The sequence below is a fragment of the Rutidosis leptorrhynchoides genome, chromosome 5, assembly GCF_046630445.1.
Source record: "Rutidosis leptorrhynchoides isolate AG116_Rl617_1_P2 chromosome 5, CSIRO_AGI_Rlap_v1, whole genome shotgun sequence".
Lineage (NCBI taxonomy): Eukaryota > Viridiplantae > Streptophyta > Magnoliopsida > Asterales > Asteraceae > Rutidosis > Rutidosis leptorrhynchoides.
The window spans coordinates 29475640-29547728 of record NC_092337.1 but is presented as its reverse complement, the minus strand read 5'-3'; the positions used below and the strand labels follow the sequence as shown (position 1 = coordinate 29547728).

The 72089-nt window shown below is 33.9% G+C and overlaps 2 protein-coding genes across 2 annotated transcripts; one reads left to right on the top strand and one right to left on the bottom strand.

The window, feature by feature from the left end:
* Positions 1-42077: 42077 nt before the first annotated feature.
* Positions 42078-44269, top strand: LOC139848362 (GDP-mannose transporter GONST3-like). The gene is made up of 3 exons (XM_071838091.1): positions 42078-42148; positions 42918-43011; positions 43136-44269. The coding sequence occupies exon 3, from the start codon at positions 43142-43144 to the stop codon at positions 44267-44269; it is 1128 nt and encodes a 375-aa protein (XP_071694192.1). The 5' UTR covers positions 42078-42148; positions 42918-43011; positions 43136-43141.
* A 433-nt stretch (positions 44270-44702) lies between these two features.
* On the bottom strand, positions 44703-47978 carry LOC139848363 (nudix hydrolase 10-like). Its single transcript, XM_071838092.1, has 9 exons — positions 47704-47978; positions 47377-47551; positions 46775-46840; positions 46508-46645; positions 46230-46307; positions 46089-46139; positions 45579-45613; positions 45186-45294; positions 44703-44908 (listed from the first exon to the last, which is right to left on the bottom strand). Exons 2-9 carry the CDS (start codon positions 47536-47538, stop codon positions 44723-44725), a joined length of 825 nt encoding a protein of 274 aa, XP_071694193.1. The 5' UTR covers positions 47539-47551; positions 47704-47978; the 3' UTR covers positions 44703-44722.
* Between the last annotated feature and the right edge of the window lie 24111 nt (positions 47979-72089).

Here is a 72089-nt window from a genome sequence, read left to right as displayed (position 1 = left end):
GATGTTATAGAAATTACCCCAACTGAATTTAAAAAGACAAAAGAAAATAATAAGGGAAAGGACATAAAAATAGAGAAATCTAATTTCAACCCCGATGAACTTTATATGTATCGTCAACCCCCGAAGTCCTTAAGTTGTAACAATGACCTGGGAACCTCTAAACCACCAGGTTTTTCTAAACCAATGTGGAAAACGATGGCTCGTATTAGGGGAACATCATATATCCCTAGAAACTTGGCAAAACGAACCAAAACCGAAGAATAAGAAACAAGCGAGTCGGAATAAGATAGTTGTATTAGTGTGGTGTAATATATGTAATATAGTGTGCTTATGCTTTATGATGTATGTAAAAATTGCTTGTATTAATAAGTATTTTTTTTTATGAATCTAACTCTTGCCTATTTTACAGTATAAAAACACAAAATGGATAGACAACCCAATATTTTAAGAGACCTACCCGGAGACATGATTGATGAAATCTTGTCTAGAGTCGGTCAGAATTCTTCGGCACAACTATTTAAGGCGAGATCAGTTTGTAAGACATTTGAAGAACGTTCCAAGAATGCCTTGGTTTATAAAAGGCTTTCGTTCGAAAGATGGGGGATATCACATTGGGAAATCCATAAGTTACGATGTGTTTACTTTGACGCATATATTGCGGGGAACCCAAATGCTATTTTACGCAATGGGTTAAGAAATTATTTTGACTCAATATATCCGAATATTGGACTTCGTGATTTAGAAAAAGCGGCTAACATGCAACATAAAGAAGCATGTTATACTTACGGATTAGTAATGTTCGCTTCTCACCAAAGTGAGAACAAGAACATCGGGCTACAACTATTAAACAAAACGTTCCCACAAGTGACGGAGTCGGTAATTGGGGTAAGAAATGAGGTTTTTAGATTGTTACGGGACTGTTGGACATTACGTAACCCTCGTCCCTTTGACGACGTTACAACACGATGTCTTATCAATGGCCATAACGGTTATGTTCCACAAGACCAAGGATGGGAAGTAATCCTAGTAAAACCAGAATGCATGACTTGTTTCTGGACGTATGAATTACGTGTCTTTATTGCCTTTGCTGAACGACTTGTGTACTAGCTAGAATTATCTTCACAACCATCTTGTATCAAATTTATTGTGTGCTATATTTCATGCTATATGTAAAATAAGCGGTATTGTAAGTTTGTAAAATATTGTGTAAAAGTTTGAACGCGAAATATTATTATAATCAGTTTTTCATATAGAATTGTAGTAGTTGAATTGTATATTAGCTACTAAGTATGAACTTAACGGGTAGGTACTACCCGAATTTAAACTTATAAAACGCTAATATGAAGAAAAATCTTTTATAAATGAGTTCATATTATGCTACGAAATACTATTAACTACTCTTAATATTCTGTATGATTAACTTGTTCCATTTGACTATTTTGAAGGAAATGGCACCGACTACTCGACACACCGTGAATATGAATGAAGAGGAATTCCGTACTTTTCTAGCTTCAAACATAGCCGCAGTACAGGCTGCGCTACATACCAACAATAACCTTGGATCTAGCAGTACAGGAAATCGTGTAGGATGCACCTACAAAGAATTCACTGCCTGCAAACCTTTGGAATTTGATGGAACCGAAGGACCGATCGGATTGAAACGGTGGACCGAGAAGGTCGAATCGGTGTTTGCCATAAGTAAGTGTACTGAAGAGGACAAAGTGAAGTACGCTACGCATACCTTCACAGGTTCTGCATTAACATGGTGGAATACCTATCTAGAGCAAGTGGGACAAGACGATGCGTACTCACTACCGTGGTCAGCATTCAAGCACTTGATGAACGAGAAGTACCGTCCCAGAACCGAGGTCAATAAGCTCAAGACAGAACTTAGAGGGTTACGAACCCAAGGATTTGATATTATCACGTACGAAAGACGATTCACAGAATTGTGCCTATTGTGTCCGGGAGCATTCGAAGATGAGGAAGAGAAGATCGACGCGTTTGTGAAAGGATTACTGGAAAGAATCCAAGAAGATATAAGTTCACACGAGCCCGCCTCCATACAACAGGCATGTAGAATGGCTCACAAACTAGTGAACCAGATTGAAGAAAGAATTAAAGAACAGACTGCTGAAGAGGCCAATGTGAAGCAAGTCAAAAGAAAGTGTGAGGAAAACGGTGATAAGAATCACCAATACAACAACAGCAGCAATTACAACAATAATCGCAACAATTATCCCAACAATCGCAACATCAATCGCAACTACAACAAACGGCCCAACAACAACAACAACAACAACAACAGCTACAACAATCATCCCAACAACAATAATAACCGCAACAACAACAACAACAATCAGAAGCAGCTATGCCAAAGGTGTGAAAAGTATCACTCGGGGTTCTGCACCAAATTTTGCAACAAGCGTAAAAGAAATGGTCATAGCGCGGCGAAGTATGAGGTCTACGGACCAGGGGTTAATAGAACGAAAGGAACAAATGGTGTCGGAACGAGTAATGGTGGAGCAAGTAGTGTCAGAGCAAGTTATGCCAATGTAGTTTGTTATAAATGTGGAAAACCGGGCCACATTATTAAAAATTGCCCGAACCAGGAGAACACGAATGGACAAGGCCGCGGAAGAGTTTTCAATATTAATGCGGCAGAGGCACAGGAAGACCCGGAGCTTGTTACGGGTACGTTTCTTATTGACAATAAATCTGCTTACGTTTTATTTGATTCGGGTGCGGATAGAAGCTATATGAGTAGAGATTTTTGTGCTAAATTAAGTTGTCCATTGACGCCTTTGGATAGTAAATTTTTATTCGAATTAGCAAATGGTAAATTAATGTCAGCAGATAATATATGTCGGAATCGAGAAATTAAACTGGTTAGCGAAACATTTAAGATTGATTTGATACCAGTAGAGTTAGGGAGTTTTGATGTGATAATCGGTATGGACTGGTTGAAAGAAGTGAAAGCAGAGATCGTTTGTTACAAAAATGCAATTCACATTATACGAGAAAAAGGAAAACCCTTAATGGTGTACGAAGAAAAGGGCAACACGAAGCTACATCTTATTAGTAATTTGAAGGCACAAAAACTAATAAGAAAAGGTTGCTATGCTATTCTAGCACACGTCGAGAAAGTACAAACTGAAGAAAAGAGCATCAATGATGTTCCCATTGCAAAAGAATTTCCCGATGTATTTCTGAAAGAATTACCGGGATTACCCCCACATCGATCCGTTGAATTTCAAATAGATCTTGTACCAGGAGCTGCACCAATAGCTCGTGCTCCTTACAGACTCACACCCAGCGAGATGAAAGAACTGCAAAGCCAATTACAAGAACTTTTAGAGCGTGGTTTCATTCGACCAAGCACATCACCGTGGGGAGCTCCTGTTTTGTTTGTCAGGAAGAAAGATGGTACATTCAGGTTATGTATTGACTACCGAGAGTTGAACAAACTTACCATCAAGAACCGCTACCCACTACCGAGAATCGACGACTTATTTGATCAACTACAAGGCTCGTCTGTTTATTCAAAGATTGACTTACGTTCCAGGTATCATCAAATGCGGGTGAAAGAAGATGATATTCCAAAGACTGCTTTCAGAACACGTTACGGTCATTACGAGTTTATGGTCATGCCGTTTGATTTAACTAATGCACCAGCTGTGTTCATGGACCTTATGAACCGAGTGTGTGGACCATACCTTGACAAGTTTGTCATTGTTTTCATTGATGACATACTTATTTACTCAAAGAATGACCAAGAACACGGTGAACATTTGAGAAAGGTGTTAGAAGTATTAAGGAAGGAAGAATTGTACACTAAGTTTTCAAAGTGTGCATTTTGGTTGAAAGAAGTTCAATTCCTCAGTCACATAGTGAACAAAGAAGGTATTAAGGTAGATCCGGCAAAGATAGAAACTGTTGAAAAGTGGGAAACCCCAAAAACTCCGAAACACATACGCCAGTTTTTAGGACTAGCTGGTTACTACAGAAGGTTCATCCAAGACTTTTCCAGAATAGCAAAACCCTTGACTGCATTAACGCATAAAGGGAAGAAATTTGAATGGAATGATGAACAAGAGAAAGCGTTTCAGTTATTGAAGAAAAAGCTAACTACGGCACCTATATTGTCATTGCCTGAAGGGAATGATGATTTTGTGATTTATTGTGATGCATCAAAGCAAGGTCTCGGTTGTGTATTAATGCAACGAACGAAGGTGATTGCTTATGCGTCTAGACAATTGAAGATTCACGAACAAAATTATACGACGCATGATTTGGAATTAGGCGCGGTTGTTTTTGCATTAAAGACTTGGAGGCACTACTTATATGAAGTCAAAAGTATTATATATACCGACCACAAAAGTCTTCAACACATATTTAATCAGAAACAACTGAATATGAGGCAGCGTAGGTGGATTGAATTGTTGAATGATTACGATTTTGAGATTCGTTACCACCCGAGGAAGGCAAATGTGGTAGCCGATGCCTTGAGCAGGAAGGACAGAGAACCCATTCGAGTAAAATCTATGAATATAATGATTCATAATAACCTTACTACTCAAATAAAGGAGGCGCAACAAGGAGTTTTAAAAGAGGGAAATTTAAAGGATGAAATACCCAAAGAATCAGAGAAGCATCTTAATATTCGGGAAGACGGAACCAGGTATAGGGCTGAAAGGATTTGGGTACCAAAATTTGGAGATATGAGAGAAATGGTACTTAGAGAAGCTCATAAAACCAGATACTCAATACATCCTGGAACGGGGAAGATGTACAAGGATCTCAAGAAACATTTTTGGTGGCCGGGTATGAAAGCCGATATTGCTAAATACGTAGGAGAATGTTTGACGTGTTCTAAGGTCAAAGCTGAGCATCAGAAACCATCAGGTCTACTTCAACAACCCGAAATCCCGGAATGGAAATGGGAAAACATTACCATGGATTTCATCACTAAATTGCCAAGGACTGCAAGTGGTTTTGATACTATTTGGGTAATAGTTGATCGTCTCACCAAATCAGCACACTTCCTGCCAATAAGAGAAGATGACAAGATGGAGAAGTTAGCACGACTGTATTTGAAGGAAGTCGTCTCCAGACATGGAATACCAATCTCTATTATCTCTGATAGGGATGGCAGATTTATTTCAAGATTCTGGCAGACATTACAGCAAGCATTAGGAACTTGTCTAGACATGAGTACTGCCTATCATCCACAAACTGATGGGCAGAGCGAAAGGACGATACAAACGCTTGAAGACATGCTACGAGCATGTGTTATTGATTTCGGAAACAGTTGGGATCGACATCTACCGTTAGCAGAATTTTCCTACAACAACAGCTACCATTCAAGCATTGAGATGGCGCCGTTTGAAGCACTTTATGGTAGAAAGTGCAGGTCTCCAATTTGTTGGAGTGAAGTGGGGGATAGACAGATTACGGGTCTGGAAATTATACAAGAAACTACCGAGAAGATCATCCAAATTCAACAACTGTTGAAAACTGCCCAAAGTCGACAAAAGAGCTACGCTGACATTAAAAGAAAAGATATAGAATTTGAAACTGGAGAGATGGTCATGCTTAAAGTTGCACCTTGGAAAGGCGTTGTTCGATTTGGTAAACGAGAGAAATTAAATCCAAGGTATATTGGACAATTCAAGATTATTGATCGTGTCGGACCAGTAGCTTACCGACTTGAGTTACCTCAACAACTCGCGGCTGTACATAACACTTTCCACGTCTCAAATTTGAAGAAATGTTTTACTAAAGAAGATCTCACTATTCCGTTAGATGAAATCCAAATCAACGAAAAACTTCAATTCATCGAAGAACCCGTCGAAATAATGGATCGTGAGGTTAAAAGACTTAAGCAAAACAAGATACCAATTGTTAAGGTTCGATGGAATGCTCGTAGAGGACCCGAGTTCACCTGGGAGCGTGAAGATCAGATGAAGAAGAAATACCCGCATCTATTTCCAGAAGATTCGTCAACACCTTCAACAGCTTAAAATTTCGGGACGAAATTTATTTAACGGGTAGGTACTGTAGTGACCCGAACTTTTCCATGTTTATATATATTAATTGAGATTGATATTTACATGATTAAATGTTTCCAACATTTTAAGCAATCAAACTTGTTAAGACTTGATTAATTGAAATATGTTTCATATAGACAATTGACCACCCAAGTTGACCGGTGATTCACGAACGTTAAAACTTGTAAAAACTATATGATGACATATATATGGATATATATATATAGTTAACATGATACTATGATAAGTAAACATATCATTAAGTATATTAACAATGAACTACATATGTAAAAACAAGACTACTAACTTAATGATTTTTAATTTAGACATATATGTAACGATTATCATTGTAAAGACATTTAATGTATATATATATCATATTAAGATATATTCATACATGATAATATCATGATAATATAATAATTTAAAATCTCATTTGATATTATAAACATTGGGTTAACAACATTTAACAATATCGTTAACCTAAAGGTTTCAAAACAACACTTACATGTAACGACTAACGATGACTTAACGACTCAGTTAAAATGTATATACATGTAGTGTTTTAATATGTATTTATACACTTTTGAAAGACTTCAAGACACTTATCAAAATACTTCTACTTAACAAAAATGCTTACAATTACATCCTCGTTCAGTTTCATCAACAATTCTACTCGTATGCACCTGTATTCGTACTCGTACAATACACAGCTTTTAGATGCATGTACTATTGGTATATACATTCCAATGATCAGCTCTTAGCAGCCCATGTGAGTCACCTAACACATATGGGAACCATCATTTGGCAACTAGCATGAAATATCTCATAAAATTACAAAAATATGAGTAATCATTCATGACTTATTTACATGAAACCAAAATTACATATCCTTTATATCTAATCCATACACCAACGACCAAAAACACCTACAAACACTTTCATTCTTCAATTTTCTTCATCTAATTGATCTCTCTCAAGTTCTATCTTCAAGTTCTAAGTGTTCTTCATAAATTCCAAAAGTTTTAGTTTCATAAAATCAAGAATACTTCCAAGATTGCAAGTTTACTTCCAAGTTTTCTAAATCCATTCCAAGTAATCATCCAAGATCAAGAAACCTTTGTTACTTACAGTAGGTTATATTTCTAATACAAGGTAATAATCATATTCAAACTTTAATTCAATTTCTATAACTATAACAATCTTATTTCGAGTGGAAATCTTACTTGAAATTGTTTTCGTGTCATGATTCTGCTTCAAGAACTTTCAAGCCATCCAAGGATCCTTTGAAGCTAGATCCATTTTTCTCTTTTCCAGTAGGTTTATCCAAGGAACTTAAGGTAGTAATGATATTCATAACATCATTCGATTCATACATATAAAGCTATCTTATTCGAAGGTTTAAACTTGTAATCACTAGAACATAGTTTAGTTAATTCTTAACTTGTTCGCAAACAAAAGTTAATCCTTATAACTTGACTTTTAAAATTAACTAAACACATGTTATATATCTATATGATATGCTAACTTAATGATTTAAAACCTGGAAACACGAAAAACACCGTAAAACCGGATTTACGCCGTCGTAGTAACACCGCGGGCTGTTTTGGGTTAGTTAATTAAAAACTATGATAAACTTTGATTTAAAAGTTGTTATTCTGAGAAAATGATTTTTATTATGAACATGAAACTATATCCAAAAATTATGGTTAAACTCAAAGTGGAAGTATGTTTTCTAAAATGGTCATCTAGACGTCGTTCTTTCGACTGAAATGACTACCTTTACAAAAACGACTTGTAACTTATTTTTTCGACTATAAACCTATACTTTTTCTGTTTATATTCATAAAATATAGTTCAATATGAAACCATATCAATTTGATTCACTCAAAACGGATTTAAAATGAAGAAGTTATGGGTAAAACAAGATTGGATAATTTTTCTCATTTTAGCTACGTGAAAATTGGTAACAAATCTATTCCAACCATAACTTAATCAACTTGTATTGTATATTATGTAATCTTGAGATACCATAGACACGTATACAATGTTTCGACCTATCATGTCGACACATCTATATATATTTCGGAACAACCATAGACACTCTATATGTGAATGTTGGAGTTAGCTATACAGGGTTGAGGTTGATTCCAAAATATATATAGTTTGAGTTGTGATCAATACTGAGATACGTATACACTGGATCGTGGATTGATTCAAGATAATATTTATCGATTTATTTTTGTACATCTAACTGTGGACAACTAGTTGTAGGTTACTAACGAGGACAGCTGACTTAATAAACTTAAAATATCAAAATATATTAAAAGTGTTGTAGATATATTTTGAACATACTTTGATATATATGTATATATTGTTATAGGTTCGTGAATCAACCAGTGGCCAAGTCTTACTTCCCGACGAAGTAAAAATCTGTGAAAGTGAGTTATAGTCCCACTTTTAAAATCTAATATTTTTGGGATGAGAATACATGCAGGTTTTATAAATGATTTACAAAATAGACACAAGTACGTGAAACTACATTCTATGGTTGAATTATCGAAATCGAATATGCCCCTTTTTATTAAGTCTGGTAATCTAAGAATTAGGGAACAGACACCCTAATTGACGTGAATCCTAAAGATAGATCTATTGGGCTTAACAAACCCCATCCAAAGTACCGGATGCTTTAGTACTTCGAAATTTATATCATATCCGAAGGTTGTCCCGGAATGATGGGGATATTCTTATATATGCATCTTGTTAATGTCGGTTACCAGGTGTTCACCATATGAATGATTTTTATCTCTATGTATGGGATGTGTATTGAAATATGAAATCTTGTGGTCTATTATTATGATTTGATATATATAGGTTAAACCTATAACTCACCAACATTTTTGTTGACGTTTTAAGCATGTTTATTCTCAGGTGATTATTAAGAGCTTCCGCTGTCGCATACTTAAATAAGGACGAGATTTGGAGTCCATGCTTGTATGATATTGTGTAAAAACTGCATTCAAGAAACTTATTTTGTTGTAACATATTTGTATTATAAACCATTATGTAATGGACGTGTGTAAACAGGATATTTTAGATTATCATTATTTGATAATCTACGTAAAGCTTTTTAAACCTTTATTGATGAAATAAAGGTTATGGTTTGTTTTAAAATGAATGCAGTCTTTGAAAAACGTCTCATATAGAGGTCAAAACCTCGCAACGAAATCAATTAATATGGAACGTTTTTAATCAATAAGAACGGGACATTTCAGTTGGTATCCGAGCGTTGGTCTTAGAGAACCAGAATTTTGCATTAGTGTGTCTTATCGAGTTTGTTAGGATGCATTAGTGAGTCTGGACTTCGACCGTGTTTACTTGAAAAATGATTGCTTAACAAATTTTGTTGGAAACTATATATTTTTAACATGTGAATATTATGTGATATATTAATCTCTTAACGCGTTTGATATTATGTGATAGATGTCTACCTCTAGAACAAGTCCCATTGACTCACCTAATAATAATGAAGAGTCAAATGTAAATTGGAATGATTCGTGGACTGATTCACAAGTTCCCGAAGAGGAACCGGAAGAAGAGTCGGAACCGGAAGAAGAATCAGAACCGGAAGAAGAATCGGAACCGGAAGAAGAATCGGAACCGGATGAAGAAATAGAACCGGTGGGGGAAATAATAAAACGGTTAAGTAAAAGAAAATCCTCAACCAACCGACCAAGGTTAATTATGGTCAATGGTGTTTCCGCCAAGGAAGCAAAATATTGGGAGGATTACCAATTCTCCGATGAATCGGATTCCGACGAGAATTCCGATGATGTTATAGAAATTACCCCAACTGAATTTAAAAAGACAAAAGAAAATAATAAGGGAAAGGGCATAAAAATAGAGAAATCTAATTTCAACCCCGATGAACTTTATATGTATCGTCAACCCCCGAAGTCCTTAAGTTGTAACAATGACCTGGGAACCTCTAAACCACCAGGTTTTTCTAAACCAATGTGGAAAACGATGGCTCGTATTAGGGGAACATCATATATCCCTAGAAACTTGGCAAAACGAACCAAAACCGAAGAATAAGAAACAAGCGAGTCGGAATAAGATAGTTGTATTAGTGTGGTGTAATATATGTAATATAGTGTGCTTATGCTTTATGATATATGTAAAAATTGCTTGTATTAATAAGTATTTTTTTTTATGAATCTAACTCTTGCCTATTTTACAGTATAAAAACACAAAATGGATAGACAACCCAATATTTTAAGAGACCTACCCAGAGACATGATTGATGAAATCTTGTCTAGAGTCGGTCAGAATTCTTCGGCACAACTATTTAAGGCGAGATCAGTTTGTAAGACATTCGAAGAACATTCCAAGAATGCCTTGGTTTATAAAAGGCTTTCGTTCGAAAGATGGGGGATATCACATTGGGAAATCCATAATTTACAATGTGTTTACTTTGACGCATATATTGCGGGGAACCCAAATGCTATTTTACGCAATGGGTTAAGAAATTATTTTGACTCAATATATCCGAATATTAGACTTCGTGATTTAGAAAAAGCGGCTAACATGTAAAATAAATAAGCATGTTATGCTTACGGATTAGTAATGTTCGCTTCTCACCAAAGTGAGAACAAGAACATCGGGCTATAACTATTAAACAAAACGTTCCCACAAGTGACGGAGTCGGTAATTGGGGTAAGAAATGAGGTTTTTAGATTGTTACGGGACTGTTGGACATTACGTAACCCTCGTCCCTTTGACGACGTTACAACACGATGTCTTATCAACGGCCATAACGGTTATGTTCCACAAGACCAAGGATGGGAAGTAATTGTAGTGACCCGAACTTTTCCATGTTTATATATATTAATTGAGAGTGATATTTACATGATTAAATGTTTCCAACATGTTAAGCAATCAAACTTGTTAAGACTTGATTAATTGAAATAGGTTTCATTTAGACAATTGACCACCCAAGTTGACCGGGGATTCACGAACGTTAAAACTTGTAAAAACTATATGATGACATATATATGGTTATATATATAGTTAACATTATATTATGATAATTAAACATATCATTAAGTATATTAACAATGAACTACATATGTAAAAACAAGACTACTAACTTAATGATTTTGAAACGAGACATATATGTAACGATTATCGTTGTAACGACATTTAATGTATATATATCATATTAAGAGATATTCGTACATCATAATATCATGATAATATAATAATTTAAAATCTCTTTTGATATTATAAACATTGGGTTAACAACATTTAACAAGATCGTTAACCTAAAGGTTTCAAAACAACATTTACATGTAACGACTAACGATGACTTAACGACTCAGTTAAAATGTATATACATGTAGTGTTTTAATATGTATTTATACACTTTTGAAAGACTTCAATACACTTATCAAAATACTTCTACTTAACAAAAATGCTTACAATTACATCCTCGTTCAGTTTCATCAACAATTCTACTCGTATGCACCCGTATTCGTACTCGTACAATACACAGCTTTTAGATGTATGTACTATTGGTATATACACTCCAATGATCAGCTCTTAGCAGCCCATGTGAGTCACCTAACACATGTGGGAACCATAATTTGGCAACTAGCATGAAATATCTCATAAAATTACAAAAATATGAGTAATCATTCATGACTTATTTACATGAAAACAAAATTACATATCCTTTATATCTAATCCATACACCAACGACCAAAAACACCTACAAACACTTTCGTTCTTCAATTTTCTTCATCTAATTGATCTCTCTCAAGTTCTATCTTCAAGTTCTAAGTGTTCTTCATAAATTCCAAAAGTTCTAGTTTCATAAAATCAAGAATACTTTCAAGTTTGCTAGCTCACTTCCAATCTTGTAAGGTGATCATCCAACCTCAAGAAATCTTTGTTTCTTACAGTAGGTTATCATTCTAATACAAGGTAATAATCATATTCAAACTTTGGTTCAATTTCTATAACTATAACAATCTTATTTCAAGTGATGATCTTACTTGAACTTGTTTTCGTGTCATGATTCTGCTTCAAGAACTTCGAGCCATCCAAGGATCCATTGAAGCTAGATCCATTTTTATCTTTTCCAGTAGGTTTATCCAAGGAAATTAAGGTAGTAATGATGTTCATAACATCATTCAATTCATACATATAAAGCTATCTTATTCGAAGGTTTAAACTTGTAATCACTAGAACATAGTTTAGTTAATTCTAAACTTGTTCGCAAACAAAAGTTAATCCTTATAACTTGACTTTTAAAATCAACTAAACACATGTTCTATATCTATATGATATGCTAACTTAATGATTTAAAACCTGGAAACACGAAAAACACCGTAAAACCGGATTTACGCCGTCGTAGTAACACCGCGGGCTGTTTTGGGTTAGTTAATTAAAAACTATGATAAACTTTGATTTAAAAGTTGTTATTCTGAGAAAATGATTTTTATTATGAACATGAAACTATATCCAAAAATTATGGTTAAACTCAAAGTGGAAGTATGTTTTCTAAAATGGTCATCTAGACGTCGTTCTTTCGACTGAAATGACTACCTTTACAAAAACGACTTGTAACTTATTTTTCCGACTATAAACCTATACTTTTTCTGTTTAGATTCATAAAATAGAGTTCAATATGAAACCATAGCAATTTGATTCACTCAAAACGGATTTAAAATGAAGAAGTTATGGGTAAAACAAGATTGGATAATTTTTCTCATTTTAGCTACGTGAAAATTGGTAATAAATCTATTCCAGCCATAACTTAATCAACTAGTATTGTATATTATGTAATCTTGAGATACCATAGACACGTATACAATGTTTCGACCTATCATGTCGACACATCTATATATATTTCGGAACAACCATAGACACTCTATATGTGAATGTTGGAGTTAGCTATACAGGGTTGAGGTTGATTCCAAAATATATATAGTTTGAGTTGTGATCAATACTGAGATACGTATACACTGGGTCGTGGATTGATTCAAGATAATATTTATCGATTTATTTCTGTACATCTAACTGTGGACAACTAGTTGTAGGTTACTAACGAGGACAGCTGACTTAATAAACTTAAAACATCAAAATATATTAAAAGTGTTGTAAATATATTTTGAACATACTTTGATATATATGTATATATTGTTATAGGTTCGTGAATCAACCAGTGGCCAAGTCTTACTTCCTGACGAAGTAAAAATCTGTGAAAGTGAGTTATAGTCCCACTTTTAAAATCTAATATTTTTGGGATGAGAATACATGCAGGTTTTATAAATGATTTACAAAATAGACTCAAGTACGTGAAACTACATTCTATGGTTGAATTATCGAAATCGAATATGCCCCTTTTATAAAGTCTGGTAATCTAAGATTTAGGGAACAGACACCCTAATTGACGCGAATCCTAAAGATAGATCTATTGGGCCTAACAAACCCCATCCAAAGTACCGGATGCTTTAGTACTTCGAAATTTATATCATATCCGAAGGGTGTCCCGGAATGATGGGGATATTCTTATATATGCATCTTGTTAATGTCGGTTACCAGGTGTTCACCATATGAATGATTTTTATCTCTATGTATGGGATGTGTATTGAAATATGAAATCTTGTGGTCTATTATTATGATTTGATATATATAGGTTAAACCTATAACTCACCAACATTTTTGTTGACGTTTAAAGCATGTTTATTCTCAGGTGATTATTAAGAGCTTCCGCTGTCGCATACTTAAATAAGGACGAGATTTGGAGTCCATGCTTGTATGATATTGTGTAAAAACTGCATTCAAGAAACTTATTTTGTTGTAACATATTTGTATTGTAAACCATTATGTAATGGTCGTGTGTAAACAGGATATTTTAGATTATCATTATTTGATAATCTACGTAAAGCTTTTTAAAACCTTTATCTATGAAATAAAGGTTATGATTTGTTTTAAAAATGAATGCAGTCTTTGAAAATGGTCTCATATAGAGGTCAAAACCTCGCAACGAAATCAATTAATATGGAACGTTTTTAATCAATAAGAACGGGACATTTCATTAAATACGCTTAGTAATTTACTAAAGCACACTAGTTAGTCTTGTTGGACTTTCTACCTTGTTGGACCTTAACCCACCCTACACTAGCTAGTGGACTATTTAATTAGCCCAATTATAAATAACTAGTGACCCATTAATAAGTAAGACAAATTCCCATTTATTAGAGGGAACATACTAGCATTTTTGTCAAGTATTATCCTTAATGTTGCATGGGATCCTAACATAACCACCAACTTTAGCCAACCATTAACCAAAAAGCAAAAAGGTGTCCCCCTTATCCCCCACCTAATCCCACGGCCACCATCACCCCTCCCTCACCTCACCATCTATAAATACAAGCCTTATTTCACCCATTTCACACTTAATCTCATTTGCAATTTACACACACTTACTCTCTAATTCTTTCTCTAGCCTTTCCCTCTCTAAAAAGTGTAAGAATTTGATTTTTCTTCTTCTTCTTTCCTTCTCTCTCACGGAATCATCATCATCATCATCAAAGGGTCTAGCTTTTTAGCTTTTGATCTTGATTACATTTTGTAGATTCAAACATGGATTTGAATCCTTCAAGAACATGGAAGATTCAAGCTTTCTAGCTTTGAATCTTCACCTATTTTGTAGATCTAAATCTTTTAGCTTTAATCTTGTTCTTTTGTTATAAAGATTCAAACTTGTGTTTGTAATCTTCATGTAACTTAAAGATCCAAGCTTTATGCTTCAAGATCTTCAAGAACAACTAAGATTCAAGATTTCTAGCTTTGAATCTTCATTTCTTTTGTTGGATCTAAGTTTTCTAACTTATGATCTCATTATTTTGTTATAAAGATCAAAACTTGTGTTTGTGGTCTTCATGTAACTTAAAGATCTAAGCTTTATGCTTCAAGATCTTCAAGAACACCAAAGATTCAAGCTTTCTAGCTTTGTAATCTCATAACTTGTGTGAAAAGGATCCAAGCTCTCTAGCTTAGGGTTCCATTACTTTATTTGATTAAGATTGTGTTCATACTTGTTTGATTGAAGTAAAGTTTGTAGCTTTAGTTGTAAATAGAACTTGTATTTGTGTTAAGACTAAGGATATAATGTAACATTGGTTCATCATCCATCTAAGACTCTTAAATGAGTTGTGTTCTTACTTGGTCTTAACATATTGTGTATTGATGGTTGAATCTTGGTCAAGGCGATTCTAACCCATCAATGAGTTGTACACTTGAAGCTACAAGCATCAAGGATGAGAACCGTGATGAGCATCAAGCACCAAGAACCCCACCGGAGCACTTGTTTACTGTTTTTTGGGATCTGATCAGATTCCTGGACTTCTGTAAAATTGATTTTCAGTTAGTTCCTTTCGAGTATATGACTTTTCGTTTAGGCCTCGTCTTAATCCGATATACGGTTTAGGATTTATGGCCTTCCGAAAGTCACTACGCCTTTGTAACGTTATGCTAAAATTTCTTACCTACTCGCACTTAAACCGTCGCCACGGTCAAACGAAGACGAGTTAGGTTCTGAAAATTGGTCAGCGGTTAGTGGACTCATATACGGAGTCATAGCGACTGACTAAGCATCTTTTCGTTTTGCATAGAGGTCGTAGCAGCTGACCGAAGTCAGCCTATTGTTTCGATCACTACTTTTGTCAAACTTACTTTACCTTTTACGAACGATGATGATGTTGATGATGACACTTAAACTTAATTTATGTACTTTTAAACCTTTTGGGACAACATACTGACCTAGTAACCTTTGACTTAGGTTGACGACCTTTCGGACCGACTTACTTGCTTACTTACCTCGTATCGACTTTTACTGCTTATTCACTGTGAGTTATAGCTTCCCTTTTTCTACTTTACTATTTTTGAGACTGAGAATACATGCGCTTTTTATGTTTTACTTACTTTACACGAGTACTTAAACTTTACATATGTGTGGGTTATATAGCGGCATAAACTTTCCCCTTAGCACGGTAACGTTTAGTCATTGGTTTTTGAACCGGTGGACGCGAATCTTAGATATGGATCCATAGGGTTTGACATCCCCACTCGGGCTAGTCGCGCTAGCATTTAACGGGTGTTTAATACTTCGAGGACATACGCACTCGCCAAGTGTACTTTTAGGGGGTATTATTATTACGTTAAGTTAGTTACCGGGTGCCCACGGATAAGCATATACTTTTCATACTATTTTGAATACGATAACTCGTGGTCTACATTACTTTACTGATTACAAACTATAGCTCACCAACATTCGTGTTGACTTTTAAGCGTGTATTTCTCAGGTGCTTAGACGATGTTGCTTCCGATGTTAGACTTGCTGTCTTGGTGTTATAGACTTGCTGTTATGAACCTGTTGTGTTAGATTTCCGCTGCATTACTTACAGATGTCTCAATCATGAAACTTTTATCTTGCATTCGTAACTTATGTTATTTTTAAATAATGACTTTGTAACGACCTTTGTGTCACGTTATCTTTTGTAAACGCTATCTTTTTATGAATGCAAAACTGGTTTTCAAACAGCATGTAGTAATTGACCGTGTAAAGATCCTGTTGTTGACGAATCGTACACGATGGTTTTGTATGGGGCGTCACACTTTATTAGTTTCAAAGTCTTTCGAAGTCTTTCCTAAATTTTGAGACGAATACCAAAATAGACCATCATGACACCTCATACTCTAATGAATTATTATTACAAAGTATGAGTATACAAAAAAAAATATATGTCTTTTCAATATGTTTTCATAGGTTTAGTAGGCATTGACATAAGGTGTAACAACTTGTATTAATTATTAGAACACAAAATTCTAAAATTTGTGTTTTAGCTCATGTGGTAGTGGTCTGACTCTCTTAGCGAGAGATCGTGAGTTCGACTCTCGTGGAGTGCAACATGCACACACGGTTGCCTCTTTATCCTTGAATTCCCCCCAAGGGTGCCACCGCACATCGCGTTGCGGGGGCAGTGAGGGAGGGGGGTTTTTACCTTTCATGCTCTCGGATTGGGTCGAGTTTCCTCCTAGACAACAATTGAGGGCGGGTTATGTGCGGGAGATGAACGCTTGGGGGGTTAAGTCACTCTCGGTGATCCCGTAATGCAGTTATAATAATAATAATAATAATAATAACAATAATAATAATAATAATAATAATAACACAAAATTCTAATGTCTACATAGGGAAATGGATTGTTGACCGCCGTGTTTAGTTGTGCTTGATTTTTGCTCTTTTGGTTAGTTTTTCTGTTATTAGTTTAGGTTTTGACTGGACAGTGGTTTATGTATCTTTTCTTTTAGGTGGGTCGCTTTTTGATCTAGTGGTCTTTTAGGTTAGCCTTAGTGGTGTTGTTTTATTGCTCTTTTTTTTTAGTCAGTTGCATTTTTCATGACATCTTTGTATCGTTTTGTGTTCTTTCATTTTTTATGAAAAATATAGTTTGTTTTTTGTCAAAAGAAAAGAAAAGGACTAGGGAATAGGGAATCACATAATATATCACTCCTCCGTCACTTTTCACTATAACAAATTTTTATTAAGCGAATCACATACTTTTGAACTATAACCTATTTTTAATAAGCGAATCATATACTTTTGAAATAATCGGAATCAATATGTTATTTAATTTAACTGGAAGTATTTACTTGAATTCTTACGTGCTGCAACATGCTCGAAAAAAACGAAATGAATGCCGCAAAAGTTCAAAATAATTAACAAGACGCTAATGGTATCTTTTTAAGAAGTTACATAACGATTGCTATCCGGCAACCGTTGAGAACTTGAGATTGATGTTATTGACAATCATGACAATACTCCTTATTATTTGAGTTTTTTTTTTTTTTTTTTTTAAGCTCATTTTGGACATTTAATGTTTTCAAGTAAACGAGCTTTGATTTTATAAATTTTAAGCTTGTAACGTTAATCATGAATCGAACTCAAATTGTAAGATTTTAACCGGCTTGTTTGACACGAAGCCTTTCATCGAAGATAAAATGACAAGCATCTTCTTTCAAGCTATTATAATAAAGTAAGAGGGTTTTATTATAGTCTAAAATAAATCAAGTTACACGACTAAATACGCACATTATTATATTTACATGTACATGTATTTATCTCCGTCTCATTAATAATCTTGCGTTTCTGTTTTGGATTTCCATTGTAAGTGATCATTTGTTATTCAACCAACTAAATAAGAATAGATCTAGAAATAGGAAACTTGATTTATAGAAATTCTAGTTGGTACTAAGGAATGTTAATGTTTTTTTCCATTCTAAAATAACGAATACTAAAAATAAGGTACCTTCATTGAATAATGAAGGATCCAAACTGATACAGAGGAGGAAACCATAAAGGCTCGAAACAAGTAAACTCAAAAAACGACACTTACTCTAACCGAATCTAACTACAACCAATATCGCTAGAACATGACTGCTAGAACATGACGAAACAACAACTAAAAGGAAACAAAACCATAGAAACTTAACTATGGAAACCTATCTATGACGAAACAAAAACTAAACAATCAAATCAACCTACCCATCAACAAGTCGTGAGACAAAAAACATATTTAGATAGGAGCTTTCTTGTTCCTTTCGTTTGGGCGATTTGCAAACCCGTCAACTTTGTCGATATGAACACCTTTACCTTACCAAGATTTGAAAATTGTACGAAATGACATTAGAAGATTTGCTCCCGATTAAGGAGCCGGAAGAGCACGGAGGAATCGAGCCTTGTTCCGCTGAACCTTGAAAGAAGCCTTTATTAACATCGTTCAAGGAACAAACATCTTGAGCTTCCATAAACAAATTTTGAACCGCATTGTTGAAGTCAATATCATCCTCACTATCATGCAAAGTAAACGAGCCCCTGCCCACCTTTGACTCCAATTTCATGCCCTTATTACCACCAGTCCACCACTAAAGGATCCAAAATGTTAGGTACCTTCATTCAAGTCACCAACTGTCGTTAATGTTATACACAATCAAAATGCGCACTTTAAATAGTGAGACAGATGTAGTGACTATTATTCATAAGAATAAACAACTTGAAACTTATAATCACACATTTGAGCCATGAAATGGCTTGGTGATTCAAAGCTCGCAAAGAAGAATTTTATCTGCACTGTCGGCTCAAAGTAACGTGATAAAAGAGGAATTTTAGATGGGTAATCGCTAAAATATCCATTTTCTAAAGCATTATAACGTTTTGCTCACATAAAATTTGACAAAAAGCCCTCGTAAGGCGTGAGGATCCCTTGCGTCTTGAGCAAAAATCGGTTATTGAAAGGACCCGTTCATATACATTATAAGCGATTCACAATAGTTGATTACATCGCGAGGTATTTGACCTCTATATGATACATTTTACAAACATTGCATTCGTTTTTAAAAGACAAACTTTCTTTACATCTAAAGTTAACAGGCATGCATACCATTTCCTAATATATCAAACTATATTTGACTTAATAATAATCTTGATGAACTCATCGACTCGAATGCAACGTCTTTTAAAATATGCCATGAATGACTCCAAGTAATATCCTTAAAATGAGCTAATGCACAGCGGAAGATTTCTTTAATACCTGAGAATAAACATGCTTTAAAGTGTCAACCAAAAGGTTGGTGAGTTCATTAGTTTATCATAAATAATCATTTCCAATAGTATAATAGACCACAAGATACTCATAGTTAGAAAACAATCTGTGCAGGTCTACTCCTGCTGTAAAATCATTCATATGAAGAACACCGGAACCTTTCAAACAATTCACCAACGGTAGCTAATGCGTGAGTGCAATGCAAAATCATCTCACCGTGGTAGTTAATACAATATAATTTTACAACGGGAGCTCATTGATATTGCTATAAATATACATATACTTCGTCGCAATATCAATCCAAAATGTTATGATTTTTATGTGTATTCGAGTAGTTTTCGGTTTGTAATTGGTAAAAATGTCCAAAGCGTCGAATGAAATGTTATTATGGATTTTCAATGATATAAAGATCAAAATGAAGATAAAATGAAGATTTCTAATGAGCAACAAAAGACTACAACATCGCGCCTCAAGACTACAAGTCAAAATGATCGAAATCACGAAATCAGCGCGCCTGCACGAGAAAAATCATAACTAAATCATACGGACTCGAAAAAAGGCGAATCAGGTGTCCAGACGTCCGTAACTCAAAAATCTACAACCTCAAAGAATTGTACTTACACGAAACGTGTACAACTACACGAATCGTGTACAACTACACGAATCGTGTAATCTTTCAACCAGAATCAGATTCCAAATGAAAGTGGGACGGCTGCTTTTGTATTTAAAAATCTATTCTTTTGCCTAGTGCTACAGAAAATGGGGCTTTTTGACCAACTTTACCTACTACACCAATTATGAATACTACACCAATTATGAATGTTAAATACGGAGTACTAGTGAGGATGCAAATTACACACAGACACATATGAAGATACAATATAGAAATTAATATTCTCACTATTTTCATAAATTTCAAAGTACTCCGTATCATTTCATCTAGTTTTTAGTATTGTTCAATATTAATTTCAAGTTTGAAGATTAGGATAGTTTCAAATATTAAGGGTGTATTGTCCGTGATTAAGGGTGTTATTGTACGCGTGAAAGGGGTGTTATTATTGTAATTTTTCTACCGTTTGAAGTTAATGCAAGTGAAGAGATTTTAGTAAGTTTACTCTGTTAAAATTAGCGTTGTTATTATGTTTGCATAACTATATTTTTATGTCTACCTTAGTGTAATGGATAGCTAAATTTCCCTAGTGTTTGCTTAAATGTAGAGCCCCTAGTGAAATGGATTGTTACCATTAGTAAAAGTTAAAATGTAACTTTAGTATTTTTAATATTGAGCCTAGTTAAAAGAACCATTTTTATGTAATTAGGTATTTAACCCTTGCCACTTAATTTATTAAATTTAAATAACGAAAGTTATATTTATTTACATAAATTAAGCTTCAACATTAAAAATGATCTAGACGAATTTATGGATAAGTTATTGACACCAATTTAGAAATAAACTTCGGTGGTTTGGGTGATATCAATAAATTATATGAAGGTGAAATTATAAAAAGGGAAACCGTTATAATTTGGGTATTGGCGAAGGTCAAAACTAGGCTAGGTCTCAATTTAAATACTTAGGGAATAGTAGCTTTCTAAAAAGAATCCGATGAAAATTAGATTTTATTTAGTTAAGTTGTAACCTTATGTTTATTCGAGAGAAAAATGTAAAGTTTGATACTAGAACATTTTAATAGGGCGTAAAACTTAAAACAATTCATGGACCTAGGGGTGACACAATTAAGTAAACACTCCCATTTACCTCATTTATATTTCTTATAAAAGTATTATCATTATTATTTACGAAGTATTATTTTAAAATATAAAAAAATACATAAAAATAGTTAATTTTCGTAACAGTTCTGTTTGTCACATCTTTTTACTCATACACGAATCGTGTATGGTCACATGAATCGTGTAAGGCTCTGACGCGGCTACAGTACAGCTAGGGTTAAATTTAGGGTTTTTAATTATTTAATATTATATATTTAGGTTTTTAGTTATTTTAATTATTATACTTAGGTTATTTATTATATAATTAGTTTTAATTATTATAAAATACTTAAATACATGTTTTAATTCTAAAAATTAGTATTAATTATAAGTTTATAAATTGTAACTAGTTTATAATTAGTAAATTAATTAATTTCCTTTTAATTTGTATTAGTTTAATTAAAAATGTCATTTAGTTAATTTAAATAAGTTTATATAATAATTACTTAAAACAAAATTCTGAATATATAGTTTTATTGAAAATTATTATTTTACTAATTACCATCTAGTAATATAATTATCGCATCATAATTAGCATAATTTCATTTAGTACCTTTTTAAGTTAATTTTTGTAATCTTGTAATTTCATTTAGTAATTTAGTTTAAGTTATTTTCTTTTACTGTTACTATAAATGCCTAATCCAAAACCTCCTTTAATTAAGTTTGACATCAAAGACTATTAAAAACCATTAAATACTCCATCTCCCTGTGGAACGAATCGGATTTACCTATAAAACTAAACTACACGGATAGGACTAGTTGCCTATATATATGTGTGAAATCAACCTAAAATCAATAAAATACCACATATACAATAAATCAATTCGTGTAACAAAACAACTCAAATCCGTTCATAAATAAAGGTTACGATTCAGCACATCAACTTTTTGGCGCCGCTCCCGGGGACTTGGCAGTTAAATAAATAGATAATTTTTCTGATTCGTAGTAGTAGTTGGATTTGTACGTGGACCGGGTTGTTGGATCACCAATTTTATTGGTCAATAGAAGGATCCTGCCCCTCTGCTGCATCTTTTGGCTATTCAAAACGTGGGCAAAATCAGAAGGAAAATCTGTTTGTTTAAGGGTTTTTATCATTGTTTTTATGTTATTCGATCCTCTCGAGGAAATTCATTTCCAAGAAAGTTCAAAGTTTTTGAATAAATCCTTTAGTTCTTTGTACAATTTTCCAAATTGTATGATCCGTTCAATCCTAAACTCATTAAACTTAATCCGGAACCTCAAAGAATTAATAAAAGTCAAAAACAACAAAAAGAAGTACTAGTAATTTTAAAACACCGAAAAACACTAAAAAAGAAACAAGTAAGTAACACTAGAAAAGCTTTTGGTGTTATGATCTCATAATAGAAATTAATGTATGAACTTACGTTCCTCCAACGCTGAATTAACACCTTCACATCCTGAACCCGAAAGAAAATTTCACGAACGCTTAAGAGCTCAAGAAGTAGATACTCTTGCTAAAAATTTAGAGTCACTTTCCTTAGAATCCGACTCTGAACCAATAATTCAACCAATCATAGAGCCAATTATTAAAGAAAAAGATAAAATGACTAATACAAATCAAACGATGGAAGCATTAATGAAGGCCACAAGAAAAGGTCAAGGCCACGCAATCATCCAACCCACGATGAGTGATGGCTTTGAAATAAAAGGTCAATTTTTACACATGGTAACTAATACATGTCAATTCGGTGGAGCCCCAAATGAGGATGCTAACGAGCATCTTCGTAATTTTGTAAGCATTTGCAAGCTTTTCAAAATCAAAGATGTCACCGATGAAGTTGCATGTTTAAAAATCTTTCCATGGTCCTTAAAAGATGATGCAAGAGATTGGCTAGACTCATTACCAGAAGGTTATATTGAAAACTGGAATGATATGATGGATAAATTTTTGTCAGAATTCTTTCCTGCTTCAAAAGCAGCAAAATTACAAAGTGACATAAATCACTTTAAACAAAAGCCTAATGAAACTCTTTATGAAGCTTGGACCCGATTCAATAAAATGCTTCGAATATGTCCTCAACACGGGTTGAATACATTCCAAAAGGTCCAAATATTCTATAAAGGAGTCAATGTGACAACTAGAAAAGATATAGATGTTGCAGCCGGAGGTTCGATCATGAAGAAAACACCTGAAGACGCTCACACAATCATTGCTGATTTAGCTTCCCATTCTCATAATTGGCATCAAGAAATAGAATTTTCTAGATCATCAAATGTTGCTAGTATTGAAAGCAATAATGAAATTGCTTCTTTAAAAGTTCAAATAGCAAATCAAGCAAGGCAAATCGAGAAAGTAACCAAGGAAATGCATGCTATCAGAGTAGGATGTGAACTGTGCCAAGGTCCCCATCTTACTAGAGATTGTGATCAAAGTACAATGGAAGAACAAGCAAATTTCTTAGGATACTTACGAAAAGGTGAAATGAACTTCAGTGATTTTCCAGCTATAGAAGCAAACAACCGAAAATATCCTCCTATAAACAGCTATCAAGTAGGAGGACCTTCAGGATCAAATAATAATAACTATCAAAATAATAATAACTATCAAGGAGGAAATCCAGGTTACCAAAATAACCGGAATTTCCCAAATCAAAATCAAAGAAATCCGCCACCAGGTTATAATAACCGAAATCAACCTCAACGAAATTATCAAAATAATTTCCAACACAATCAACCACAACCATTAGCAATTATGCAACCTCAACCTGAGAGGAAATCTGGTTTAGAAGATCTCTTAAGAGATTTTATGGTTAAGCACGAGCAAAATGCAGAGCTCCAAACTCAGCAAATCCGAAATCAACAAGCCACAATACAAAACTTAGAAAGGGATGTTGGAAGGATATCACAGTTACTATCAGAGAGACCACCAGGTACTCTCCCCTCAAATACTCAAGTGAATCCCAACAACCCCCAAACAAGGAACGAGCATGTAAATGCTATAACTACTAGAAGTGGCTTAACTACTAAACCGGAGACTCTTAAGTCCCCGGAAGTTTCTTTATCTCCTTCTGTTTTACAAATACCGGTTGATGAAAATGAGCAAGTCGATAAAGAACAAGAGAAAGATGATCCACCTGAGGTCATACCAAAGAAAAGTGAAGAACCACCAGTAAAGGTGCATAAGGAACCTATTCCTTACCCGAAAGCATTAAAGAAAGACAGACTCGCAAGGCGGTATGAGAAATTTGCGGACATGATTAAGCAAATTAGCATTAACATGCCACTCGCGGAGGTTCTTAGGGATATGCCCAATTACGGGAAGTTTTTAAAGGATCTCATATCCTCGAAGGGTAAATACCACGACGTTTCTGCCACATTCCTCCATGAGGAATGTTCGGCCATCTTAAAGAAACAAAATGTACCTCCAAAATTAGGAGACCCTGGTAGTTTTATCATACCATGTATGATGGGTGATTCGGTAGTGTACGATGCACTAGCCGACCTAGGTGCAAGTGTTAACTTAATGCCTTACTCGTTATATTTAAAACTTGACTTAGGAGACTTAAAACCAACCCGGATGGGTATTCAATTAGCAAACCAATCATTTGATACTCCCATAGGTATAGCCGAGGATATACTTGTAAAACTTGGCTCACTTATCTTTCCCGTCGACTTTGTTATTCTAGAAATGCAAGAGGACACAAAAGTTCCTATCATTTTAGGACGTCCTTTCCTAAACACTGCAGATGCTATCATTAATGTCCAAAAAGAACAATTGAGTCTAGGTGTGGGAAACGAGAGAATAATTTGTCACATTGACAAAGCCATGAAAAGACCCACTTCTACCGATGACTCTTGTTTTCAAATTGATGTTATAGATCTTTGTGTCGAGAATGAATTGAAGGAGCTACTTGAAATTGATATCCCGGGGTTAGCCCCGGTAAGTGAGAATGAATACTTCAATATTGATAAAGATTTTGATGAGTTGATGAAGGTGGTCACGGATGACGAGACCATAATAGAAGAAATTCCCATGGAAGAGGAATCGTTTGAGGAAATCAAAAATGAAGATAGATTTCGTATAAAAAATTCCTTAGAAGAACCACCCGTACTAGAGCTTAAAGAGCTACCCAAACACTTGGAGTATGCTTATCTCGAAGGTACATCTAAATTACCAGTAATTATTGCTTCACATCTTTCAGATAATGAGAAGGATAAGCTAATTTCTGTATTAAAAACCCATAAAAAGGCTATAGCCTGGAAAACAACCGACATTCCGGGAATAAACCCGTCTTATTGTACACATAAAATTCTCCTTGAGAATGACTACAAACCCGTAGTACAAAGACAACGCAGGCTAAATCCCAACATGAAAGAGGTTGTTAAAAATGAGGTCGTCAAGCTTCTTGACGCCGGGTTAATCTACCCCATCTCCGATAGTCCATGGGTTAGTCCAGTACAAGTAGTACCCAAAAAGGGGGGTACAACCGTTATATTAAATGAAAAGGACGAACTCCTCCCAACTAGAACAGTTACCGGCTGGAGAGTCTGTATTGATTACAGACGTCTAAATGATGCCACTAGAAAGGATCATTTCCCATTACCTTTTATTGATCAAATGCTTGAACGATTAGCGGGAAAAGAATATTATTGCTTTTTAGACGGTTTCTCCGGTTACTTCCAAATTCCAATTGATCCCAACGACCAAGAAAAGACCACATTCACTTGTCCTTTCGGTACCTTTGCCTATCGCCGCATGCCGTTTGGTTTATGCAATGCACCCGGAACCTTTCAAAGGTGCATGATGGCAATCTTTGATGATATGGTAGAGGATTGTATGGAAGTCTTCATGGATGACTTTTCCGTGTTTGGAGATTCCTTTGAATCGTGTCTTTTCAATCTAGAACGTATGCTTATCCGATGTGAGAAAGCAAACTTGGTCATAAATTGGGAAAAATGCCACTTCATGGTGAAGGAGGGCATTGTACTTGGTCACAAAATATCTCGTGCGGGAATAGAGGAAGATAAAGCTAAAATTGAAGTTATCTCTAAGCTACCTAAACCATCAAATGTTAAAGCAATTAGAAGCTTTCTTGGTCACGCAGGATTCTATAGGCGATTTATCAAAGATTTTTCTAAAATCGCCCGCCCATTGACCAAGCTTCTTGAAAAGGATGCTCCATTTGACTTTGACACTAATTGCGAGAATGCATTCTCGATTCTAAAGTCAAAACTCACACAAGCTCCCATTATGGTATCTCCAGATTGGAGTATGCCATTTGAGCTAATGTGTGACGCAAGCGACTATGCTTTAGGTGCTGTTTTAGGACAACGTCCCGATAATCATTTTCTTCCGATTTATTATGCAAGTAAAACTCTAACGGGAGCCCAAATTAATTATACCACCACGGAAAAAGAACTCCTAGCGGTTGTTTATGCATTTGATAAATTTCGGTCATATTTGGTGTTGTCCAAGACCATTGTTTACACGGACCATTCGGCACTTAGGTATTTATTCTCGAAACTAGATGCAAAACATCGTCTCATACGTTGGGTTCTTTTACTTCAAGAATTTGACATTGAGATACGTGACAAGAAAGGAGCTGAGAATCTAGCTGCCGATCATTTATCCCGACTTGAAAACCCCGAATTAGATAAACTTGATGACACAATCATCAAGGACACATTTCCTAACGAATCTCTAATGAGGGTTGAAAAAGAATCTGAAATCCCATGGTTTGCCCATTTTGCAAACTATCTTGCTTCAGGCATTCTACAAAAAGGACTTACTTATCAGCAAAAGAAGAAATTCTTTGCGGATTTAAAGTCTTATTTCTGGGAATACCCAGACCTATTTCGTGTTGGTGTGGATCAAATAATTCGCCGTTGTGTATACGGACAAGAAGCTCAACAAATTCTTGAGCATTGCCATCAAGGGCCAACCGGCGGTCATTTCGGACCAAACCACACTGCAAGAAAAATCCTTGAATCGGGCTTTTATTGGCCCACGATCTTTAAAGATGCCCATGATTTCGTTCGGACTTGTAACGCATGCCAACGAACGGGTAACATCACGAAAAAGGATGAGATGCCTCAGACCGGCATCCAAGTTTGTGAAATCTTTGACATTTGGGGAATCGATTTCATGGGACCCTTTCCAAGTTCACATAAGTGCAAGTACATACTAGTAGCCGTTGACTATGTATCCAAGTGGGCTGAAGCAAAAGCTTTGCCTACAAATGATGCTAGGGTGGTGGTAAACTTCTTGAAAAATCTCTTCTCACGCTTTGGGATCCCAAAAGCACTCATATCCGACCGAGGAACACATTTTACCAACAACCTTCTTGAAAAGGTGTTGAAGAAGTATGGCGTAACTCATCGTTTCTCTACTCCGTACCACCCGCAAACAAGTGGTCAAGTGGAGAACACGAATCGTGCCTTAAAATGCATACTTGAGAAGACGGTTAATAACAACCCTAAAATCTGGCAGCGCAAGTTAGATGACGCGTTGTGGGCTTTTAGGACTGCGTATAAAACACCAATAGGTACCACACCATTTAGACTTGTATACGGTAAAGCGTGTCATCTACCTGTTGAAGTTGAACACAAGGCGTACTGGGCTATGAGAGAATGTAATACTGACCTTGTACAAGCCGGAGAAAATAGGTTATCACAACTTAACGAACTAGATGAATTAAGATTACAAGCCTACGAAAATTCTAAAACATATAAAGAAAAAACTAAAGTATGGCACGATGCACGATTAAAAAAGAAAGAATTTGAACAAGGGGATAAAGTATTGGTATTCCAATCACGTTTCAAGTTTTCACCTGGTAAACTTAGATCCCGATGGAATGGGCCATATATAATAAAACAGTTTTTTCCATCTGGATATGCAGAGTTGTATGGTAAAGACGGTGGAACTTTCAAAGTGAACGGACACAGACTAAAGTTATACTTTGAAGAAATCAATACTACGGAAAGAGACGAAACCACCTTCTACCCTAAGGACAAATAAATTCAGGGTAACTCTAAGGTTTTAAACTCCATTCTCGATTTTTATTCTTATCTTTAAGAGTGGGGTTAGATTGGTCTTTCCCTAGCAAACCCTAAAGAACTAGTCTTCTCCCTCCATTCTACCTTTTTAATTTCTTTTGTTTTGTTTTTATTATTTATTTTCAAGATGCGAGGTCAATATATCTACAACCACTTCATTTTAATGTGCGATAAGATTTTACCAAGAGATGTGGTGTTAGATATTAAGAAAAGATGCGATGCGACGAGAAAAGGAGAAAGACAAGATTATAATGAGAAAAATTATGGAAAAGGCAAATCAAAATGCGCTAAAAGGCGTCGGGCACGTCAATTGGGTAAATGTAAAAAATGTGGAAAACCAGCTCACTCAGGAGATTGCCCAAAGAACCAAACGGACTCTAATTTCGAGTACGTAACTTTATGCCGAGAAGGGCCTTTCAAATGTTTAGAAGAAAACCTCTTAAACCCACTAGGTTACGCCTACGAGGCAATGGGAAGCGAAATTTCGCGACTCGACTACGAAGCGAGTCAACGTGGGTTCACTATCTAATTCTTTTTCTCGTCGATTGTATGTATGTGCATATTTTATTTTTATTTTTTATTTTGTGTGTATTTTGGTTTATATTTGTTTGCAGTGAGTTTTATAAAAAGGTCTACTATTTAAAATTGATTAAACTTGAATTTAACCTGTTTTCATTGAAAACGATAATGTTAAAGTGTTAAAACTGAATTATTGTTGTTCAAATTGCACGAAATTAATTGTTAAATTTTTAAGATATCATTTAAATAGTAAATCACGAAAACAAAATAAAAATAAAAAAAATTCTTTCTACTAAATTGAGGTGAAACGCCTTGAGTTTAACTTGTTTCTTTGAAAATGAAAATGTTAGGTGTCACAACTGAATTTTTATTTTTCAAAAATTGTACAGAATATTTGTTAAATTCTAAAAGTCTGTAGTAGGTTGCAAAAATATACTCTTTTATCAATAACCGTAAAAATATATAACTTGTAAATCTTTGTCGTGGATAATGATAGGTTTGACAACCGAAATTAATCTCTACCTAGACGATAGGAAACAAAGTTTTAAGTTTGAAAATTAGTTGATTTAAGGGTATATAACAAAAATAGAGTGAATTTTTATTTATTTAATTTTTATTTTTCATGTACTTGTTTTTATTTTATTTACTTTCGATAAAACTATAAAAACTTTAAACTTTTAATTAATTGAATTTTATAAATTGAAATTAAAAATTTATAAACGGATTAAGATCAGGTGTAAAAACTGAATTTCCGTTACAAATATAAATTTATAAAAGATATTTTGAATTCAATTGATTTTAAGTTAAATAAAAATAGAGTGTATTTTACATTATGTAATTTTAATTTTTTATGTACTTGTTCTAAAATTAAAAATGTTAATATTTTTAACACAAAAATAGAGTGTTTTTATTTAATTTTTTTTTTTGTTTTCATAAAAACATTAAAAACTTTAACTTTTAATGGATTAAATTTTATAAATTGAATTTAAAAATTTATAAACGGATTAAGATCAGGTATAACAACCGAATTTCCGTTACAAATATAAATTTATAAAAGATATTTTAAATTTAATTGATTATAAGTTATATAAAAAAAATATAAAATGAAAAAAGTAAAAAAAAAAAAAAATAGTTTGTAATAAAATAATTTTTTGGTGTGTATTGAAACTTATTATGTTTTTATTTTTTATATATTAGCAAGAAAATATAGTGTGGGGTAAAAATGTGTTGTACGATTGAAGTACAACCCCATATTTTGTGTGTTTTTAACATGGTTTTGACAGGTACAGAAGAAAATGCAATTAGAGGAAACGAAATATCGAAATACATTGTGATACAAAAATTGGATACAATCATAGGTAAAACAATTTAAGAAAATCCAAATCGGTTAACAAAGGAAGTTCCAAATATTCTACACTTTTTGTCCTCTCAAATTTATAAATTATTATCTGATTTTATGTAATGAGGGCATTACATAATCTTAAGTGTGGGGTGGAGATATATAAATTCTCGAGAACTAATAAGTTATTGGTTTTTATGAAAATTTGAAAATTTTTAAACAAATGTATTTAATCAATTTTTAAGGTAACTACGAGCAATTAAAGATCAGGTGTAAAAACCGAAATTGTTGTCTCCATACATTAAAAATACATAAGTTTATTATTTTAAAACTTATAAAAGAAAACCATTTATAACAAGAATTTTGAAAACCTTATGTTGAGAACCATTTATCACATGTTTCTTTCAAGTTATTGCAGATATCATTGCTTTGGAACGTATAAACCTGAATATTCCATTATGACGAGTAATAGAGGATGAATCAAGTCCATCCCGTAAGGAAGTAAAGTCTTTCAAATTGACACACTTGCTAACTTTTGTTAGAAGATGTAGTCCAGAATAGCTGTAGGTTGACGAAAAATCTTGAAAAGTCATCCCTAAAATCGGCTGGAAATCCACCTAACCTCAGCATCAAACAGGGTTTTTGGTGGTCAGACTTATCCTAACCATGAGATGGATCTGTCTCGTACAATGGGGGGGCACATTGCAAATTAGCTTTTAAGACTAATGAATCTAATCCCCAGATGGATGATCTCCGTAAAGATCAACTGCATCTATGTTTGACCGCGGTCAACATACATATGCCATAACAAATTGAGGTGTGCAAACTCATGGTTCACCGATGATATTTGGACACGATATAATTTTGTTCTAAAACTTATGCTATTTTATGAATTATATTTGTGTAAAACTATTTTTGGACATTTGGCTTCAAGTTCCATGATACTACAATCATGGGGGCGAATAGCTTGCTAATCGCCGACTGAGACTTCGGTTTTCAGTTACCCTCAACCGGAATTTGAGGTTAAAACCGGAAAACATGTCTAGTGTAAAAACTAGCATGACATTTTATAAAATCATAAAACGTTTTCACAAGGTCCAATTTTCCCTAAGGATCCAAATTTTTAAACCCTAATCACGAGTTTCATGTTTGTTTCTGTTGTCAGAATTTCGTTTCGTGTGGTGTGCGTGTGATCCAATAAATACTGTGTTGTGTAATATATTTCATATAGCGTGTGTTTCATTTCGTGTAGTGTGTATTGTGTGATCTAAATGTTCGATAAAGAAAAATATATAATGTTCTAATTCTGTTAAAAGATGTAATTGCTTGAGGACAAGCAACGTTCAAGTGTGGGGTAATTTGATATTGCTATAAATATACATATACTTCGTCGCAATATCAATCCAAAATGTTATGATTTTTATGTGTATTCGAGTAGTTTTCGGTTTGTAATTGGTAAAAATGTCCAAAGCGTCGAATGAAATGTTATTATGGATTTTCAATGATATAAAGATCAAAATGAAGATAAAATGAAGATTTCTAATGAGCAACAAAAGACTACAACATCGCGCCTCAAGACTACAAGTCAAAATGATCGAAATCACGAAATCAGCGCGCCTGCACGAGAAAAATCATAACTAAATCATACGGACTCGAAAAAAGGCGAATCAGGTGTCCAGACGTCCGTAACTCAAAAATCTACAACCTCAAAGAATTGTACTTACACGAAACGTGTACAACTACACGAATCGTGTAATCTTTCAACCAGAATCAGATTCCAAATGAAAGTGGGACGGCTGCTTTTGTATTTAAAAATCTATTCTTTTGCCTAGTGCTACAGAAAATGGGGCTTTTTGACCAACTTTACCTACTACACCAATTATGAATACTACACCAATTATGAATGTTAAATACGGAGTACTAGTGAGGATGCAAATTACACACAGACACATATGAAGATACAATATAGAAATTAATATTCTCACTATTTTCATAAATTTCAAAGTACTCCGTATCATTTCATCTAGTTTTTAGTATTGTTCAATATTAATTTCAAGTTTGAAGATTAGGATAGTTTCAAATATTAAGGGTGTATTGTCCGTGATTAAGGGTGTTATTGTACGCGTGAAAGGGGTGTTATTATTGTAATTTTTCTACCGTTTGAAGTTAATGCAAGTGAAGAGATTTTAGTAAGTTTACTCTGTTAAAATTAGCGTTGTTATTATGTTTGCATAACTATATTTTTATGTCTACCTTAGTGTAATGGATAGCTAAATTTCCCTAGTGTTTGCTTAAATGTAGAGCCCCTAGTGAAATGGATTGTTACCATTAGTAAAAGTTAAAATGTAACTTTAGTATTTTTAATATTGAGCCTAGTTAAAAGAACCATTTTTATGTAATTAGGTATTTAACCCTTGCCACTTAATTTATTAAATTTAAATAACGAAAGTTATATTTATTTACATAAATTAAGCTTCAACATTAAAAATGATCTAGACGAATTTATGGATAAGTTATTGACACCAATTTAGAAATAAACTTCGGTGGTTTGGGTGATATCAATAAATTATATGAAGGTGAAATTATAAAAAGGGAAACCGTTATAATTTGGGTATTGGCGAAGGTCAAAACTAGGCTAGGTCTCAATTTAAATACTTAGGGAATAGTAGCTTTCTAAAAAGAATCCGATGAAAATTAGATTTTATTTAGTTAAGTTGTAACCTTATGTTTATTCGAGAGAAAAATGTAAAGTTTGATACTAGAACATTTTAATAGGGCGTAAAACTTAAAACAATCCATGGACCTAGGGGTGACACAATTAAGTAAACACTCCCATTTACCTCATTTATATTTCTTATAAAAGTATTATCATTATTATTTACGAAGTATTATTTTAAAATATAAAAAAATACATAAAAATAGTTAATTTTCGTAACAGTTCTGTTTGTCACATCTTTTTACTCATACACGAATCGTGTATGGTCACACAAATCGTGTAAGGCTCTGACGCGGCTACAGTACAGCTAGGGTTAAATTTAGGGTTTTTAATTATTTAATATTATATATTTAGGTTTTTAGTTATTTTAATTATTATACTTAGGTTATTTATTATATAATTAGTTTTAATTATTATAAAATACTTAAATACATGTTTTAATTCTAAAAATTAGTATTAATTATAAGTTTATAAATTGTAACTAGTTTATAATTAGTAAATTAATTAATTTCCTTTTAATTTGTATTAGTTTAATTAAAAATGTCATTTAGTTAATTTAAATAAGTTTATATAATAATTACTTAAAACAAAATTCTGAATATATAGTTTTATTGAAAATTACTATTTTACTAATTACCATCTAGTAATATAATTATCGCATCATAATTAGCATAATTTCATTTAGTACCTTTTTAAGTTAATTTTTGTAATCTTGTAATTTCATTTAGTAATTTAGTTTAAGTTATTTTCTTTTACTGTTACTATAAATGCCTAATCCAAAACCTCCTTTAATTAAGTTTGACATCAAAGACTATTAAAAACCATTAAACACTCCATCTCCCTGTGGAACGAATCGGATTTACCTATAAAACTAAACTACACGGATAGGACTAGTTGCCTATATATATGTGTGAAATCAACCTAAAATCAATAAAATACCACATATACAATAAATCAATTCGTGTAACAAAACAACTCAAATCCGTTCATAAATAAAGGTTACGATTCAGCACATCACTCATGCGTGCGTGCAATGCAAAATCATCTCTCCGATGGTAGCTAAAACGGGAGCTAATTCTTGCGTGCAATGACAAAATCATCTCTCCGTTACTAACTAGAAAATCGAATACAATACAATACAATACATCGGGAGCTAATGCGTGTGTGCAATGACAAAATCATCTCGCCGATGGTAGCTAAAACGGGAGCTAATGCGTGCGTGCAATGACAAAATCATCTCTCCGTTACTAACTACAAAATCGAACCATTTCGGGAGCTAATGCGTGCGTGCACAATCAAAGGGTAAATGATTTTATAAAAGTAGTTCAAAAATTTTGAGATTCAACTTTACAGACTTTGCTTATCGTGTCGAAATCATATAAAGATTAAGTTTAAATTTGGTTAAAAATTTTCGGGTCGTCACAATACCTACCCGTTAAAGAAATTTCGTCCCCGAAATTTGATCGAGATCGTCATAGCTAACAATAAGAATGTTTTCCTGACGAATAAGAGCTGATAAATAGAGTTTTATTACTGTTGAGTAATATGGATAATATAATTCGATTACTCGAAATGTACGAGTGAAGTTATCACAAAAGAGTGAAATAAAGAAGTAAAGATATGTCTTAGCTTTTGACGTAGTCAGGTTGAATTCCGGAATTCAAGGGATTTAGAGAAAATCTTCGTGATAAGATTTGATTCTTCGGTAATTAAGGAAATTAGGATCCTCTTTGATTAAATGCGATGATCTGTCTTGATTTCTCTGTCGGATATTTCACTATAAATCCACCTCATTCGTTTCCTTACAACTCACACCTTCTATTCTTTCTCCCTCAAATCATATTTTAAAATATTCGTCAATATGCTTCATCCAGTGCTGTTACTCGATATACTCCTCACTTTCATATCTGTCGTTCTTCTTTTTCATCTGCCTCCGGAAGAATCTATTTACTTCTACTATATTCTTGGTTTTATAGTGTTTTTAGTTCTCCCGTGTCTTTATATTGCTATATGCATTGATATATATGGTTTATAATTTCTGGGTTGTCGTTGGGTTTTATATCTTCCCTTATATTTCTAAGTCCCTGTTTCTGTCTTCTATAATCATTATCATCCAGAGTTAATGCTCTCTTCTATTTGCTGCAATTTATACTCCAATTTCTATTTTGGATCTTCATGCTCTGTTTTCTCTTCTATCGATTAAGCACAACAAGTAATGGTCCAGAATTTGTAGTTACGGAGTTTCGAATGAACATGGCTAATGTTCTATGAAGGAAATTGTAATGGCACGATCTTGATTTGTCAAATTACCAGAATACCTCGGACACGACCGAATCATCAAGAAAAAAAAATATTTTCTTGATAGGTTTAGAGGTTAAGTAGAATATAAGAGTCGTGTAACATAGCACATGATGACGTTATGATCTGTGAATCATCATGTTCCATTTAGAAACTCAACATGACTTACTGTAATATAATCACGTTGATCAAGTGTCATTATATTATACTAACTCATGCTTCAGTTCCCAATACTACTACAGAATTCATTCATAGTTTATACTTAGATTTTACAGAAATTTCTAATATAATGTATTACAGATAGCACGAAGAGGTATATAATTTCGGACGAGAATATTTATGAAAATATCTTCAGAAGTATCGAAGATATTTATGATGATATTTTGAAATTTCTAAGTTCGAAAGTTGATAAGGAAAAATTTTTCGCAAGATTTTAACATGACTTCGGAGCAGGATATTCTCTAGAGATTTCATCGGATCCAGAATTACCTGGATTCTTTGAATATAGGGTTTGGTCCTTGTATTTGTCCTTGGTCTCCTTCATGGTTAGCTCAATCTGTTTTTCAGTACCAAATTTTCTATCGAGCGTTCCCAACATTTCATTCTTTATTATCAAACTTTTGGCCTTTTAGACCATCTACGATTTTGCTGTTTTCCTCTGCATTTAATGCTACCATCTCTGAATCATCGGTTATCAATCCGAGGTGGTTTCAAGAGAATTGTATTCTTAAATGATTAAACGCTGATGGTAATATGGTGGAATATAAAAGGTTCCCCGATAACAATAAAAGAGCACGCATATATATCAAAGTTATAATAAGGTTGTTTCGAACGAAAAGTCGAAGTTGATTTGCTGGAGCTATGACAAAATTTGCTACTTTGAAAGAGATTACCAAGTTATTTTGGGTAATAATAACACTAAAGGAATTAGTACAGCTACGTGTTAAATGTTTACTCAGTTTCCGAGAGTTTTTCAGGTGCATAACTATATGCATCAATCTTTTCTTCCGTAGATGAAGTGCGGTTGGTTCATCCTCTCGATTGAGGTGTTTTCAAGAATCATGAAAGGTTTGAACGCAGATTGTAATCGTCAAGATACAAATGAGGTTTAAGATGAAATCAACTGGCAAACTTGAAGAAATGTTTAGTTTCATATGTTAAAATCAATATTTTAATTCATTTTAATTGTCCAATGTTAGTAGTCCACAGTTATTAGTCTACAGTTAGTAATTATAATATTCGAATTAATTAATACGTATCGTGACCCATTGTATACATGTCTCAGACTCGATCACAACTCAAAGTATATATATTATTTAAGAATCAACCTCAACCCTGTATAGCGAACTCGAGCATTACAGCATATAGAGTGTCTATAGTTATTCCAAATAATATATGTAGATGACGTCAGTATGATATGTCAAAACATTGTATATGTATCCCGATTTATACGACGATATTTAAAGTGCGTAAAATAAATAACAGAAATTAAATGACGATAAATAAAATTGCGAGAATTAAAATTGCGATAAATAAATTGCGATGAATAAAATGTAATACGGAATTAACAGTTAGTTAGGAACAGTTAGCTAGGATTTTGTTAGCGTGGATTCTTAACAAAATTCTTCATAGTTAATTTGTCTGTTTCTAACAAATTTTATTTTGTCAAATGTTTTCTTCATTATGCCACTTGTTGGATTCTGATAGGTCAAAATCCAAATATGAAATTGAATGAAAGTGGTTATTCTGCGGTGAACGGATACGTATATCGGTGGTTGTAAGTAGGATAGTAAATGACTGTTGAATCAGATTCGAAGAATGTAACATATTAATTGTGAATTTATATATCTCTCGGGTATTACCTACCCGTTAAAAGTTTCACAAGTAATATTTTGTACAAGAGAATTTTTATCACAGTCTTTATGAAAATATATTATGTATATTTTCTTCAGATGTAACATAGATTTAATGAGTTAATAATAAGTTAAACTCATTTGATTTTCGGCTGGAACTAGGAATGAATAATCCCTTAAAACTTTAGAAATTCCATAATCTGTTATTTCAATATACTCATGGATGATTGGGGTGCCGATATCATTGATGGTTATAGAGTTGGTGTAGTTTGTGGTGTTACAGGTTTTGTTGGTGTTGGTGATACTGATGGTGATGCCGGTGGTACTTATTGCTGCTGGTGGTACTTATTGGTGCTGCTGGTGCTTGAAATTTTTGCACCATATTCTCCAAATTGATTACTCGAGCGCGAAGCTCGTTGACTTCTTCCATTATTCTGGGATGATTGTCGGTCGGAACGAGCGGATGAATAAGGTTTAGAATTGTGGATAGAATATAATCGTGGCGAGATATTCGGGCAATGAGAGTGAAAATGGTGTTTCGAACAGGTTCGCCGGTAAGTGATTTAGGTTCTTCGCCAAAAGGTGAATTCGGTTGGTGGAAGGGATCGCCTTCTTCGCTTCTCCATTGATTAGGTTGACTACGAACCCATCCCCAATTCATCCAGAATTGATGATGGCTGATTGGTTAATTCATTCCAGTTACACTGCTTTCGGAGCTCAAGTGTGTATCCATATCGAAATAGCTGTCGGAATCCGAGGAACTTGAACTAGTTGTGAGTTCCATCTTGTACGGTTAGATAAAGGGTTTTCGATATGAAATGATTTTCGGCTATCGGATGGTATTCTAATTACATAGAATATCTATATATATAAAACAAAAGATTTCGTAGATTACGGAGGAATTTACGGAATATGTCTGGGCAAGTTTACAGTAACAGATACGCTAAGATCTGAATTAGCAGATACGCTAAGATATGAATTTTCTCTATACACTATTCGTGCAATCGATACAGTAAGATGTGTCTAGACTAAGAATAATAAGCAAGTGATTCCTTAAGAATGATAAGCAGGTAATTTTCGACACAAAATGATAAGCAAAACTTTTGACATGCAGACACGGTCGAAGTCCAGACTCACTAATGCATCTTAACAACTATCAGTTAGACACACTAATGCAAGACCTGGTTCGCTAAGACCACCGCTCTGATACCAACTGAAAGGACCCTTTCGTATACATTATAAACGATTCACAATAGTTGATTACATCGCGAGGTATTTGACCTCTATATGATACATTTTACAAACATTGCATTCGTTTTTAAAAGACAAACTTTCTTTACATCTAAAGTTAACAGGCATGCATATCATTTCCTAATATATCAAACTATATTTGACTTAATAATAATCTTGATGAACTCATCGACTCGAATGCAACGTCTTTTGAAATATGCCATGAATGACTCCAAGTAATATCCTTAAAATGAGCTAATGCACAGTGGAAGATTTCTTTAATACCTGAGAATAAACATGCTTTAAAGTGTCAACCAAAAGGTTGGTGAGTTCATTAGTTTATCATAAATAATCATTTCCAATAGTATAATAGACCACAAGATACTCATAGTTAGAAAACAATCTGTGCAGGTCTACTCCTGCTGTAAAATCATTCATATGAAGAACACCGGAACCTTTCAAACAATTCACCAACGGTAGCTAATGCGTGTGTGCAATGCAAAATCATCTCACCATGGTAGTTAATACAATATAATTTTACAACGGGAGCTAATGCGTGCGTGCAATGCAAAATCATCTCTCCGAGGGTAGCTAAAACGGGAGCTAATGCGTGCGTGCAATGACAAAATCATCTCTCCGTTACTAACTACAAAATCGAATACAATACAATACAATACATCGAGAGCTAATGCGTGCGTGCAATGACAAAATCATCTCGTCGATGGTAGCTAAAACGGGAGCTAATGCGTGCGTGCAATGACAAAATCATATATCCGTTACTAACTAAAAAATCGAACCATTTCGGGAGCTAATGCGTGCGTGCACAATCAAAGGGTAAATGATTTTATAAAAGTAGTTCAAAAATTTTGAGATTCAACTTTACAGACTTTGCTTATCACGTCGAAATCATATAAAGATTAAGTTTAAATTTGGTTGAAAATTTCCGGGTCGTCACAGTTATGACACATTTTTTTTGGCGGAATCACAAAAAATCGACCATAACTGGTTTTTGCTCAATCAAGGTGGCCCTTTGGTGTAACATCCTAGGTAACACGTTCCCCGTAGCATGATATTGTCCGCTTTGCCCGTAGGCGCACGGATTTTTCTTGGCGTCCAAACACGACGAGTACTTTCCCAGGAGGTCACCCATCCTGGTAGTGCTCTCGCCTGAGCACGCTTAACTGCAGAGTTCTCATGGGATCTGCTGCGCTTATGGTCCCAAAACGCGTCATGCTAGGAAATGTCTCCACACCCTTATAAGGCATGCTTCGTTCCCCTCTCCAACCGATGTGGGACGGATGTAACACGGGTGTTACAATCCTCCCCTCAATGGGACACAGCGTCCTCGCTGTGCACGTTTGGTCCGGGGCCTGGCTCTGATACCATCTGTGATGACATCACAGTTGAGGTAAAAACCCACCCAGTGCCTTTCCTGAGAACAGGGTGACCACTGAGCGTACCTCAGACACTGATTTTACAGCCTGCGTCTCTGCCAAACCGGCTAACCCTAGAAAGGGACCGCAAGGGGCAAGAGTCAATGCTTCGTCACAGGTAACACTGTGAGAACCCCCTCTGCGATTAATCCGCTCAAAAACGGAATTAAACCAGCTCTGATACCATCTGTAACATCCCAGGTAACACGTTCCCCGTAGTATGATATTGTCCGCTTTTCCCGTAGGCGCACGGATTTTTCTTGGCGACCAAACACGATGAGTACTTTCCCAGGAGGTCACCCATCCTGGTAGTGCTCTCGCCTGAGCACGCTTAACTTCAAAGTTCTCATGGGATCTGCTGCGCTTGTGGTCCCAAGACGCGTCATGCTAGGAAAGGTCTCCACACCCTTATAAGGTATGCTTCGTTCCCCGCTCCAACCGATGTGGGACGGATGTAACACGAGTGTTACATTTGGGCAACCAACCCATTTCGCTACAGACTCCGTTGGCTTTCGCAAGGAAGCATCTCAATTGTGTGAAATAAGTGAATTTATCCAGTTGAGGCATCTTATGCGGTCTGGTCTGTCCATTAGTTGCGCCGGTGTGTTGATGATCCTCGTGTTATAATTTCTATCTATTAGTTGATGATCGAGCTCTGGTTATTCAAAAGACTTTCTCTTTACCTTACAAAATCTTAATGAATTCGCTGTATGGAAGATTTGGCCGGGGAGGGGGAGATTTCTCTCCCCTTCCTCAGGTGGTTAGTGAAATGCTTCTCAGGATTCAATGGGCGAACTGCTTTCCTTTAAGTAGAAGGATAAGAATCAATTTTTAAAATTCGTGTAAAAGTTGCTAATTCTACTTTCCTCATTCTGTTTGGAAAGAGGGCAGTCTAGAGCGGAGAATCTTTTTGGATTCCAGCCGAGAAGACTAGCTCGGTTTTGCATGTGGTTGAGTTTTACTCGGACATGCAAGACACAAAAGGCTTGGGACCTTGCGCCTTGCTTCTTACTTCCTAGGTAAACTTCTAGATAAGATTTTTCGGATTTGAAACACGGACACCAGTGGCGAATCTTGAACTATACTACTGAGATGACAAAAATAGTTCCAACGTAAATCAAAACGCATAAAATACATATAAAGAGTTCATAATTGTAACATGAAATAAGACAAATCCATAGACGTTCAAGCAAAAAGAAATTACAACTTGACTCGACGACCTTTCAGGCCTTTAAAGTCACTTATGACAGATTATGAATCAAATCTTCCAGCAAAAAGTTAATTATAAACTTTTGAAAGGTCTAATATATGAAAGTTTTATTTTTTTAACCTATATAATACTATCAATTATGCAAAAGGCCTGAGGGCTAGCACCCTACCACGCCTCCCTTGATGATTTGTCTTAGATGGACAACGAACCACTCTTCCACTTTATCAATTTCAAAGTCCTTCTTATATTTTGAGATGCATATGGAAATAGATCATCAAGACACCTCGCATTCTAATAATTTATTACAAAGTATATAAAAGAAACATGTCTTTTTCATAGGTTCCGATAGGCATAGGTTTCGATAGGCATTGTCATATAGTGTGACAACTTGTCTCAATTATTAGAACACAAAATTCTAATGTCTACATAGAGAATTAAAGTGCTGACCCGTCGTGTTAGTTGTGCTTTGTTTTTTGTATTTCTAGTTTGAGTCTTGACTGAGTCGTGGTTTATCTATCTTTCCTTTTAGGTAGGTCATTTTTTCGATTGAGTTGATATAGTGTTTTTTCAGATTAGCTTAAGCAGTGTTGTTTTATTGCGCTCTTGTTTGGTCAACTACGTTTTCATGTTGTTTTTGTATTGTCTTGGGTAATTCATATTTTATGAAAGTTTCATTTCATTTATTATAATTCGTTATTCGCCAAATGAAAAAAAAGAATTAGAAAATCACGGGAATATATCACTCAAACCAAAAAATCGAACCGAATAAAGTTAAAAACTGAATTGATTAACGCCCTAAGCTTTACCCTATAATTTGAGCTGCTAACCGATAATATTAAATAATTTTTTTTTTATTAATCCACGAATACCCTAGTCGTATCTGTGTTATGACTTATGTGATTGGAGTGATAATTTCCTTTTTGTTCGAAGTAAAAATTCGTTAACTAAATAACAACCTGTAAAACCCCATTCTATATTCTTATTTCCATTGGTTTCTTCACTCCACACAGCACACACACATACACTCTGCGTCAGATAGACAGGTATAATACGTCACTTCAATCGATCTCTATTTGAATTTACGTATCTGTTCTAAACTATCTTTTTAGAACAAAGTAGTTGTTTAGTTTGTGTATAGATCTGACATTTATCACAAAGCATTTTCTATATATGCGATTTTAGTTTTTCAGTTATTTTCTGTTATTGTCGGTAGAAATACGAGCTGTTCATATGACATTTTACTCATTACACAACTTTAATTTTTCTAGGGTTTAGTATAACGGGAGTAGTTAGTGCTTAAATTAGGAGTACGGTTTCCCAATTTTATGCTCCTTAGGTTTGATGTATTGCAAGAATAAGTGAGATCCATAGTTTCTTGAACTTTCAATCTGATTTAATATTAGGTGTATAATGTCATAGTGTTTCTAAGGACTGAATGATTGATTTATTGTAGTAGTAATTTACTTAAATTTTATAATTTCAGTAATTTACTGAAATTTTATAATTTATTTTAGTAGTTCACTGAAATTTTTATAATTTATTGTAGTAAGTAATCTGAAAGGATCATTATTTAGTTTATTACTAATTTACTGAAATTTGAGTATCATGTTTTAATTCCAGTAACAATTCTATTTTATACTTGCTTAGTTTCAACCTAAACTTGTTTATATAGTTGTAAATAATTCTTACATTAGCAACGCCTTAATTTATAGTCTTGTAAAGAATGCATCAATGTCATTTTTGGTCTGCATAAGTTACTGGAATCTGATTTGTGTTCCAATTTGCTTATGTCTATCTGATATTGATTTTCAGGGCCACCTAACAATTTAATAACCATACTGCTCAACGGTTTTTATCTGCTCCAAGCTGGTTTTTGAGCAATTTTGCTTTCTTTCTGCTCAAATTGGTATGTGTTTTCTGATTTTCAACTGGCATGTAGTTGTCGTCTACTTTTGGATTTGGGTTAATGCTGTTCAAATCAGCAGGTGTTTGTCGTGTCTTTATTAATATATCTATGTATCTCTTTGCAGGGTTAAATGTCCAATGACGTGGAAAATCCAATAAAAACTTCAGATCCCGATTCTACCTTTATCAAACCCGAATCAAAATGGTATAACGGTTTGCTTCAGCATCTTTCAGTATACGGTATAGCTGCTGGATACTGTTTATCAGCTTCGTTACTCTCCATCATCAATAAATGGGCTGTTATGAAGTTCCCTTACCCTGGAGCCTTAACTGCCTTACAATATTTCACCAGTGCAACAGGCGTCCTCCTTTTCGGGTCCTTAAACCTTCTAGAACATGACCGTTTGGATCTGATTACCATGTGGAAGTTTCTTCCAGCTGCAGTTATATTCTATCTATCACTGTTTACAAACAGTGAGCTTCTTCTTCATGCAAACGTTGACACCTTTATTGTGTTCCGGTCAGCTGTTCCTATTTTTGTTGCCATTGGTGAAACTTTGTATTTGAACCAACCATGGCCTTCGGTTAAGACATGGCTTTCGTTAGGAACCATATTGGGTGGTAGTGTGCTTTACGTTAGTACAGATTACCAGTTTACGTTCATGGCATATAGTTGGGCTTTGGCTTACTTAATAAGCATGTCTATAGATTTTGTTTACATAAAGCATGTAGTGATGACGATCGGTTTGAACACGTGGGGTCTCGTGTTGTACAATAATCTTGAAGCTTTACTGCTTTTTCCATTAGAGCTGTTAATAATGGGAGAGTTAAAGAAGATAAAACACGAAATTAAGGACGAGACAGATTGGTATTCTTTTGAGGTGATTTTGCCTGTGGGTTTATCGTGTTTGTTTGGTCTGGCGATTTCGTTCTTTGGATTCTCGTGTCGTAGGGCTATATCTGCAACCGGGTTTACTGTTCTTGGTATTGTGAATAAGCTGTTAACTGTTGTGATTAATTTGATGATTTGGGATAAACACTCGACGTTTATTGGAACAATCGGGCTTTTGATTTGTATGTTTGGTGGGGTGTTGTATCAGCGGTCCACTAGCAACAAGCCCAAACCTGTTACTGATGTCAAAGAAGTAGATGCACAAGAGAACCAAGAAGAAGAGCAACAAAAGCTTCTTCAAATGCAAAGTTTCACTGAAAGTAGTGAACTTGAGAATCAAATAACTGGTTCAGAGGAAGCAAAATAAGGGTATTTTCCAGAAGTATGGTTTCTATACATTTATTGTATACATGAAACTGAAAGTTTTAGTTCATATGAAATGTTTTTAGAAGGTAGATGATTAATTCTTTATACATTGTATGAATATGAATGTCACATGTTCTTTTGAGGATCTCATATATAAATATTCGATAATCATTTGTTTAGGAACGGTGCTGTGTTACTTGTATCATTTGGAGACTATTTCTTGCTGACTATACTAATTTCACCCATGTTCCATAACTAGATCAGCTAGTGTCTTCACTAGCAAATATATAAGAAAGGTGTATAAACACTTCACATTTAATACTCTTGACATTACATGATGTAGCAAAACATAGATTATAAAGCAAAGAAATGTGATAAATTAATTACAAAATGAAGTAATGTTACAATAGATTACAAACTGTAACACTTTTAGGGCAATTCATTGTATTTTGCTTTAGCTTAGATCTCGCTTGTTGAGGTAAATGTGACTTGCTTTATCACTGAAAAATGAAGTTACCGGGTGTGGTGAAAAACCAGAGTAATCCTTATCTACCTTTGCGATGCATAACTCATATATGTATCTCATTAAACTTTGTTTATGAGCAGAAGGTTGAGCTGCAAACTCCTCCAATGGCATCCACTGCAAAAAAAAAAAAAAAAAAAAAAAAAGCTCTTAATATAAAATAGTATTTTTGATTGTACTTCAAAATTATGATCATACTTATCAGGATAATCATCATCGAATGTATGTCACATGTTATTAGATTTTTGCTAGCCTAAATAATGTAGCTTCCTCGAGATTTCCACTCTTAATAACTAATGTTGGTGAATATGTGTGGTGTGTTGTTTACTTCACAATATAGTTCTTAAAGGATCTCAAAGTTATTGTGAATAATTAACATAAGTCAAACAAATACCTTGGCTGCCTCAATTTCTTGTTCTTGAATTTGGATTTCGAATGATAATGGGCGCATCATGCACACAAAGAATAAGTCTGATTTCCCAAAGAATGCCTTGTGCCACTGCCTGTAAATCAGGTTATATGTTTGAGGGTATCATATAGCAGCTATACTTTTACATCTAACAATGCAGGCATCAATTCAATACCATATACTTATATGATGTTGAAGATTCATCACATAACGGTATATATTCTTGAAGATTCAACAGTTTTCTGTATAAGTTAATGACCAGTGAACAGATTTCTTATCATTATGCTCGCTGCCCAGCACGGATACTTGAATGGACCATGCAACCGAAGTTTGTAAAGATCAATACTCAATTATAAATTTCAATAAATAGTCACATACCTGAATGCCAACACTTCAACAAACTCTGTATCTATCTGAAATAATTTCAAACATCAATAACTAGAATTCCATTATATATCTGGCATATAAACCATAGTGGCAAGATATGGAGGTGGCCAGGTGGCAATTTCAACCCATCTTATAAATGGATTTATCCAGGTTATGTTTTATCTCTAGCGGGTTAAAAGGATAATCTTATTATAAACTTTATACTTATATATTAATATAAAAGGAAAGATCAAATGGAGTGAAAGGTTTGAAATTAACTAAAGTGTATTCAAATGCACAAGTATCTCCTAAATCATTTTGTTAAAAAACTTATCTTTGTACAAAGATTTAAAACATCATTTACTAATAACCGTGAACATGAACTAAAATTGTGTTTGTGGGTCCGGGCCCACCCAACCCAACCTCAATCCGACCTTCACTTGAAAATAGCCCGATACACAACCCATCCATTTTGCCACCTCTGCATGATATTAAAAAACAGACCAGAGACCAGACACTTACTCCCGTCTCTTCTTTGACTTCTCTAATCACCCCGGCAGAAATTTCCTCCCCCTGTATCATGAATTTTTATCAGTTAATCGAATAACACTATGTACTTAGTTTGTTGGAAAAAATAATAAACCCCTAATTTTAAATATAAACCTCTTCTACAATTCCAGTAGGGATCTTCCATATACCACTTCCCCGCAACACTCCATTCTTCTCCTGGACAACGAGCATCTATAAAAAAAAGGGCAAAATGTGATCAATATTCAATATAATGTAACAAAGTAGGAAACTAAAACAAAAGAATATAAGAACAACAGAGATAATGAACTAGGCCATAAAGTAAACCAATGTATACATAAAATTCCAGATGCACCTCCAAAAACAAGACGATTTGGTAGGAAACATGAAGGCAATATTGATATACTATATACCTCACGTTTATCATTTAAGACAATAGCACCGACACCTACTCTATGTGAAGCATTTGCAGGGATAGTATTTGTTGTTTTAGGAATCCATTTAATGAGCATGAGGTAATCAGGTTCAGCATGGTGATAACAGAATCCTTCCTGCGAATTACAGAAAACATCTCAGGAACAAAATACTAACTGCATGAAACTAATACATCTCTAGCAATATACGTTGTCACTGTCTACCTTAAACTTTATACTATTCGTATTACGTAGTCACGTAGATACCTTCACAGCAGTTTCGACAAGATTAACGTGGTGGATTGGCAGTTTAATCCAAACACCTTTTTTACCCTGTCAAAACCACCCTAAAGTTAGAAATGAAAATAGAAGCCTACAGTGTTACCATCCATCAAAAGTTTCATGTATCATATCAAAATAAGTTCAACTGTTCATAATATGATTAATATCCAAAAAATTATAATAAATAATAGTAGTAATTATTTTGCAGAATTCTTGATCAGCATAAAACAAACAAAATATGTACAGCAAGAATAAACAGAAATGCTTAGTACATTGAAATGTATCCAATTTATTGCCTACTAACAGTGTTATGCGTGTCATAAACTTCGAATTCTTGCTATTGTATAAATCAAGTGACCTCTTCATCAAGTGACCTATATTTTATTTAAACTTTTTAACATATTTTTCTGATGTGGCAAGTAACCTGTAAAATGTAGCTGGTTTAAAGACTATACAATGTGAAATACATAGAACAAAAATAATTGACAGTTTATTACACATCAAATATAACTACATTATAAATTGGATAAATTTACAACCATATAAATATAAATTAAAATTATATAAACAGATAAAATAATAGGGACCTGCAATGTCCAAAATGACATCGAAGCTTTAAGCCGAGTAAGAAAGACACTAGAGTCCATATGCTGCTCTTTCAACTCTACAATTACACCTCCATAATGATCATTGATTGCAGGAAGTATTTGGACCTTTTCGAATCCATTTTCAATTGTCAATTGGTCCATCAATTGGCACAAGCTAGTGAACATCAAGTGTCAGCAATACATATAAATATAAGGTGAAATCTAAATTCAATCACACACATACGATACATGCAATCGATACGTATGTATATAAATCATATATGGTGTATAATCGTAAATCTCAGTAATTATGTAAGAAATTGAAACCTTATCTATGTAGTGGATTCGAGGAGTAGCTGTAAGATGATTACTGAAGAAGGTAATGGCGGAGAATTAGGGTTGCGAAACCGGCAAATTAAGATAAACAGTGAAGGTGTGAGTGTAATGGAGATCAAAATATCATTTTTATAAGTAGGAAATTATGAAAAAAGAATTAAAGCAACCGTAATTGCGGCAAAAGTTGACCCTTACGTGGGTCCCACTACATTCAGATTTGGAAACGTTGAGGAACTGAGAGAATCGACGGGCCGGATTTAGCTGGAAGGCAATGATCCGCTTCCGTGCACGTAAAAGCATTTCCATTCATAACCTCTATTTTCTTTTTAAGCCCTTTTTTTCTCAAAAAAAAAAAAAGTTTCTCAAAAATTTTTTGACATTAACCATGTCAAAAGAAAAATATTAAAGTAGAAATATCAACACCCTTAATAAAAAAAAATACAAATATTAAGATAATATTGTTGGGAAATTATGGCCTCACTAATTCCCAACAAACGCTTAATGAAAAACAGTAAAGAAATAAGAACAATCCACAACATAAGAATTTAACGTGAAAACTCCAAAACAGGAGAGAAAAATCATGGGCCTCCAAAGAGAGAAATACACTATATCACAAATTGTTACAATGACATAGACAACTCTCTTAAGCCAACTACACTCTCCAAAGTATTTAACTAAAACAACTCTCAAACAAGGGTAAGAAAGAAAGAGCTAATCAAATACTTAAAATGTATTGATTGGTGCAAGTTGGAATGATGCCCATGACCTCCTTTTATAACTAGGTCATCCACCTCCAACTTCTTCCTCCCACCGATGTGGGATAACATCCTTCACAAAGTAACCATATCAATTTTTCTATAAAAAACAATACCAACAAATCTCCACCTTTTTGATAGAAAAAGATAATCATACTTAAGTATAACCGACGCATATGCTTCCTCGACGACAACTTCAAGATCCTCATCTTTATGTCGTTGACATTATCTCCCAAAAGACAAAACTTGCATCCTCATCGAACATTGTCTAAACCGACAATCATTGTCATAACAGACAATCATAACTCTAAACAGAATTATCATACTCCACCGTAGGAGTATAACCACTTAGAAGATCTCATTCTAAGAATTTCATCTCGGTACATGTTGAATAACCATCTGAACATTTACGGTGCAACTTCCCCGTTTGGCTTTCCCGGAAGTTCCATCAGCTTCAACATCAGTTTCCACCACACAACCTGCACCAATGTCAAACCAGTGCCCATGTGCAATTGTGGAACCGCTAACGAACATCCCTTTCCATGGTGGCGCGGACACACCATAAGGATGACGTGACTTCAGAGGAATTCGTCACTCTCCGTAACAACGGAGACATCATTAGCGCCTTTAGAGCCATTTGCCGAATTAGCTCTATGTGACAACCCGAAAATTTCCGAACAAATTTAAACTTGATCTTTATATGTTTCCGACATGATAAGCAAAGAGTGTAATGTTGAAATCTCAAAAATTTTGAACTGTGTTCATATATTCATTTACCCTTCGACTGCCCTCGACGATTCACGAACAATTATGTGTAAATAGATATGTATGAATATATACATATGTGTGATTATTAAATTGAGAAATATTAATGAAACATTAAACGTTTGATTAATATGAAAATAAGTTACGAAGTTTATTATATGACTTGAGAACGTTAACAAAGTATTAGATGAATAATAATTTACATGAACGTAATTATTTCAAGATATTTATCAATGAAATTAGAAGTTAATATCAAATGATTGAATTATCAGATACATTGTGATATGATTACGGGTCTCTTTTGAGAGGTCCACTTTGATTTAGGAAACCTTTCCTTTTTAACGGTATTCGGAATAAATGGTAAAGTGATCTTCGAGTAAGGACAAAGTGTCAAGTAGCGAGAGCTAGACAGATTAGTGAAAATTCCTGTTGAATTCCAATACATGTCTTACAATAATTGCCTCGTGACTTTTGATAAGAAAACTATTTAACCTTCATATTATTTAATGTAAAAGTAAAATTGGGGAATATAGATAACTTAGAAAATGAATATCGATAAGTTAAGTAAACGATTGTAACACTTGTTTATTGATTCGATTGATTTATAGATATGTTAATTAGAACGTTTGAGAAGTTAAATTAAACATTGGCGCATAAATGAATCATATCAAATTATGTACTAGAGCGTAAAACGTAAGGTGATATAATAATATCTAATATTTAAACGATTGAAATATAATTAGTTTTTGAAAAACTAAATATTATATTAGTAAGTAACTATTTCTAAAATATATAAGTTTATATTTTTAAATAATAATATCATTATTTTACAAAGTGATAAAATATAATATTAACTTAGTCGTAAAACGTTTTGGATTTAAAATAGTATTATTATAATATATATTGGTAAATAACGAGACGTCGATTTATAGAAGCAAATGACCAAAACACTCAAATGAATAAATTATACTTTGAGTGGCATAATTTTTTTATTGATTTGAGTCTTGTTATTGATAAAGGTACATTACACGAAATGTAAAGTACCAATTTTCTAAGCGTACGAAAATGCGTTCGAAAAACCGGAACGGTACGTAAGTCGAGCGTCAACGTACTACTCATCGGTGTAAAAATTACAAATCAACTATGCACGAGAATATAATATAATATTTAATTAATTCTAAAGATTAAATATATTATATATTAAATAATATATATACATATGTTGAAGTAAATGTGTCGGTAAGGTGAAACAAAACATGGTGTCCTGATTTCTCACTTCGTGCGTGCGTATGGAGATATCCCATGACACTCATGCGATCGCATAAGTGTCGGTTCCAGAAAAAGCCTATAAAACCAACTCGAATTCTGTCCTCTGATTCATTTTATCAATCTCTCCTTATTACATATATACTCCGAGATAATTTATTTATTATATTGTTATTTTTATTTTTAATTATTATTAGTAGTATTAGTATTAGTATTAATATTATTATGCATAAAATATTACGACGGAGTGCTGTCCAAGTGATTTCAAAATTATTTTTTCGAGTGGGATAGAGCTATGGAAATTATGGGTTATAGCAATGGAGGCTATGGGTATTGTGCGGGGGCATACTAGTGAGGTCAATCTGGTGTTTATCATTTCCGTTGCGTCTACGTACTTTCATGCATGTCGTTGGAAAGCTGGCGAAAAATTAATAACTTTTCATTTAGAAATCGCGTGATTTCGATGAACGGATTAAAAGATATGGACAACTGAATTATGGTTGACGTTAATTGAAATTGTGTTTGAAACTGTAAATTAATATTTAAACAACTTGTCTATGAGATTGATAAAGTGGATTTTTTAGATATTATTAATCGAGTAAAAGAATTTCTATATAAGGTATGTTTTGTTTTGTTGACCAATTGTCAAAGTTGACTGTCTTATCATGTTTTAAAGCTTTATAAACACTATAATCTGGTTTTACAAGTATTGGGAAACTATATGAAATGTTAAAATATATATTCAATTGCCATGATCATTCAAATACAATATAACTCTTGAAATAAATAATGTTTTGAGTTTGATAAACTATAAATTCGTTCAACTATCAAGACTCATACTATGTTAATATAATAAACATGTATAGATTTAAAGATCATATTGGGTCAGGTTGACTTTTGAAATGACTTTTGTTAACTTTCACATGTCGGTTTCTAGCATTAGGATTGTGATACACTATGAGCCGACCTAGCTTGTTAAGACATGTATTGACCAACATATGTTCTATAGGTTGAGATCTACGGTTATTTTGCATTCCAAGTTTCGGTCACATTTCAGTGAATGACCTTATGTGCTGCTAAGGTGAGTTTCATTGCTCCCTTTTTAATTGCTTTTGCAATCTATATTTTTGGGCTGAGAATACATGCACTTTACTTTAAATGCAATGGATACAAGTACATACTTAATTCTACACTGAGTTTGAACCGAAAATCCCTTAGCTTTGGTAACTAGTAACTGGCAGTTATAAGAACTGGTGGGCGCGAATAGTTGTATATGAATTCATAGGGCTTGACATCCCCGTCTGTTCCAGGTATAGAAACCCTAGCCTGAACTATAAAACAGATGTATGCTATTTGAGGTTAGTACACGTTAGATTGCGTGTATTGTACATGTTGGTTGCATGTATGTTAAAACAGGGGTACTTATTATAACGTTAAAGCTTAGTTACCAGGGTGCTCAATCTTGTAGAATATTTTGATAAACGTTTCTGGATGAAACAACCGAAATCTTGTGATCCACCTTTATATACAGATTATGCGAAACATTAAAACTATGAGCTCACTGAAATGTCCCATTCATATTGATTATAAACGTTCCATATTAATTGATTTCGTTGCGAGGTTTTGACCTCTATATGAGGCGTTTTTCAAAGACTGCATTCATTTTTAAAACAACCATAACCTCTATTTTATCAATAAAGGTTTTAAAAACATTATGTAGATTATCAAATAATGATAATCTAAAATATACTGTTTACACACGACCATTACATAATGGTTTACAATACAAATATATTACATCGACATATGTTTCTTGAATGTAGTTTTTACACAATATCATACAAACATGGACTCCAAATCTTGTCCTTATTTTAGTATGCAACATCGGAAGCTCTTAGTATTCACCTGAGAATAAACATGCTTTAAACGTCAACAAAAATGTTGGTGAGTTATAGGTTTAACCTATATATATCAAATCGTAACAGTAGACCACAAGATTTCATATTTCAATACACATCCCATACATAGAGATAAAAATCATTCATATGGTGAACACCTGGTAGCCGACATTAACAAGATGCATATATAAGAATATCCCCATCATTCCGGGACACCCTTCGGATATGATATAAATTTCGAAGTACTAAAGCATCCGGTACTTTGGATGGGGTTTGTTAGGCCCAATAGATCTATCTTTAGGATTCGCGTCAATTAGGGTATCTGTTCCCTAATTCTTAGATTACCAGACTTAATAAAAAGGGGCATATTCGATTTCGATAATTCAACCATAGAATGTAGTTTCACGTACTTGTGTCTATTTTGTAAATCATTTATAAAACCTGCATGTATTCTCATCCCAAAAATATTAGATTTTAAAAGTGAGACTATAACTCACTTTCACAGATATTTCCTTCCTCGGAAATAAGACTTGGCCACGGATCGATTCACAAACCTATACAAATATGTACATATATATCAAAGTATGATCAAAATATAATTACAACCATTTTTATTATGTTTTAAAGATTTGAGTGTATTAAGTCAGCTGTCCTCGTTAGTAACCTACAACTAGTTGTCCACAGTTAGATGTACATAAATAAATCGATATATATTATCTTGAATCAATCCACGACCCAGTGTATACATGTCTCAGGCTAAATCAAAACTCAAAGTATATATATTTTTGGAATCAACCTCAACCCTGTATAGCTAACTCCAACATTACTGCATATAGAGTGTCTATGGTTGTTCCAAATAATATATATACATGGGTCGATATGATATGTCAAAACATTTGCATACGTGTCTATGGTATCCCAAGATTACATAATATATTAGAATACATGTATAATACAATATAAGTTAGCTAGGATATGATTTGTATAGATTTGTTAAACATTTCCCGTAACTAAAAAGATCAAAAATATCCAATCTTGTTTTACCCATAACTTCTTCATTTTAAATCCATTTTGAGTGAATCAAAATGCTATGGTTTCATATTGAACTCTAATTTAAGAATCCAAACAGAAAAAGTATAGGTTTATAGGCAAAAATTTAAGTTACATGTCAATTACTAAAGAGGTAGTCATTTCCGTCGAAAGAACGACATCTTGATGACCATTTTGAAAAACATACTTTCACTTTGAGTTTAACCAAGATTTTTGGATATAGTTTCATGTTCATATGAAAAATCATTTTCCCAGAAGAACAACTTTTAAATCAAAGTTTATCATAGTTTTTAATTATCCAAACCAAAACAGCCCCCGGTTTCACTACGACGGCGTATATCCGATTTTATGGTGTTCATCGTGTTTCCAAGTTTTAAATCATTAAGTTAGCATATCATATAGATATAGAACATGTGTTTAGTTGATTTTAAAAGTCAAGTTAAAAGGATTAACTTTTGTTTGCGAATAATTTTAGAATTAACTAAACTATATTCTAGTGATTACAAGTTTAAACCTTCGAATAAGATAGCTTTATATGTATGAATCGAATGATGTTATGAACATCATTACTACCTCAAGTTTTCTGGATAAAACTACTGGAAATGAGAAAAATGGATCTAGCTTCAAAGGATCCTTGGATGGCTTGAAAGTTCTTGAAGCAGAATCATGACACGAAAACAGTTCAAGTAAGATTTTCACTCGAAATAAGATTGTTATAGTTGTAGAAATTGAATCAAAGTTTGAATATGAATATTACCTTGAATTAGAAAGATAACCTACTATAAATAACAAAGGTTCCTTGATCTTATATGATTACTTGGAATGGATTAGAAAGCTTGGAAGTACACTTGCAAACTTGGAAGTATTCTTGATTTTTATGAAACTATACTTATGGAATTTATGAAGAACACTTAGAACTTGAGGATGGAACTTGAGAGAGATCAATTATATGAAGAAAATTTAAGAATGAAAGTGTTTGTAGGTGTTTTTGGTCGTTGGTATATGGATTAGATATAAAGGATATGTAATTTTGTTTTCATGTAAATAAGTCATGAATGATTACTAATATTTTTGTAATTTTATGAGATATTTCATGCTAGTTGCCAAATGATGGTTCCCACATGTGTTAGGTGACTCACATGGGCTTCTAAGAGCTGATCATTGGATTATATATACCAATAGTACATACATCTAAAAGCTGTGTATTGTACGAGTACGAATACGGGTGCATACAAGTAGAATTGTTGATGAAACTGAACGAGGATGTAATTGTAAGCATTTTTGTTAAGTAGAAGTACTTTGATATGTGTCTTGAAGTCTTTCAAAAGTGTAAGAATACATATCAAAACACAACATGTATATACATTCTAATGGAGTCGTTAAGTCTTCGTTAGTCGTTACATGTAAGTGTTGTTTTGAAACCTTTAAGTTAACGATCTCAATTAATGTTGTTAACCCAATGTTTATTATATCAAATGAGATGTTAAATTATTATATTATCATGATATTATGATGTATGAATATCTCTTAATATGATATATACATTAAAATATAGTTACAACGATAATCGTTACATATAAGTCTCGTTTCGTAATTCTTGAGTTAGTAGTCTTGTTTTTACATTTATAGTTCATTGTTAAAACACTTAATGATATATTTAAATATCATTTTATCATGTTAAATATAGTGTATCAATATCTTAATATGATACATATGTATTTAGTAGACGTTATCATAACGATAATCGTTATATATATATCATTTCGAGTTTCTTAACTTAGTAATCTCATTTCTTATGTATATCACACATTGTTAATATATTTAGTGAGATACTTACTCATCATAATCTTATGTCAACCATATATATATGTCTATATATACCACAACATGTAGTTTTACAATTTTGTAACGTTCGTGAATCGCCGGTCAACTTGGGTGATCAATTGTCTATATGAAACTTATTTCATTTAATCGAGTCTTAACAAGTTTGATTGCTTAACACGTTGGAAACATTTAGTCATGTAAATATCAATCTCAATTAATATATATAAACATGGAAAAGTTCGGGTCACTACAGTACCTACCCGTTAAATAAATTTCGTCCCGAAATTTTAAGCTGTTGAAAGTGTTGACGAATCTTCTGGAAATAGATGCGGGTATTTCTTCTTCATCTGATCTTCATGCTCCCAGGTGAACTCGGGTCCTCTACGAGCATTCCATCGAACCTTAACAATCGGTATCTTGTTTTGCTTAAGTCTCTTAACCTCACGATCCATTATTTTGACGGGTTCTTCAATGAATTGAAGTTTTTCATTGATTTGGATTTCGTCCAACGGAATAGTGAGATCTTCTTTAGCAAAATATTTCTTCAAATTTGAGACGTGGAAAGTGTTATGTACAGCCGCGAGTTATTGAGGTAGCTCCATTTGGTAAGCTACTGGTCCGACACGATCTATAATCTTGAATGGTCCAATGTACCTTGGATTTAGTTTCCCCCGTTTACCAAATAGAATAACACCTTTCCAAGGTGAAACCTTAAGCATGACCATTTCTCCCATTTCAAACTCTATATCTTTTCTTTTACTGTCCGCGTAGCTCTTTTGTCGACTCTGGGCGGTTTTCAATCGTTGTTGAATTTGGATGATTTTCTCGGTAGTTTCTTGTATTATCTCCGGACCCGTAATCTGTCTATCCCCCACTTCATTCCAACAAATTGGAGACCTGCAATTTCTACCATAAAGTGCCTCAAACGGTGCCATCTCAATACTAGAATGATAACTGTTGTTGTAGGAAAATTCTGCTAACGGTAGGTGTCGATCCCAACTGTTTCCGAAATCAATAACACATGCTCGTAGCATGTCTTCAAGCGTTTGTATCGTCCTTTCACTCTGCCCATCAGTTTGTGGATGATAGGCAGTACTCATGTCTAGACAAGTCCCCAATGCTTGTTGCAACGTCTTCCAGAACCTTGAAACAAATCTACCATCCCTATCAGAGATAATAGAGACGGGTATTCCATGTCTGGAGACAACCTCCTTCAAATACAATCGTGCCAACTTCTCCATTTTGTCATCTTCTCTCATTGGCAGGAAGTATGCTGACTTGGTGAGACGATCAACTATTACCCAAATAGTATCATAACCACTTGCAGTCCTTGGCAATTTAGTAATGAAATTCATGGTAATGTTTTCCCATTTCCATTCCGGGATTTTAGGTTGTTGTAGTAGACCTGATGGTTTCTGATGTTCAGCTTTGACCTTAGAACACGTCAAACATTCTCCTACATATTTAGCAATATCGGCTTTCATACCCGGCCACCAAAAGTGTTTCTTGAGATCTTTATACATCTTCCCCGCTCCGGGATGTATTGAATATCTGGTTTTATGTGCTTCTTTAAGTACCATTTCTCTCACATCTCCAAACCTTGGTACCCAAATTCTATCAGCCCTATATCGGGTTCCGTCTTCCCGAATATTAAGATGTTTCTCTGATCCTTTGGGTATCTCATTCTTCAACTTTTCTTGCGCCTCCTTTATTTGAGTAGAAAGGTTAGTACGAATAATTATATTCATAGCTTTTACCCGTATAGGTTCTCTGTCCTTTCAACTCAAAGAGTTGGCTACCACATTCGCCTTCCCCGGGTGGTATCGAATCTCAAAATCATAATCATTCAACAGTTCAATCCACCTGCGTTGTCTCATATTCAGTTGCTTCTGATTAAATATATGTTGGAAACTTTTGTGGTTGGTATATATAATACTTTTGACCCCATATAAATAATGCCTCCAAGTCTTTAATGCAAAAACAACAGCACCCAATTCCAAATCGTGAGTTGTATAATTTTGCTCGTGAATCTTCAATTGTCTAGACGCATAAGCAATCACCTTCGTTCGTTGCATTAATACACAACCGAGACCTTGCTTTGATGCTTCACAATAAATCATAAAATCATCATTCCCTTCAGACAATGACAATATAGGTACCGTAGTTAGCTTTTTCTTCAATAACTGAAACGCCTTCTGTTGTTCATCCTTCCATTCAAATTTCTTCCCTTTATGCGTTAATGCAGTCAAGGGTTTTGCTATTTTGGAGAAATCTTGGATGAATCTTCTGTAGTAACCAGCCAATCCTAAAAATTGACGTATATGCTTCGGAGTTTTTGGAGTTTCCCACTTTTCAACGGTTTCGATCTTTGCCAGGTCCACCTGGATACCTTCTTTGTTCACTATGTGACCGAGGAATTGAACTTCTTCCAACCAAAATGCACACTTTGAAAACTTAGCGTACAGTTTTTCTTTCCTCAATACTTCTAGCACTTTTCTCAAATGTTCTTCGTGCTCTTGATCATTCTTTGAGTAAATAAGTACGTCATCGATGAAAACAATAACAAACTTGTCAAGATATGGCCCACACACTCGGTTCATAAGGTCCATGAACACAGTTAGTGCATTAGTCAATCCAAATGGCATAACCATAAACTCGTAATGACCATAACGCGTCCTAAAAGCAGTTTTTGGAATATCATCCTCCTTTACTCGCATTTGATGATATCCAGAACCTAAATCGATTTTTGAATAAACCGACGAGCCTTGTAGTTGATCAAATAAGTCGTCAATTCTCGGCAGTGGATAACGGTTTTTTATGGTAAGTTTATTCAACTCTCTGTAGTCAATACACAACCTAAATGTACCATCCTTCTTCTTGACAAACAAAACAGGAGCTCCCCATGGTGATGTGCTTGGTCGAATGAAACCACGTTCTAATAGTTCTTGCAGTTGGCGTTGCAGTTCTTTCATCTCGCTGGGTGCGAGTCTGTAAGGAGCACGAGCTATTGGTGCAGCTCCTGGTACAAGATCTATTTGAAATTCAACAGATCGATGTGGAGGTAGTCCCGGTAATTCTTTCGGAAATACATTGGGAAATTCTTTTGCGACGGGAACATCATTGATGCTCTTTTCTTCAGTTTGTACTTTCTCGACGTGTGCTAGAACAGCATATCAACCTTTTCTTATTAGTTTTTGGGCCTTCAAATTACTAATAAGATGTAGCTTCATGTTGCCCTTTTCTCCGTACACCATTAAGGGTTCTCCTTCTTCTCGTACAATGCAAATTGCATTTTTGTAACATACGATCTCTGCTTTCATCTCCTTCAGCCAGTCTATGCCAACTATTACATCAAAACTCCCTAACTCTACTGGTATCAAATCAATCTTAAATATTTTGCTACCCAGTTTAATTTCTCGATTCCGGCATATATAATCTGCTGAAATTAATTTACCGTTTGCTAATTCGAGTAAAAATTTACTATCCAACGGCGTCAATGGACAACTTAATTTAGCACAAAAATCTCTACTCATATAGCTTCTATCCGCACCCGAATCAAATAAAACGTAAGCAAATTTATTGTCAATAAGAAACGTACCCGTAACAAGCTCCGGGTCTTCCTGTGCCTCTGCTGCATTAATATTGAAAACTCTTCCGCGGCCTTGTCCATTCGTGTTCTCCTGGTTTGGGCAATTTCTAATAATGTGGCCCGGTTTTCCACATTTATAAGAAACTACATTGGCATAACTTGCTCCGACACTACTTGCTCCGCCATTACTCGTTCCGACACCATTTGTTCCTTTCGTTCTGTTAACCCCTGGTCCGTAGACCTCACACTTCGCCGCGCTATGACCATTTCTTTTACACTTGTTGCAAAATTTGGTGCAGAACCCCGAGTGATACTTTTCACACCTTTGGCATAGCTGCTTCTGATTGTTGTTGTTGTTGTTGCGGTTGTTATTGTTGTTGGGATGATTTTTGTAGTTGTTGTTGTTGTGCCATTTGTTGTAGTTGCGATTGATGTTGCGATTGTTGGGATAGTGGTTGTTGTTTTGGTGACTCTTATCACCATTTTCCTCCCACTTTCTTTTGACTAGCTTCACGTTGGCCTCTTCGGCCGCATGTTCTTTAATTCTTCCCTCAATCTGGTTCACTAGTTTGTGAGCCATTCTACATGCCTTTTGTATGGAGGCAGGCTCGTGTGAACTTATATCTTCTTGGATTCTCTCCGGTAACCCTTTCACAAACGCGTCGATCTTTTCTTCCTCATCTTCGAACGCTCTCGGACACAATAGGCACAATTCTGTGAATTGTCTTTCGTACGAAGTAATATTGAATCCCTGTGTTCGTAACCCTCTAAGTTCTGACTTGAGCTTATTGACCTCGGTTCTGGGACAGTACTTCTCGTTCATCAAGTGCTTGAATACTGACCACGGTAGCGCGTAAGCAGTATCTTGTCCCACTTGCTCTAGATAGGTATTCCACCATGTTAACGCAATACCTGTGAAGGTATGCGTAGCGTACTTCACTTTGTCTCCTTCAGCACACTTACTTATGGCAAACACCGATTCAACTTTCTCGGTCCACCGTTTCAATCCGATTGGTCCTTCGGTCCCATCAAATTCTGAAGGTTTGCAGGCAGTGAATTCCTTGTAGGAGCATCCTACACGATTTATTGCATCGTTAGCTGTATTGCTAGATTCAGAGTTATTGTTGGTATGTAGCGCGGCCTGTACTGCGGCTATGTTTGAAGCAAGAAAGGCACGAAATTCCTCTTCGCTCATATTAAAGGTGTGTCGAGTAGTCGGTGCCATTTCCTTCAAAATATTCAAATGAAACAAGTTAATCATACAGATTATTAAGAGTAGTCAATAGTATCTCGTAGCATAATATGAACTCATTTATAAAAGCTTTTTCTTCATATTAGCGTTTTATAAGTTTAAATTCGGGTACTACCTACCCGTTAAGTTCATACTTAGTAGCTAATATACAATTCAACTACTATAATTCCATATGAAAAACTAATTATAATAATATATCACATACAAATATTCTTCAAACTTACAACTTCGCTATATTACATATAACATGAAATATAGTACACTATGATACAGGACAGTTTTGAAGATAAATCTAGTTAATACGCTAGTTGTTCAGCAAAGGAAATAAAGACACGTAATTCATAAGTCCAGAAACAAGTCATGCAAATCTGGGTTTTACTAAGACGACTTCCCATCCTTGGTCTTGTGGAAAATAACCGTTATGACCATTGGCTAGGCAGCATGTTGTAATGTCGTCAAAAGGACGAGAGTTTCGTAATGTCCAACAGCCCCGTAATAATATAAAAACCTTGTTTCTCACCCCAACTACTGAATCCGTCACTTGTGGGAAAGTTTTATTTAAAAGCTGCAATCCGATGTTCTTTTTCTCACTTTGGTAAGAAGCGAACATCACTAACCCGTAAGCATAACATGCTTCTTTATGTTGCATGTTAGAAGCTCTTTCTAATTCACGAAATCCTATGTTGGGATATGTTGAGTCAAAATAGGTTCTTAACCCGTAGCGTAAAATTGCATTTGGGTTCTCCGCATTTAATGCTTTAAAGAAAACACGACGTAACTTAAAGTCTCCCCAATGTGATATACCCCACCTATCAAAGGAAAGCCTTTTATAAACTAAGGCATTTTTGGAAAGTCTTTCAAATGTTTGACAAGTTAATTTCGCCATAACTAAATGTGCTGATGAATTCTGACCGACTCTAGACAAGATTTCCTCAATCATATCCTCTGGTAGGTCTTCTAAAATATTCGGTTGTCTACCCTTAACGTCCATTTTGTTTTTATACTGTAAAATAGACAAGGATTAGATTCGTAATAACAAACAATACAAGCAATTTTTACATAGAACATAAAAGTACAAGCATATTACAATACATTTATTACACAACATGCTCACACCCCTCTAATCTGAATCACTGGTTTCTTCTTCTTCAGACTTGGTTCTTTTTCCTAATTTTCTAGGGATATATGATGTTCCTCTAATACGAGCCGTCGTTTTCCACATTGGTTTAGAAAAACCTGGTGGTTTAGAGGTTCCCGGGTTATTGTCACGATATTGAAAATACGGGTGTTGACGGTACATATAAAGTTCATCGGGGTCGGAATCAGATTTCTCTATTTTGATGCCTTTTCCCTTATTATTTTATTTTGCCTCATTAAATTGGGTCGGGGTAATTTCTATAACATCATCGGAATCCTCATCAGGATCCGATTCATCGAAAAATTGGTAATTTTCCCAATATTTTGCTTCCTTAGCGGAAACACCATTGACCATTATTAACTTTGGTCCATTGGTTGAGGATTTTCTTTTATTTGACCAGTTTTCTATGGTTCCTACTATTCCCCCCTCCGGAACCTCTTCTTCTTCCGGTTCCTCTTCTTCTGGTTCCTCTTCTTCCGGTTCCTCTTCTTCCAGTTCCGTTTCCTCTTCTTCCGGTTCTTCGGGAACTTGTGAATCTTGCCAATATATATTCGAATCTTCGTTATTATTAGGTGAGTTAATGAGATTTGTGCTAGAGGTAGACATCTATCACACAATATCAAACATGTTAAGAGATTAATATGTCACATAATATTTACATGTTAATAATATATAGTTTCCAACAAAAATGTTAAGCAATCATTTTTAAAGAAAACACGGTCGAAGTCCGGACTCACTAATACATCATAACAAACTCGATAAGACACACTAATGCAAATTTTCTGGTTCTCTAAGACCAACGGTCGGATACCAACTGAAATGTCCCGTTCATATTGATTATGAACGTTCCATACTAATTGATTTCGTTGCGAGGTTTTGACCTCTATATGAGACGTTTTTCAAAGACTGCATTCATTTTTAAAACAACCATAACCTTTATTTTATCAATAAAGATTTTAAAAACATTACGTAGATTATCAAATAATGATAATCTAAAATATACTGTTTACACACGACCATTACATAATGGTTTACAATAGAAATATATTACATCGACATATGTTTCTTGAATGCAGTTTTTACACAATATCATACAAACATGGACTCCAAATCTTGTCCTTATTTTAGTATGCAACAACGGAAGCTCTTAGTATTCACCTGAGAATAAACATGCTTTAAACGTCAACAAAAATGTTGGTGAGTTATAGGTTTAACCTATATATATCAAATCGTAACAATAGACCACAAGATTTCATATTTCAATACACATCCCATACATAGAGATAAAAATTATTCATATGGTGAACACCTGGTAACCGACATTAACAAGATGCATATATAAGAATATCCCCATCATTCCGGGACACCCTTCGGATATGACATAAATTTCGAAGTACTAAAGCATCTAGTACTTTGGATGGGGTTTGTTAGGCCCAATAGATCTATCTTTAGGATTCGTGTCAATTAGGGTGTATGTTCCCTAATTCATAGATTACCAGACTTAATAAAAAGGGGCATATTCGATTTCGATAATCTAACCATAGAATGTAGTTTTACGTACTTGTGTCTATTTTGTAAATCATTTATAAAACCTACATGTATTCTCATCCCAAAAATATTAGATTTTAAAAGTGGGACTATAACTCACTTTCACAGATATTTCCTTCCTCGGAAATAAGACTTGGCCACGGATCGATTCACGAACCTATACAAATATGTACATATATATCAAAGTATGATCAAAATATAATTACAACCATTTTTATTATGTTTTAAAGATTTGAGTGTATTAAGTCAGCTGTCCTCGTTAGTAACCTACAACTAGTTGTCCACAGTTAAATGTACAGAAATAAATCGATATATATTATCTTAAATCAATCCACGACCCAGTGTATACATGTCTCAGGCTAAATCACAACTTAAAGTATATATATTTTTGGAATCAACCTCAACCCTGTATAGCTAACTCCAACATTACTGCATATAGAGTGTCTATGGTTGTTCCAAATAATATATATACATGGGTCGATATGATATGTCAAAATATTTGCATACGTGTCTATGGTATCCCAAGATTACATAATATATTAGAATACATGTATAATACAATATAAGTTAGCTATGATATGATTTGTATAGATTTGTTAAACATTTCCCGTAGCTAAAAAGATCAAAAATATCCAATCTTGTTTTACCCATAACTTCTTCATTTTAAATCCATTTTGAGTGAATCAAATTGCTATGGTTTCATATTGAACTCTAATTTAAGAATCCATACAGAAAAAATATAGGTTTATAGTCGGAAATTTAAGTTACATGTCAATTACTAAAGAGGTAGTCATTTCTGTCGAAAGAACGACATCTTGATGACCATTTTGAAAAACATACTTTCACTTTGAGTTTAACCAAGATTTTTGGATATAGTTTCATGTTCATATGAAAAATTATTTTCCCAGAAGAACAACTTTTAAATCAAAGTTTATCATAGTTTTTAATTATCTAAACCAAAATAGCTCCCGGTTTCACTACGACGGCGTATATCCAATTTTATGGTGTTCATCGTGTTTCCAGGTTTTAAATCATTAAGTTAGCATATCATATAGATATATAATATGTGTTTAGTTGATTTTAAAAGTCAAGTTAGAAGGATTAACTTTTGTTTGCAAACAAGTTTAGAATTAACTAAACTATGTTCTAGTGATTACAAGTTTAAACCTTCGAATAAGATAGCTTTATATGTATGAATCGAATGATGTTATGAACATCATTACTACCTCAAGTTTTCTGGATAAAACTACTGGATATGAGAAAAATGGATCGAGCATCAAAGGATCCTTGGATGGCTTGAAAATTCTTGAAGCAGAATCATGACACGAAAACAGTTCAAGTAAGATTTTCATTCGAAATAAGATTGTTATAGTTGTAGAAATTGAATCAAAGTTTGAATATGAATATTACCTTGATTTAGAAAGATAACCTACTATAAATAACAAAGGTTCCTTGATCTTAGATGATTACTTGGAATGGATTAGAAAGCTTGGAAGTAGACTTGCAAACTTGGAAGTATTCTTGATTTTTATTAAACTATACTTATGGAATTTATGAAGAACACTTAGAACTTGAAGATGGAACTTGAGAGAGATCAATTAGATGAGGAAAATTGAAGAATGAAAGTGTTTGTAGGTGTTTTTGGTCGTTGGTATATGGATTAAATATAAAGGATATGTAATTTTATTTTCATGTAAATAAGTCATGAATGATTACTAATATTTTTGTAATTTTATGAGATATTTCATGCTAGTTTCCAAATGATGGTTCCCACATGTGTTAAGTAACTCACATGGGCTGCTAATAGCTGATCATTTGAGTGTATATACCAATAGTACATACATCTAAAAGCTGTGTATTGTACGAGTACGAATACGGGTGCATACGAGTAGAATTGTTGATGAAACTGAACGAGGATGTAATTGTAAGCATTTTTGTTAAGTAGAAGTACTTTGATATATGTCTTGAAGTCTTTCAAAAGTATAAGAATACATATCAAAACACAACATGTATATACATTCTAATGGAGTCGTTAAGTCTTCGTTAGTCGTTACATGTAAGTGTTGTTTTGAAACCTTTAAGTTAACGATCTCAATTAATGTTGTTAACCCAATATTTATTATATCAAATGAGATGTTAAATTATTATATTATCATGATATTATGATGTATGAATATCTCTTAATATGATATATACATTAAAATATCGTTACAACGATAATCGTTACATATAAGTCTCGTTTCGTAATTCTTGAGTTAATAGTCTTGTTTTTACATATGTAGTTCATTGTTAACACACTTAATGATATATTTAAATATCATTTTATCATGTTAAATATAGTGTATCAATATCTTAATATGATACATATGTATTTAGTAGACGTTATCATAACGATAATCGTTATATATATCATTTCGAGTTTCTTAACTTAGTAATCTCATTTCTTATGTATATCACACATTGTTAATATATTTAGTGAGATACTTACTCATCATAATCTTATGTCAACCATATATATATGTCTATATATACCACAACATGTAGTTTTTACAATTTTGTAACGTTCGTGAATCGCCGGTCAACTTGGGTGATCAATTGTCTATATGAAACTTATTTCATTTAATCAAGTCTTAACAAGTTTGATTGCTTAATACGTTGGAAACATTTAGTCATGTAAATATCAATCTCAATTAATATATATAAACATGGAAAAGTTCGGGTCACTACACTCACCAACCTTTGTGTTGACACTTTCAAGCATGTTTATTCTCAGGTTCCTAGAAGTCTTCCGCTGTTTGCTTATATGTGATACAAGCTATGTGCATGGAGTCATACATGCTTTATTCGAGAAAACATTGCATTCATAAAATCATCACCATGTATCTTATTTTGACTGCATTATCAACGGATGTAGTATTGTAAACTATTATTTACGGTGATTGTCTATATGTATAAATCATCAAACGTCAAAAACCTTGGAATTTGATATTCAATTATGGTGTGCCTTTTCAAAAGAATGCAATGTTTACAAAACGTATCATGTAGAGGTTAGTACCTCATTGTGAAATCGATGAATGATGTATTCATCCAAAAGGGATTTGGATAGATCGTCACACTCTACCTGGACAATTAACCCTTACATGCCCAGTCTTCCCACACCTCCAGCATACCAGATTCTTTCCGGAGTTTCTCTTCCGCCTATCCGAACACAACAGTACCGTACTTTCTGATGACGAGACCCCGTTACCTTCCAGTCTTTTCTCCTCAGATAGGAGCTTGCTAGTAACGTCTTCAAACTTCAGAGTTTCTTTCCCATACATCAAAATGGGTTTCATGTGCTCATAGGACAATGACAAAGATAATATCAGCCTCAAAGCTTTATCTTCATCTTCCATTTTAACTCCAATAGCCTCCAGTTCTGAAACAATACCATTAAGAATACTCAGATGATCTGAAATCTTTGAACCCCCATCCATACGCAAAGTATGAAACTGTTCCTTAAGACACAACCGGTTTGAGATGCCCTTGCCCTCGTACAAATGCTCTAACTTATCCCAAAGTTCTTTAGCCATTGATAACCCGTGCACATCTGCAAGCACGTTCTTTGCAAGACACAGACGAATCGCATTTGCCGCCCTCAAATCCATATCATCCCATTCTTCTTCATCGAACTTCTTGCTAGAATCACTGCCGGGAATAAGGGTGGGTTTACCCTTCAAAGCCTTGTGTAAACCGGACTGAATCAACACATCATTGACTTGAACCTGCCACAAGCCAAAATTGATCCTTCCATCAAATTTCTCTACATCAAACCTCATCGGACTGAACTTCGACATCGTATCCGTATCCTAAGAACAACACTTTCTCTGATTTTGCCTGCGTTTCAACTGGCCGACAGATGTAGTGGAGTGGCGCACAGGATCCGTTAAATTGGAAAATCCAACACCCGGTCCACTACAAATTCTAGACACCACTTACTCCGAATTATAAAAATATTGTCAAACCAGATACCCTATACGATCAATAGAACTCGTTTCTGATGTGGACGATCCACTCCCGTGGCAACCACAGAGCATACTCCGACTCCTATAACCGAGACCCCCCGTCAAACCTGACGCTCTGATACCAGTTGTTGGGAAATTACGGCCTCACTAATTCCCAACATATGCCCAATGAAAAACAGTAAAGAAATAAGAACAATCCACAACACAAGAATTTAACGTGGAAACTCCAAAACAGGAGTAAAACCATGGGCCTCCAAATAGAGAAATACACTATATCACAAATTGTTACAATGACATAGACAACTCTCTTAAGCCAACTACACTCTCCAAAGTATTTAACTAAAATAACTTCCAAACAAGGGTAAGAAAGAAAGAGATAATCAAATACTTAAAGTGTATTGATTGGTGCAAGTTGGAATGATGCCCATGACCTCCTTTTATAACCAAGTCATCCACCTCCAACTTCTTCTTCCCACCGATGTGGGATAACATCCTTCACATGTCATACCCCATCTTAATCCATCTGAACGAAGTCACCAACATCTGGTCCCATTGCGATCGACTCCAAATAATGTCTCTAAAATGAGCAAATGCACAGCGGAAGATTTCTTTCATACCTGAGAATAAACATGCTTTCAAGTGTCAACCAAAAGGTTGGTGAGTTCATAGGTTTATCATAAGCAATAAAATTCATCATTTTGATAGACCACAAGATTTAAATACAGTACACTTATCTCGTGTACAAAACCATTTTTCATAAATCTTAGTAACCGTACACATATCTCGTGTACAAAATAACATACACATAACCTGTGTATAAAATCATTCTCTCGATACATAACATTCACTTTGTTTTTATTGCTTGGCTTGGTAACCGACCTTAACATATAATGCGCATCAATAATATCCCCAAAATAGAACATCTCGTCTGTATAAATATATAAACCTCGAAGTACTAAACACCACGCCCACTAGCTCTTTCGTCTAGTGAACATTCTGGGTGGGGGTGTTAAACCCGGTAGCTACCTTTAGGATTCACGTGAATTAGGGTCATACCCGATTATAATTCTTAGGTTACCAAGCAATAATAATCAGGGGAAAAATATTCACATCAATTTGTGGCAATTATCATGTCCACATAATTCAATAATAATCCACAGAACTTATGTCTGTATAATAATTCAATCGAGGAATGTTTTGCTTGTGTCTATCTCGTCAAACATTTTTAAAAGCATTTCATGTATTCTCGGTTCTAAATATATTTCAAAAGCATTTAATAAAGCAGTTATAAAAACAGCGCATGCATTCTCAGTCCCAAAAATGTAAAGAGTAAAAGGGAGCAAATGAACTCACACTACAATATTTTGTAGTAAAAATATTCATACGACGATACTGAACAATGCAGGGTTGGCCTCGGATTCACGAACCTATATCATTTATATATATATATATATATATATATATATATATATATATATATATATATATATATATATATATATATATATATATTAACACATATAATTGTAATCGAACGAATTTAGGTATTATTATTAATTGTTATTTTAGTAACTTGTACGTTTCATTAATAACTAAATTAACTATATTTATTTTTATATACACTAAATAGATAATTAATACTTATTACAAACATATTAATATAGTTATGGTTTATGTAAATAATATATTTTTATATAGAAAATCTTTATTTGATATATTAATAATACTAATAATAATGATAAAAATAATAATATTAGTGTTAGAAATAATAAAAATGATAATTTTTATAAAAAGAAAATTAGTTTCAATAATAATACTACTTACATTATAAATGATGATGATGATGATAATAATAATAATAATAATAATAATAATAATAATAATAATAATAATAATAATAATAATAATAAAAATGAGTAATAAATAAACTACCTCAAAAGCTTTTCCCAAAAACAAAATGCCCCAGAAAGGGCTCGAACCCACGACATCTCGTTAAATAACCAATTTCCAAACCGTTGAGCTGTTGGTTTTCTTTTTGAAATTAACTCGCGCGACTATTTATTTATTATGTACTAATCGTTTTCTAACCAACATCACCATAATCACAACATCACCTCTTCATCATCCATAATCAATACCATTATCCTAATTTATTTTTACGTAACATCACCATGATCATATATCATGATCATCATCTTTCATTTAACATCATCACCTTCTTAATTCATAATCTAATCGCCATCATCATAATTTTACTCGTTTCAAAATTTATCAAACGAATTCGAAGTAATCATCATCTTAATAAGTATTTCGTTTCATATCATCTTCACCTAATCCTAACATCATCATCATTTATTACTAGCTTTAAAAATCACGGATCATCGTCAATGTACTTATATCATTATCATACTTATGGATGTCCATTAAAAGCCCAAACAAATATAATCCATCTAATTAAAAAGGAGCCCAAATCATATATCCTAACCCACTAAATAATATAATCCCAACAGAGGAAAAGAAAACTCGGTCCACTTAACTGATTTTAAGGAAAATAATTGAGGTTGATTTATTTTCGTTAAAGAGAGAAGCAAGTTGCAGCCACTTGTTCCTGTATCAACATGATATCATCATGATATCATCATCCGCCTAATCAATATCTTTTTCGTTTTAGTTATTGTAGCAGTATGTAGGTTTTGATAACAAGGCAAGAGCATAAACTAACAATCAACTTTTAATGATAGTCGATGGATTTTAGGTGGTTGAGCATGGAACAGAAGTAGTAACAGCCGTTTATTTGAACAGCAGTAAATTCTTTGATGGTGGGTTGCATCGAACGAGACCAGAAGGTAGGACAACAACCTAGGTTCATGAAGGTGGTTTTGTTTGATGTTTGTAGGGTAGTGATAGGATGGTGGTTCGGTTTAGTAGAGCAACAATACATGAGTTTCACGATGAGAGATGGTGGTGGTGGTTATAGTTCGATGGCTATGGTAGTGGCGGTTTACGAGGTTCCTCTTGTTGGTCTTTGAGCAGCTACAAACTTTAAGTGGGTCTCGACAAAGCAGCAGTTTTAAATGATAAAAGGCGTTTGGTTTTGCGATTTTGTTTCAGGCTGAATAGTGATAGTAACACACCTAGCTGCAGTAGCCTAGTACAAGTGGGTTTCGTTTTCTTTTCAAGAATGGCAGTATGATGACTGTTGTGGTGGGTTGTAGAGAAACACAAGGTGATTTGTGGTGGTTTGAACATAAACATGAATTAGAGTTCATGGGTAACACTAAGTGGGTGTTTGTCTTCGGTTTTGCTCAACAAAAAAAAAATTTAATAACACGACATTAGTAATAGTTATGGTTACGTATGGTGGTTCTAGGTGGCTGATCAAGCAGAAACAACAACAAGGATAAATGGTTTCGATGGTAGTTTTACAAAGGTGACGGTTGTGATGGGTGGTTGTAATAATAGCCGATGGGTGGGTTGTGGTTTGTCGAAAGTCGAGTAGTTGTACAATAGAAAAGAGACGAGCTGTAGTAGTCACCCATTTCAATACTAAACAGAAAAACAAGGTGGTGATATTAAGGTGGTGTTCATGGGTGATGGTGTTCTAACGGGTTTCGATGGTTTATGATTGAAGTGGTGGCGGTTCATGTGGGTTCAAGGTGGTGATTTAAGATGAAGGTGATGACCATGGGTGGTGATTGAACTTTGGTCATACAGCAAAAATAGCTCGAGTATTTGGTTTGGGAATGAGGCCGATGGAAGATGAAAATAGAAACAGATACATGGCTTTTTCTCTATTGTGTTTTGGTGTATTATTGCCTATGTATATATAATACATATATATATATATATATATATATATATATATATATATATATATATATATATATATATATATATATATATATATATATATATATATACATATATATATATATATATACATATATATATATACATATATATATATATATATATATATATATATATATATATATACATATATATATATATATATATATATATATATATATATATATATATATATATATATATATTTATAATAGGTATAGTAATAATAATATTAAATATATAATAAGTGAGTCTTAAATTAAGATAAACGTGCACACAGTATATAACAGTTTAGCAGCCTAAGGCTTGTCTTCTTATCAAATCACGGACTATTATATCGAGCTCCGATGATAATCAGTGGCGGATAAAAGTCTTCGAAAAAATCCCAAATTTTTAGATTAACTATATTTATTTATTTTGGTCATTATGGTGTAAAATTCGATCCTTAATTTAATAAATAAAAATTACATCAACTGTCCTTCTCATTTATGGGTAAAATATAAAAAGTGTTAAAACTTAACAAATAGTTCCTAAATACATTTTTAATAAGCCTAAAATTTATAGAACTCATTTTCGGATCACCGTTTATTTTAAAATAATATAAGTTCCTTTTTAATTCATTTACTATCAATTGAATGATAATGAGCGTTTCCTTCGTTTACTAAATAACTTCGAAATTTCTTATATATATATATATATATATATATATATATATATATATATATATATATATATATATATATATATAACATACTTTATATATTCACTTTTATAATAAATTTTAATATATCTTACATTAATTTACATATTTATTTATAATAAATTGTATATTGTATATAATAGTTTATTAATATTCTTATGCATAATTATTTATATTTACTTATTTATATATATTTATCTATTTACAAATAATGGTTCGTGAATCGTCGGAAATGGTCGGAGTCAAATGATTTCATAAAACAAATTCAAAATTTTGAGACTCAATATTACAGACTTTGCTTATCGTGTCAAAATTAAATAAGAATTAAGTTTAAATTTGGTCAGAAATTTCCGGGTCGTCAGAGTACCTACCCGTTAAAGAAATTTCGTCCCGAAATTTGATTGAAATGGTCATGGCTGACAATAAATATGTTTTCATGACACATACGAGCTATAAATTAGAGTTTTTATCATCAATGAGTAATATGGATAAAACCATTTAATTACGTGAAGAGTACGAGTGAAGCTATCGCAAAAGAGTGAAATGAGAAAATGAAGGTTCGTCTTAACCGGTGACGTAGTCACGGTTGATTTCCGGAATTCAAGGGATTTAAAGAAGATCTTTGAAATCTAAAAGATTTGATTCTTCGGCGAATAAGGAAATTAAGATCTCTATAATTTAAATACGGTGATCTGCCTCAATTGCTTTGTCAGATATTTCACTATAAATCCACCTTCTT

Bases quoted from the DNA above. Each gene is read 5' to 3' on its own strand.
- LOC139848362 (XM_071838091.1), top strand. From the start codon at position 43,142: ATGTCCAATGACGTGGAAAATCCAATAAAAACTTCAGATCCCGATTCT.
- LOC139848363 (XM_071838092.1), bottom strand. From the start codon at position 47,538: ATGGACCAATTGACAATTGAAAATGGATTCGAAAAGGTCCAAATACTT. The intron at 46,841-47,376 runs GTCCCTATTATT...TGGTTTTGACAG, and splicing joins TGTCATTTTGGACATTGCAG to GGTAAAAAAGGTGTTTGGAT. The intron at 46,646-46,774 runs GTATCTACGTGA...TGTAATTCGCAG, and splicing joins TTGTCGAAACTGCTGTGAAG to GAAGGATTCTGTTATCACCA.